Here is a 60,948-nt window from a genome sequence, read left to right on the forward strand (position 1 = left end):
CAAGCTGACATCAATCCTCAACCCCATACCTTTTACCATGTGGGGACTGGACATCTTAGGCAACTTCACCGCAACACCGGGAAACAGAAAGTACCTAGTCGTCGCGATTGACTACTTCACCAAGTGGGTCGAAGCTAAACCCTTGGCCAAGATAACAGAGACAGAGATGGAGAAGTTCGTCCACGATGATGTCATCTACAGGTTTGGGTTACCACAGATCCTCGTCTCAGACAACGGGAAACATTTCAACAACCCCAAATTCCAAGCATTTTGTCACAGCTACAACATCGACTATCGGCCTATATCGGTAGCATACCCATAGGCCAATGGTCAGGTGGAGGTCACCAACAGAAAACTACTGGAAGGAGTCAAGAAAAGGCTAGAAGGAGCCAAAGGGAAATGGGTCGAAGAGCTACCAACCGTTCTGTGGGCGTACCACAGTACGGACACCCACAGGAGAGAGCCCATTCCGCCTAGCATATGGCACTGAAGCATTGGCGCCAGTAGAGGTCTGCGCCATGTCCCATCGGGTTCTGCACTTTAACGAACGTACCTATATCGACGGACTACGGGCGAACTTAGACTTTATAGATGAGGTCCGTGAGAGAGCACTACTAAGGAACGTCGCCTACCAACAACATACTGCCAGGTACTATAATGCCAGGGTCAAGGAAAGGCTATTCCACCAGGGAGATCTAGTCCTACGGGGGGCAAGTGCATTACAGCCACAGAAGGCAGGGAAGCTGTCAGCCAACTGGGAAGGACCCTACATAGTCTCCAAGCAGATACGTCCAGGAACCTACCGCTTGAAGACTCTGGGGGGCAAGAAGGTAGACCGTGCCTGGAACTCACTACACTTGAAGAAGTATTATCAGCAGAAGTAACAGCAGCGGAGTTTGGCACCACCAACAGTAGCAGTAGATGGCATTACAGTTTCAAGGATGAATTGAAAAAAAAATTCGGGAATACTCGGCTTCTTCTACTACTCAACTGAGGCTTCATGCCTAAGGCAACATGCCACCACTGAGGCTTTAGGCCTAAGGCGTCATGCCACCACTGAGGCTTCATGCCTAAGGCGTCATGCCACCACTGAGGCTTTATGCCTAAGGCAACATGCCAACACTGAGGCTTTATGCCTAAGGCGTCATGCCACCACTGAGGCTCTATGCCTAAGGCGTTATGCCACCCCTGAGGCTTTATGCCACCACTGAGGCTTTATGCCACCACTGAGGCTTCATGCCTAAGGCGTTATGCCACCCCTGAGGCTTTATGCCTAAGGCAACATGCCACCACTGAGGCTTTATGCCTAAGGCAACATGCCCCCACTGAGGCTTCAGGCCTAAGGCGTCATGCCAACACTGAGGCTTCATGCCTAAGACGTCATGCCACCACTAAGGCTTTATGCCTAAGGCAACATACCAACACTGAGGCTTCATGCCTAAGGCGTCATGCCACCACTGAGGCTTCATGCCTAAGGCATCATGCCACCACTGAGGCTTTATGCCTAAGGCAACATGCCAACACTGAGGCTTTATGCCTAAGGCGTCATGCCACCACTGAGGCTTCATGCCTAAGGCGTCATGCCACCACTGAGGCTTTATGCCTAAGGCAACATGCCAACACTGAGGCTTTATGCCTAAGGCGTCATGCCACCATTGAGGCTTCATGCCTAAGGCATTATGCCACCATTGAGGCTTCATGCCTAAGGCTTTATGCCACCATTGAGGCTTCATGCCTAAGGCATTATGCCACCATTGAGGCTTTATGCCCAAGGCGTTATGCCACCACTGAGGCTTTATGCCCAAGGCGTTATGCCACCGCTGAGGCGTCATGCCACTAAGGTCCGGGGACCACTGAGACAAGGCATCCCTATGGACCGCCAACTACATGAGATTGCATAGATCAATATCAAAGCGACAATGATCAAATCATATCAACATCTAAAGAAATAGTCAAGTACATACAAAAGCAAGCATCACAATCCAAAAGTTATCATCCAAAAAGTCAACATCCAGAAAGAACATCTATAAAATCAGGGGGCATCTAGTGGAGGAGCAGCCTCTGATCCAGAAGGAGACATCATATCAGCCTCAGCCGGACGAGCAACACTCTCCTCTGGTAAGACCGCACCCTCCTCTGTCATCACAACATCATCCTCAGGAGAGACACAAGCCACTATAGCAGTCTCAGGTAGCAGCGTAGTGACCTCAGGGAACCTTGAGAAGTCATAATCACGGGTCTTCTCCAGAATGCGAACCGCCAAGTCCGAAGAAGTCAAGACGCTAGGAATGAAAGCCAACTTACTCCTAAGGTCACCAACAGAAATAGAAGCTCTGGAGGCCCTACGACCCCTACTAGGGGTGGAATCTCCAGAAATCTCCTCCTCCCCTTCACTAGCAACAGGGGAAGGCAAAGAAGAAAAAGTATCCGCAGGGGAAGAAGACTCCTCAAGGGATCCAACCACGATCGCAGTCGAATCAGAGTCATTAGGTGATGACATGGATAAATAATGACGCAGACTAGCTACTTGCTCAGAGCAACGATCTCCCAGACAAGAAGCTAGCAAGAAAAATGAAATGAAGACCACCTGCAAAGTATAAACAGCAGATCCATCACAGACAAGAAGAAGGAGAGTGGACAAGCATGAGGGTCCATCACACCCATGCCATGGCCACCATAGGCGCGGCCTCACACCCACAGGCACAGCCATCCCAGGCGTAGCCTCACACCCGCAGGCGGCGGCCACCTAGGCGCGGCCTCACGCAGGCGAGGTGACCCAGCGGCCTCAAGCCCTGCAAGCTCGGTGACCCAGGCGCGGCCTCATGCCCCACAGGCGCGGCCACCCTAGGCACGGCCTCACCTAGGTGCAGCCCTGCATGAAAAAAAAAAAAAAAAAGAGAAGGGGTCGAACTTACCTCAAGGGGAAGGCGATCTCAAGGGGAGGCAGGCACACGACAACGCGGCCACACCACTGGCACGATCAAGTGACAGAGACCACCAGAGGCAAGGCACTCAAGCCAAGCACCACTGAAGCCCTCCCAGCAAATAAGACACCAAGTGAGCACAAAGCAAACACAAGGACCCAAAATCAAGCAAAATGGATACTCGTCTAGGTGACCCAAAGACTAACACATGGTGGACACCAAAAAGAGGACAAAAAACAAGAAAGAGGAATGAGAAGTGAAAGAAGAAAAAGTGAAGGAGAAGGACATATGTCTATAAAAAACAAAAGATGAAAAAGTGCAGGAGGAAAGGTTTGAACCCCCAATCTCTCCTACCTCATTACTAGATTTACAGGCAAGCCCCGCAAGGAAAGTCTATTCGCAGCGGACCCCTCACTATGTAAAAGCATCTACTCTCTTGGACATCCTATCCCAAGAGAGTGGGGGGCAAATGATACATCCAATATTCACCGGGCCAATCAACGACCGCCACGTGTCACAGGGCGACCCGCTCTAGAACCAAGGGGAACGAACCGAGGTCCCAGCACCCGGGCGCGGCCAGCACCCAGGCGTGGCCTCACCCATGCGCGACTTGCACCAGACGCGGCCACATCCAGGCGCTGCCTCCACTCAGGCGCGGCCTCACCTAGGCGCGGCCACACCCAGGCGGCCTCTCACCCAGGTGCGGACACACCCAGGCGCGGCCACCACTCAGGCGCGGCCTCACCAAGGCGTGGCTACACATCCGGGCGCGGCCTCACCCAGGCACAGCATCGTGGGCACAAACGTGAGGTGGGGGCTACCTACCTACGACCCGATCGTATCGCTACAGACTCATGTCACCACCAGGACTCTAGACTACTGCTTAGAAGTCACGTCACCTAGACGGATTCAAGCACCAAGGACATTATCACCACACGCGGGTATCTATCCACCAAGGATCTTGATACCACTAGGACACTCCCTCCCGTGGGGAGATGATCAATCAGGATAGAGCCCCGTTACCCAGGGCCTCTATCCACTCAACGACACACTCGCCATCAAACTGGGACTCTCCACACTGCCATACACTACTATAAAAGGAAAGGTACACCACCCTTAATGGGAGATCTAAACTCATACTGAATAATTACTATTCATCTATTTGCGCCAGGAGATCTAACTTTGGCATCGGAGAGCCCTAGGCTGGGACCACACCGGTTCTCTCTGTTGACCCCTTGGTCCACTTGCAGGTGACGGCACTCGCAGGACCGCTCGACGATTTCTTGACGCAACACATCCAAAACTGGGGGAGAGCAGATTGACAATTCTGCAAACATTGCAAACTCTGGTGGAACTCAGTCAAGCGGTGCGAAAGGTAAAGGACTTGGCAGGAAATTTAAGTCCCATTGCTCCCATTGCAACAGGGACGGTCATACTCAAGATCTTCCTGGTGAAGCAATGGTTGCCCAACATAGTACAACCATGAAAGCTCAACTTTGGCATTGGCGTATAGGTCACCCATCTGATAAAATGCTGCATTTTCTCAACTCTAGTTTACATCTTAATTCAAGTTCTTGTGATACTTGTTATTTTTTTAAACAATATAGAATGCATTTTCCTCATAGCACAAGTATTGCATTTGAGTTGTTTGAATTGATACATTCTGATGTTTGGGGAGCTGCTCCCATTGAATCTCGAGACGGATTTAAATATTTTGTTAGCTTTATAGATGATAAATCTCGAGTTAACTGGTTGTGTTTGTTGATATCCAAAACCGAAGTGTTGGGGGGGTTCTTTCAAGAATTCAGTAAAATGATTTTTACCTGGTACGGTGCATGTATTAAAATTTTGCGTACTGATAATGGCACTGAGTACACTAATCAACCTTTTGAGTCATTGTTTGAGTTAAAATAATATCGCAAGCGTACGGGTCAATCGTAGCTACGGGTCGAACACGAGGAGATATACGCCACTCTATTTAATTAACTTAAAAGTAATGCAAAGTGGACCAAATTAAAGTGTTAAATTAAACTAATTAAACTAATGAAAATTAATGCATCCTAACTCATAAGCATCTAACAAAGTTAAGGGATTAAATTGGCGTCCTAACGCATGAGCATCTAACCTATCAAACTAAAGTGAATTGAAAGGAATACTAAAAACGCAGCCACACTTCATAATCACATAAAAAGAAATAAGAGAATAAAAGTGCATCCACATACCACAACCATATAAAAAAAATAAAAGAAATAGAGGGAGAAGAAGAAGAAGATAGAGAGAGATATAGGAAAGGGAGAATGAGATTAAGGGTTCAGAGAATGAGATACCTTGATGTGCTTGAATACTTAAATAAACTCTCCATGGCTTCCTTTTCTAAATCTCTATGTCTTGTCATCAACATAGGAACTTAGACTAGGAAGCTTTAAACTAAAACTATTACAACCATTAAACTAGACTTATGAAATCAAAACTAGAAACTTGAAATCAAAACTAAGAACTTAAGCAAAAAATAGGAAAAGAAGAGAAAATTTCACTAAGTGAATGAAGTAAAAATTACACTAAAAAACTGAATTAAAATTGAACTAAAAACTAACTAAAAACTGAACTGAAAAACTACTAACTCCTTACAACCCAGAGGGTAAGGGGTATTTATAAGAGGAAGAGAGGAGAAGAGAGAAGAGGGAAGTGTAGGAGAAATATTCCCTAAGAAAAGAGAATATTCTCTTCTCCTTCCTCTTTTACAATCCCTTGAATCCTAAAAAAAAAGAAAAAAATAGAAAGAAGAAGAAGAGAAGATTGTTTACATAGACCTTCTATTTCTAGAAAAGTAAACTTCCAATTCTAACAAGTGCTTCCTTTTCTTTATAGATATCTTCTCCAAGCAATAAAATCAAAGCATCTTTGATTTTTCAACTCTCCATAGGTGAGAGAATATCTTTCAAAATAAATCTATCCCAAGTAGAATTTCAGAAGTGCCCTTGAGAAGTTGGAGGAGAGAGAGAGTAAGAGTGATGACTAGGATTCCTTCAAGAATAAATAAAATACCCATTCTGTCCTTCAGAAAACGTGGAGCATGGGGTGCTTATATAGGCCTCACCATTGTGTTCCTTACGAAAAATCACCCAAAATAGACCCAAATTTCGTCCAATTTGGAGTTCGGGAGCCCAAGATAACTCAAGTTGAAGTTGGACTGTCCAGAGCCCTCCAAATAGAATCTTTTGGGTACAGGAAATATAACTTCTGATTATTGCGTTAAGGCCCCTAAACTCCGAACTTTCGCTTCACTTTGTCTCCGGCCGACTGTCAATAATTGCAAATAAACCTCTACAGACCATTTTCGCGCTTCGTTACGGAAACGGCCGTAAATTCTTCGTTTCAACTCGGAATCAAGTGCCGTTTGAACCGTTACGAAGCTGACTCGATGGGCTACACATCCAAGCCATTAACACCTTTATATAGCTTAAAAACATTTCTTTAGCATCATCTCTTCCATTTTCTCAAGAATTCACCTAAAACCTGAAAAGCACAAGAAAGCACCGAGTAACTCTGTCCAATGTGGTAAAAATGTATGCTTTATGTCCTAAGATTTCACACATAAATGTGCTCATCAGTCATATCTTAAAAGTCTTGGTATTATTCACCAGACATCCTGTGTTAAGACTCCTCAACAAAATGGAGTCACTGAACGGAAGAACCGTCACCTTCTTGAAGTGACTTGTTCGTTGTTATTTCATGGAAATTTGCCCTCTCAATTTTGGTCTGATGTGATTCTTACCGGTTGTTACTTGATCAATCGTCTTCCAAGTAAAGTTTTACAATACAGGTCTCCCATGGAAGTCCTTCTTGGCAGAAAAATTAAATAAATCTCATTTACGGATCTTCGGCAATGTATACTATGTTCACTTGCCCTTAGGAAGTAAATTTGATCCTCGTGCTCGTAAATGTATTTTTTTGGGATATTCCTCTGTTAAGAAGGGATACAAATGTTTTGACCCTTCCACCCGAAAATTACTTATATCTCGTGATATCATTTTTTATGAGACTCACTCATTTTTTCCTCCTAGGGATCAAATTCAGGGGGAGAAGAGTCATGATGATGCTAATCCACTAGATTATAGTGGATTTAATATGGAGGAATTTGCTTCCTTACCGGTTATTCCCACACAACTTGATGAAGAGAATAATTAATTGTGTGGCAATGATCAAGTCGGTACAACCAGCGGTCAGGAGGATAATGATGATAGAAATAACGGAAATAATCCTCTTGAGTTGCCTGAAACAAATGACCCAGCCAATGTCCCGGTTCGTCGATCAACACGGGTTCCTCAACCCTCAGTTCGTCTTCGAGACTACTCCACATATCATTCTTCTTCCACAGCGTTTCTCATACAATCTTTTGTTTGTTATGATCATATCTCTCCAGAATTCTTTGCTTTCCTATCGGCTATAGATAATCACAAAGAGCCAACTATTTTGTTGGAAGCTCAAAACTCGCCGGTGTGAAAGAAAGCTATGGATGAGGAAATTCAATCTCTCAACAAAAATCACTCTTGGAACATTATTCCCAAACCGGATGGGAAACGACCAGTGGGATGTTGATGGATCTACAAGATCAAGTATAAGAGTGACGGGTCTATTGAAAGGCATAAAGCAAGATTGGTGGCTAAGGGTTACACACAAACCTATGGGGTGGACTACAAAGAAACGTTTGCTCCTGTTGTGAAGATGAACACTGTTAGAGTTCTTATGTTGATTGTCGTCAATTGTGGATGATTATTGTTTCAGATGGATGTTAAAAATGCGTGTTTGCATGGTGACTTGGAAGAAGAAGTTTATATGGATCTCCCTCTTGGTCATCCTTTGGAAACTCAAGGTTTTGTTTGCAAGCTACACAAGGCAATTTATGGCCTCAAACAATCTCCTCGTGCCTGGTACGGAAAGTTGAGTGCTGCTCTTGTGACCTTTGGGCTTAAGTCTGGTAAGTCAGACTCTTCTCTTTTTGTTAAAAAGAATGCAAAAGGAACTGTTGCAATTCTGATTTATGTTGAAAGCCTTAAACAGTATTTGAGTAAATAATTTGATATCAAGGATTTGGGGAGGTTGCATTATTTTTTAGGAATTGAAGTTGCCAATTCCAATAAGATTTGTTTCTTTCTCATAGAAAATATGCCCTAGATTGGTTAAAAGAAACTGACAAATTGGGATCCAAACCTGCAGATTCTCCTATGGATTACAATAGCAAGTCTAATAGTAATACCAAACCTCTTGCAGTTAGTGGTCGTTTTTAAAGATTAGTGGGTCGGTTGATATACTTAATCATCACTAGACCTGACATTGCCTATGCCATCAGCTATGTTAGCCAGTATATGCACTCTCCTACTGAAGGACTTGTTGATTGGATTTTGAGGTATTTAAAATCATGTCTAGGTCATGGTATTCTTATGAAGAAGCAAGGACATACTAAAATTGTAGGCTATGCCGATGCAGATTGGGCTAGAATTCCTACTGATCGAAAGTCTACAACTGGGCTGTGCACTCTGGTAGGAGGTAACCTAGTTACTTGGAAATGTAAGAAACAAAGTGTTGTCGCTCAATCTAGTGTTGAGGCATAATATAGAGCCATGGCCTCCGCTACTAGTGAGTTGGTTTGGCTTCGATCTTTATTGCAAGACTTAGGTTTTGAAGGACCTCGTTCTCCTATGAAGTTATACTGTGACAATCAAGCTGCTACTCACATTGCCTCGAACCCTATTTTTCATGAAAGAACTAAACACATTGAAATTGATTACCCTTTTGTTCGAGAAAAGGTCCAAGGCAAAACAATCGAAACTCCGTACATTCGCCGTGAAGATCAACTGGTTGATGTGTTTACCAAAGCTCTTCCTAAAGGTGTTTTCCAGCAAGTGTTGTCCAAGCTGGCCTCGGTTGATATCTCCGCTCCAGCTTGGAGGGGGAGTGTTGGCGAGATAAATATGCCAAGTCATCAGATAAATATGCCAGGTCTTCCCGACAAGGCCAAGGATCAAAACCGATTGTGTAACAGATGCACTTACCGAATAAGTTGCAAGTCGTGTTTAGCAACTAGGTTGTATTCTCCTTTATTTAATGAGAATGAATCAACCCCCCAAAGTAACTAGAAGATTTGGGGTTTTCTCTGTGAACGTAAGCTTCCTGATGGAAGTCTGAACCATGTTAAGCCTACTGTGTTCTTCCTTTTTCTTCATCTCCTTCTTCTATTTCTTTGTTTTTCTTTGAAACTATCAATTACCACGTGATAAAAGTGTCAGTAGTAGAATGGCTTTCAGAAAATAATTTTTGGATGAAGTTTTTTAGTCAAGCGGCTCTAGAGACTTTCTCTAGAATGATACAAACACTTGTTACGTGGAAAATTGTATAGAACTAAAATTTTGTAGACCAAAAGATCTCCAACTCATATGTCAAGTTTTAGCCAAAAAAAAAATGGTAAGATAGAAAAATAAGGTTTTGAAAATCCAATGTAAAATGAAACATTTAAAAAAAAAAAGGATGGTTGAATTTAAGTCTAATATGATATATGACTAATTTCGACCATTTTCTAGGTATCCATATGGTTAAGATTGTGATATCACCATTCTATTTGGCAAGACATAGTGTTAACCTAGAGATACTCTCTTCTTGTGGGACTAAAAAAACTTTTGCCATATATTTTTTTTTATTATTTTCGTTTCCTAATTTATCGGGAGTCGTTATGCCCAAAGATGCATTTGTATGGAAGTCATACAGCAGTGTTGGTAAATTTTTCATCACCTTAGTAAAACCTGGGATAGAAAAGGGAAAAGTTTGTCTAAACAGTTTGCTTGGAAAAAAATATCCAAGCGGATGCTTCATATTTTCCATATGGAAGAATAATATGGTTGTTTTGTCCATTGGATATCTACGGAATAGTTAGATCAGCCATGTGAAATTTTAGAACCTAATGTTGGTTGAAATGACTAATTGCCGCATCAACATTAAGGAAGGCAGTTCCCTACCCACTCGTGGAACTTCCCTAAGTTCCCTTGATGGTAGGGAAGTTACAAAGGATGTTACTTAGGAGAGAGGTTCTGGCTTGAGGAATGCAATTTGGATCATGCCGTGCAGTTGAGCGGTCAGCATGTGGCCTCACACAGTCAGGGTGTGGACCCCATCCGGTTAGGGTGTTCGGGTAGTAGCTGAGGCGGTCATTTTGCCTCTGCCCGTGTGAGGCCGAATGTTGGCCACTTGGCTGCCCGAACATAGAGTATCAGAATCCTGAGGAATGACTGATGGTAAAATCCATCTAAGTGTTGTTCTCCATTGTTGGTGAATGCCGGAGATGAAAGAATACCTTGGAGCAGCATTCAGAGAGTGTTGAAGTGGGACCTAATGGAGGAAGGTGATCATTGGTTTCAATTTAATTTTTGCTACCATGTTATATGTCATCAGATCACCTACTTCAATCTAATACCCTCCAATGCATCTCCATGTATGTCTATACATATTTACAGTTACTCCCACCACTATTGTGGATTTTTTTTTCATAACTCTAGAGTTTTTAAATTAAAATTTTTATATTTATTCACAAAATTTGAGCCCCATTTGAACTACCATGTGAGGGTAGACCTTGGTGCAACGATATGGTTGTTCCATTGTGACCAAGTAAGTGGTCACGGGTTCGAATCTCTAAAAATAGTTTCTCCACGAAATGGAAATAAAGTTGTGTACATTATAACTTTTCCAGACCCCGTGGTGGGAGCCTCGTGCACTAACTACTTTTTATTTTTATTTTTTTGAAGTACCATGTATGATGCATATTTAAAACAAGATTTCCTTTTCAAAGGAAACGCTTTGGAGAGCCCTTTTCTGATTAAAAAATACAAAAAAATTATCTTATACTTAGCATGTAATTTGGGTTTGACATCATAGTGCATTATTTTCCTCTGACTTCCTATCATTTTTTAAAGAATATCTTCTAATGAGAAAACCCAAAGAGAAAAAGGTCTTGGAGTATTATATAGTTGGATCATCTTCTAAAGATAATATAATTAATTTAAGCACGCCGAATAAGACATTAATATTTGATTAAGTAATTTATTAACTATTGGACCAAACCAAACCCCCGACGTGGGAATTGAGGAATGCTTGTGATGCCCAAGGGATTTTCTATAACCTTCATTGAAAATAAGTGTGTGTTATCTAAAACGGGTTAAAAAAATAAAAGTAAGATTACAAATTCTAAGTTCATCACTTTGGTTACAACAAGATTTTCTAATCAACAAAAACCATATACTGTTTTTTTTTTCTTTTTTGTCGATATGCATTATTGCGTGTAGTGGTGGATTTTGAACATTTATTTGGAATAAGTTTAATTAAAATGCATAATTTCAAAAATAAATAAATAAATAAAGGAATAAAGTGAATAAAAGATGTATATTGCCTCAAAATAAATAAATAAAATAAAATAAATGAACAAACGACAACTAATTGAATGATGGAATAAGGTGAATTAAAAATGTGTAATTTAAAAAAAAATTAAATAAAAGATGTATCGTGCCCTAAAATAAATAAATTAAAAAAATGAACAAATGACAACAAATTGAACAAATGTAATCACCTAACCATACGTTAAGTATACATATACAAATATGTGAAATGTACATATATGAATAGATGATCAATCTTTAATTGAAAAGAAGGTCTATGTTATATTTAGAGTTCGGATCATCTCCCCATACATGAAATCTTCACATACAGTTTTGTGATGACACATGTCTTTTTGTTTCAACAAAATGCCCCTCCATGATGTTATTAAGAGTGTTTAATGCATAGTTGGAAAACCAGGTTTTTCAACTCGACATGTTCTTGTCAAAATTTGATGAGTCGGTCAAGACAAGCTTTTTTCTTATTGTTTAATATCTTCATTTTTCTCTTGTTCGAGTGAGGAGGATCACGGGTGAGAAGAAAAAAGGGGCTAATGTTGAAGATAACAAATAAAATTCTAGAAATTTATTTAGTTGTAGGGCAAACTTATAATCTATGAATAGTACATGACCCAATTTAAAAAAAAAAAAAAAGGAACCACATTCGGTAAGTTTCAAATGACTCGGGAAAAAACACCGAGTGAAAAAAAATCCAACTAATTCGGACTAACTCAGACGTGGTCTGGTCATTTCTTAAACTTGAGCTAGTCTTATGACTCCTGACCAAGTTTCTTGTGTTTTTTTACTCAATTTGGTGACTCACCAGAGTCAAAACCTGGTTTTTCAACTACGATTTAGAGAGATATTTATAGAGAAAAAAAGAACAATTTTCATCATAAAAACCGTATGTGAAAGAGTCATTAGATACATGTATAGGGTGTTTATTGGAGTGAACTGTAGAGAGGATGAGACGATGAAACTCAGAGAAATATATAGTAATTCAAAGTGTTACTAAGGAAGCATCAAAGGAATTAGACAACCAACTAGAAGGGGTATCAAACCTTAAACCAAACCGACCAAACAAAGTGAAAAACCACAAATCTAACCAAACCAATAATGTTTATTGGTGTGAACTGCAGAGAGGATGAGACGATGAAATGCAGAGGAATATATAGTAATTCAAAAAGTTACCAAGGAAGCATCGAAAGAATCAGAAAACCAACTAGTAGGGGTTTGAACCAGCCAAACAGAGTGAAAAAGCATAAATTGAACCGAACCAATTTCTTATTGAGCCAGTTTCAATTTGGGGTATGATGGAACTGTCTGAAACTGGATCACACCAAACCGACCAAAAACACATCAAATATGGAAAAATGGACTAAAATTAAACTCAAACTGATAAGAAACCAATACCAACCCTAAAACCATAAAAACATGTTTTTCTCCATAAAAATATATAGATATACTTGGTAAATCGAACCGAACCAAATCCAATATAACATTAACCAATAACAATCTGATCCATACTGAACCAAAATTGAGATCAAATCTTTCCTTGTAACTTTGATTTCGAGTTCATCATTCTCACTTAGAAAGTGGACCAAACCGATCGATTAATACCCCTACCAAGTATCAACTAAGTAGGGTCCGAGGAGGGGAAGCAAAAAAAACTCTTTTTGCTTCCCAAGAGCAGGCAAGAGGGTTATGATGATATGAGTGATGAGCTATGACTGACACATGAGAAAGATTTAGTTGGGCCCACACGGACCAACGAACTAACACGAAGTAAAGTCGTCTACAATTCCGTTTGTTTTAGACCTTGTTTGTTTAGAGCGATTTTAGTGAGCTGGAATTTAAGGGATGAAAAAGTTGTATTACTTTTTCAAAAAAAGAAAAATTAATCCTTTTGGTTATTTAGGATGGGAAAATTCCTGGACAACATCGATAAGGGAATTTTTCTTGTCTGGTGATAAATTTGGTGGGATTTTTGCATTGTTCATGGGGCATGGAAACGTTGCAATGGCTTGCGCTTCTCTCTCCATCGTGCGTTGATTTCTTTTCATTGCTCTTTCTCTTATCGTCTTTTTCTTCCTGTCTCCATCGCATACACCCATCACCCATCCTCGTATACATGCACCCCCTACAACCATCCACCGCCAATCTTCATATACATTCACCACAATCATCTTCTGCCTCTGCCATCGCATACACCCACCGCCTCTGCCTTCTTCCCAACCAACCAACACCTCAACCCAACTGTTGCACATAATCACAATGCTAGTTGGGAGGGGGGTGGAAAATGTCAAGCGGCACTAATAATCATGTTGCGGGATTTAGTTTTGTCAATAAAGAGGTCCACATGGTTAGAGAGGAGAGAGACTCTTAAAGTGGCCACAAGGTAAAGATGTGAGAGAAGGCATGTGAAAGTATCCTCATACGATTGGCGTGGAGATCTTTCTCCCATAATATATATGTGATTGAGTTCGTTGTCCAATTGCATAGCGTATACTAGTGCCTCTATGTATCTATCTCTCCTCCCTAGTTATATCTATCTCTCTCCTCTAATTGACATGGAATGAGGTATCAGTATCGGATCAGCCAGCTCGTATCGATACCGGCCGATACCGATACTGATATTTGACCAATCTTGGATTGAGAATCGATATCGGATCAAGGGTTAAAGTCGTAAATACACCCATTTTAAAAAAAATGAAAAATAGGGGTAAAATTAACAAATATGGGTTGATCCAGATCAGTATCGACGGAGCCTGATATCGTCGCCGACACTAATACCTCAATCCATGTTCATTGGCTTCGTGCGAGTTAATTGGGGCCATGCAACGATCCTCCTTCCCCGTATGTGTATTAAAAACTTCAAAAAATTCTATGAGAGAGTGTAGACTACACCGGCGGCTCAAAGATACTTTACCCATATATATTATGGTAAATCAGAGAACCACTTCGCTATATATTATAGGTCTTGTTTTGCAGAGTCATAATTTGTTACACTAGCATTGTCATCACAAGAGATTTATTTTTCTACGTAATAAAGTACAATAATGGTACCATAAACAAATTATGGTATTATTTTCCTCTTATTTTGGGGTTATTTTTTTATTTTCTCCCCCATGTTCTAATCATGTGAGTCCCATATAGATGATACCTTCTTTTTACATAATTTCATCGATGCAGCGTGGAAATTTTGTCTAACATTTGCATAAACAATAATTGTGATATAATAAGAATATATAATAATATTTTGGGCAAGAAAATCATTGTCTAGTCATATATGAATTCAGATCCTCTCTAGTACCATAAAAAAAGAATTCAGATCCTCTCTAATGACATTTAACCATTAGAATCGATCTCCCACCATCCATGGGGTATGGTCCAGAGGTGGTCTCCACACCCCATTGATGGTGGGAGATCGACTTTGATGGTTAAATATAATTGGAGAGGATCAGGACTTGAGTGTTTGCACCAACACGTGGGCCAATGTGAGTACACATAGGAGGATCTGCTTGAATGGATTGTTTTATTTCATTAAGGGTTCGAGCCCCATAATTTTACGCAGAACCACGCGACCCCCTAATTTTCTTGAAGAAAGTTTCCTGTTATGGAGCGTGGCTCCCATGCTGGCACGCACCATGCACCATTGTGTGTCTCTCTCATCCTCCCTAAAAAATCACCTCCTTACTGTTGCCACCAAAAGAGAGAGATGATTGAGTGTGTCATGGGTGTAAAAGCCAAATATCCTCCCGGTCAGATCGAGAACATATTTCTTCTAATTTTTGTCTTATTATTAGGTTACATCAGAACGAACGTGAGAGGCACAAAAAGGTCTTTACATGGTGATGAACCCCGATACACACGAACCAATCAGAGGACGTCACGTGTCCCAACCTAAGGAGATGGGCCACGCCTGAACCAGAGGAGAGCCAAACATGGACAAGAACCACCCGGGGCGCGAACCGGATCGAATGAGCATCAACGGGTGCCAATCGAAAGGGCGTCGTGGGGCGTGGATCGAATCAAAGCCCCCAGGAGCGAATCACCACGGGCGCGGAACGAACGGGCGTCAATCGAGCTTGAACCCCCTCGAGCGTGGACTGGAGATAATCACGGGCAAACGAGGACTCTAGACTCTAGATTCTAGACCACCGCCTCTATAGTCCCAGATATACACAAACACCTGACATCCTATCTACAACGCATCAACATCTATCTATCGGAGACCTCAACCCTATCGGGACACCATCTCCCATAGGGGGACAACCACTCATGAAAGAACCCTGCTACCCAGGGACTCTATCCACTACGAGGATTACTCACCATCACCTCGGACTCTCCACACCGCCATACTCTACTATAAAAAGGAAGGTATTCTACTCCATCGATCATCTTGAATTCTATCATTCATCTGTTTGCTCAGAGAGATCTAACTTAGGCATCAGAGAGTCCTAGGCCAGAACCACACCGGTTCTCCTTTGTCACTCTGGTCCTTTTGTAGGTTACGACACTCGAGGGACCCCTATACGATTTCCTGACGCAACAGATTGGTGCCGCTTGTGGGAACGACGCTAGCCATCGTACCTACTAGCTTGTTTTTCTCAAACACTCAATGGCACTACGAGGAAAGAAGACCGCTCCCTCTACCAACAATGTTGCGAGGGAGGGGAACAGATCACCTCCTCCAGAGAGCTCGCGTCGCAGAGCCACTGACCATGTCTCTCAGGAGAGGGAGGTCCCCAAGAACTAACAAGTTCGGCTAATTGACCTCAACCCTGAAGTAGCCGTTGAAGCCACCGTGAGGCCAGTACCTGATCCCAATGCACTAGCGACTGTAGGTCAGATCAATGACTTGCAGTGCCAAATCCTCCATGACCAACAACTCTTCCGCGACTATCTGAGGCAACGTGCAACATCCCACCGTCACAGGACAGATCCTCGACAGGAGCAGAGCCCTAGGAAGTCACCTCCTAGGGGTGATAGGTCAGAGAGGCACACCAAGTGGCGGGGAGAGCCATCCCAACCTCCCAGAAGAACAGTGGACCTTCCAGTGCGATTAGACCGTGGGAGAACACCATCACACCGATCTGTGGTACCCAACCCTGAAGGGTCCATCAGGAGGTCAGTGTTCCAAGGTTGACTCGGAGGGAGTCACACACCAGGACAAAGCCAGACCTACCGAGAAGAAAGCCCCTCGCGTTCATGTTAAGGTTCATCGCGACGTGACCCTTCACCATCTTGCCAACATTCAAGGCGGGAGGGGACTTCAAGGAGAGGACGAGAACGAGGTCACAGTGAACGACCAGCCAGACGTGAGGGACAGTCACGGGATGAAGAGCTAGACAAGAGACTCCGAGATTTGGACGAGAAGTTGGAAGGACTGAAGAAGCAGACCAAGGGCGAGACACACTCGACCCCCAGACAGCATCCATTCTCGGAAGAGATCATGTCAGCCTCACTCCCATCCAGGTTTAGGTTATCCACCTTCGAACTCTACGGTGGAACCACAGACCCTAATGATCAAATTAACTACTTCAATGGGATGATGACCTTATATGGGGGATCAGACATAGTCTCCCTGCCGAGCGTTCCCTGCATCCCTCAAGGGTGCAGCCACATCATGGTTCTCCAGACTACGATCGAGGTCGATAGGTTAGTTCACAGAATTATTCGAGCAGTTCGTCACCCGCTTCCAGAGCAGTGTCAAGCAGAAGAAGACCACGGTCAATCTACTGAACGTGATACAGAACCTTGGAGAGTCCCTCAAGGAATATGTTAGCAGATTCACTAAGGAGTCCCTGGAAGTTCAAGACTTAGACAACCAGACCCAGCATACAGCCTTGGCTGGGGGGTATCAGGGACCTTGACTTGATCAAAGACCTAGCACGTCATGAGACCAGGACCATGAAAGAGCTCCTGGAGCGGTGTAACAAGTTCGCCAGCATGGCTGAGGTACTACAAGCTTGGAAGAAGGTGATCGAAGCCAAGCCCCAGGATAACAAGAGGTCGGCATTGGAGGACCGCAAAGAAAGTAAGAGGTCAAGGACTGAGCGTCGACAGGCGAAGGGCAATCGCCCGTCAGGAAGGAGCGACCGTCGTCAAGAGAGAAGTGAATGAGCAAGCAGTCCAGAGTTCACACCCCTGAATACTACCAGGTCCCAGATCCTTATGCAAATCCAAGATCGTGACCTACTCCGCTGGCCACGACTCATGCTAGCAGGACCTGAGAAGCGCAACCCCAACAAGTACTGTCTCTTCCACAAGGACAACAGACACGATATAGAAGAGTGCTATCAACTAAAGAAGGAGATAGAGCAACTTGTAAGAGCAGAGAGTTTGAATAAATACATAAAAGGAAGGCGTGACGGTCGTTCGGGCCAAGAAGATCGAGGTCGTGATCGAGAATGAGAAGAACTAAGAAGGGAAGAAAGGAAGGCGAATCGAGATAGGGAGAGAGACCGCACAGAAGAGAGGAGAGATGTACCAGAGCCAAGCGGCACCAAGGGAGCCCCCATCCTCACCATACTTGGAGGACCAGGGCAAGAGTCTACCAGAAAGGCCAAAGCCCATGCCAGGTTCGTGGGAGTAGCAGAGAAGCTGAGCAAGGTAGCAAAGACCGAGACGGTGATCTCCTTCTCGGATGTAGACCTGGAAGGTGTGAGTTTTCCACATGAGGACGCCTTAGTGGTGCAGGTGGGGATAGCCAATCAACCAGTGCATCGGGTGCTGATAGATACAGGGGAGTCTGTGGACGTGCTCTCATTGGAAGCCTACCGCCAATTTGGGTTCGGGGATGACCAACTCAAGCCAGAGCCCACCTACCTCCACAGATTCTCGAGCGCCACTGCCTCCATCAGAGACACTATAGAGCTACCCATCACCTTTAGAGAGCACCCTCGACAGGTGACCATCATGGTAAACTTTATGGTCGTCAGGTCCATGGTGTCATTCAACAGCCTCTTAGGGCGGCCATCTCTGATAGCCCTTAGAGGAGTCGTATCACCACTCCACTTAAAGATGAAGTTCCCCACTGACAACGGAGCAGGCGAGGTCCGAGGCGATCAAAAGAAGGCCAGAGAATGCTATGCCACCTTTGTCAAGAAGAACAATGGTAATACTCGGGGAATGGTACTGTGTATGGAGAACCTGGTCAGCGACTAAAGAGATGAACAAACAGAGAAGAGAGGTAGGCCGGTGGAGGACCTCATCCCATGGCTACTCAGTAAGGATGACCCCTCCAAGGTCGTACAGATTGGCTCGTTGTTGAACGATGAATAGAAAGAAGAACTGGGACACCTCCTCCAAGCCAACAGGGATGTCTTTGTATGGTCGACCACCGACATGCCTGGCATACCCAGATCCATAGCAGAACACAGACTACATGTAGACCCAACCAGGAAGCCCGTCCAACAGAAGTGGCATAATTTTACCCTCGACCGACGAGCAGCTATCAAAGAAGAGGTCAAGAAGTTGAGCCGATCGGGGTTCATCAAAGAAGAGAAGTTCCCTACCTGGCTCGCCAATGTAGTCATGGTACCCAAGCCCAATGGGAAGTGGAGAATGTGCGTCGACTACACCGACTTGAACAAGGCATGCCCGAAGGATGAGTACCCACTCCCCAGGATTGACCTATTGATCGATGCAACTGTCGGCCATGAGATGCTGAGCTTCATGGACGCCTACTCTGGATACAACTAGATCCTTATGCATAAGGATGGTGAGTCCTACACTGCATTCCGAACTGACAAGGAGAACTACTGCTATCGTGTCATGCAGTTCGGACTGAAGAACACAGGAGCCACTTACCAGAGGATGGTCAATAAGATGTTCGAGGAGCAGATTGGGAGTAACATGGAGGTGTATGTGGATGACATGCTCGTGAAAAGCGTCCAAGCCCACCAATACCTGTCCGACCTGGAGGAAGCATTCACGGTACTGAGAAGGAACTAGATGAGACTAAACCCTGCAAAGTGCGCCTTCGGAGTAACGTCAGGGAAGTTCCTAGGGTTCATGGTCTCAGTGCGCGGAATCGAAGCCAACCCATCTAAGATCAAAGTCATTCAAAAAATGGCACCACCTCGGACGGTCAGAGAAGTACAGAGGTTAAATGGAAGGATCGCCGCCCTTTCAAGGTTTGTGTCGCGGTCGGGGGACAAATGTCTACCATTCTTCAAGACATTGAAGAACCTCCGAAGTCCAAAAGACTTTGCATGGATGGAGGAGTGTCAAGGAGCATTCAAAGAATTAAAGGAATACTTGGAGAACCCACCACTGCTCGGGCGACCAGAACCCAATGAAGAGCTACAGATCTACCTGGCTACAACCCCAGTCGCGGTGAGCACAGTACTATTGAAGGAAGAAGCAAAGGTACAGAGACCCATCTACTATGTCAGTCATGTCTTGATTGATGCAGAGACCAGGTACACAAGGATCGAGAAGGTAGCCTACGCACTGGTGATCGCGGCTAGGAAGCTCCGACCATACTTCCAAGCCCACACAATCATAGTACTCACCGACCTACCATTGAAGAAGGTGCTGCACAAACCTGACGTCTTTGGAGGGTTGATCGCTTGGGCCGTAGAGTTGAGTGAGCATGACATCAGGTTCCAACCTCGAACGGCCATCAAAGGCCAGGCTCTGGCAGACTTCATCGCCGAATGCACACTACCTGAAGCCAAACCAGAAGCAGAAGAACTAGAGGAGCATGATCGAGGATCATGGGAGATGTTCGTGGATGGTTCGAGTAATGCAGCAAGAAGTGGGGCTGGCTTCATACTCACCAGCCCCGAAGGATTTTGAATCAAGTATGCTCTCCGATTCACGTTCCTAACATCCAACAATGAAGCAGAGTACGAAGCATTACTCGCTGGACTCTGGGTAGCCAAGGCCATCCAAGTCACGCATCTATCCATTCGAAGTGACTCCCAGCTTGTAGTGAACCAGGTGAATGGAGAGTATGAGGCAAAGGTCAAGCGAATGGCGTCATACCTAGTACGTGCTCGAAGATGGTTCGGGTTTGTGAAGTTCGAGATGGTTCGGGTTCCCAGGATCGAGAATGCCACCGCCGATGCTCTATCCAAGCTAGCCAATGATGAGCTCCGTAACCTAGCCAGCGCCGTCTGTGTTGAAATACTGCATGAGCCAACATATCAGGAAAAGCAAGTTAATGAGATTGAGGAGGGGCCTAGCTGGATGGACCCTATACTCAACTACCTGCGGAATGACATCCTACCGGAAGACAAGGTCGAGGCGAGGAAGATAAGAATGAGAGCTGTAAAGTACACCGCCCTGGACGACGTACTATACAAGAGGGGGGTCACAGCACCACTACTCCGGTGCCTAGGACCCAAGGGAGCCAAGTACGCCCTGGCGGAGGTCCATGAAGGGATATGTAGAAATCACATGGGAAGATGAGCTCTAGCCTACAAGGTCCTCCGTCAGGGGTTCTACTAGCCACGAATGCAAGAGGAAGCAATACAGTATGTCAAGGCTTGCGAGCATTGTCAATTGTTCGCCCCAGTACCCCATCTACCCAACTCCAAGTTGACATCGATCCTCAATCCCATTCCCTTTGCTATGTGGGGGTAGACATCCTAGGCGATTTCACAGCTGCATCAGGGAACCGCAAATACTTGGTGGTCGCCATAGACTACTTCACCAAATGGGTCAAGACAAAGCCATTGGCCAAAATCACAGAGAATGAAATAGAGAAGTTCGTCCGTGACGACGTCATCTTCAGGTTCAGGGTACCAAGGATACTAGTCTTAAACAATGGGAAACAGTTTAACAACCCCAAGTTCAGAGCCTTCTGCCAAAGCTACAACATTGACTATCAGCCTGTTTTGGTAGCCTACCCATAGGCCAATGGTCAGGTGGAGGTGACAAACAGAATTTTGTTAGACGGAATCAAGAAGAGGCTAGAAGGAGCCAAAGGGAAATGGGTCGAGGAACTACCAAGTGTCCTGTGGACATACCGAACCACAGTAAGGACGCCCACAGGAGAAAGCCCATTCCGCCTAGCATATGGCACAGAGGCACTGGCACTAGTAGAGGTCCTCGCCATGTCCCATAGAGTATTGTACTTCAACGAGTGCACCTACGACGATGGACTACGAGCAAACCTAGACTTCTTAGATGAGGTCCGTGAGAAGGCACTCCTAAGGAACGTGGCATATCAGCAGCGAACAACCAAGTACTATAACGCCAGAGTAAGAGAAAGACTATTCCATCAGGGAGACCTAGTCCTAAGAAGGGCAAGTGCATCACAACCACGGAAGGAAGGAAAGTTGTCTGCCAATTGGGAAGGACTGTACATTGTTTCCAAGTAGATACGTCCAAGGACCTACCACTTGAAAACTCCGGGGGGCAAGAAGATAGACCATACCTGGAACTCAGAACACCTAAAGAAGTACTACCAGTAAGAGTAGCAGTAGCTGTGCTGAAGAGGCACTACCAGTAAGAGTAGCAGTTGCAGTAGTAGTAGCATAGTCGACCGTCAGCCATGGTACACAGTAGGTTACATTACAGTTTTCAAGGATAATTTGAAATTTTATTTTAGATGATTTGAAGGAAATAGTTGATTTTGGGTACACTCATCTACGCCTACCCATCGATCAGATCACCTCCACCATAACAAGGTCCGTAGACCACCAAGGGGCAATGCCACCAAGGTCCGCTGACCACCAAGGCGCAATGCCACCAAGGTCTGTAGACCACCAAGGTCCGTAGACCACCAAGGCACAATGCCACCAAGGTCCATAGACCACCAAGACATAAGGCCGCCGAGTTCCCTAGACCACCAAGGGGCAATGCCACCAAGGTTCGTAGACCACCAACGATCGCAGACCAATAAAGTCCAAGAACCATCAAAGCACTAGGTCACCGAGATCGAACGACTACCAAGGTCAATAGACCATACGCATCAACAACGAGGAGCAGTACGCGAAGAAGATGAGAATTTAACCTTAAATAGCAAGGGAAAGAAGTCACAATATGTAAATTCCAAAGTGCTGAATCTAGAGGTCCGACAAAAAAAAAAAAAACAAATTACCATGGCTAAGGGCCGTAGACGACAGGCCATGGACATGGGTAATGTTCGAGGTCCGAGGTCGAAGTTCGCGAGGGGTCGAGGTCAAGGTTCGAGTAAGGACGTGTCTATGGCCGACGACCAATTCGACTAAAAAAAAAATAATTTAGGCGACAGGCCATGGACATAGGCAAGGTTCGAGGTCTGAGGTCCGAGGACCGAGGTCGAAGTTCATGAGGAGTCGAGGTCAAGGTTCGAGTAAAGATGTGTCTATGGCCAAAGACCAAGGGAGAGAAAATATTTAATATACCAGAGAAGATAGGCATGGACCAATGGAGACGGACGCGAATCGTTAAATGAGAGGTCACGGGACACGAATCGTCGAACGAGAGGCCACGGGCGTCGATCAAATGAGAGGTCACAGGCGCTGATCGTCGAACGGGAATCACGAGCGCCAATCGTCGAACAGGTGTCAAAGGGCTTAGATCGATGGACGTCGCCCAGGCGCGAATCGAATGAGCGCCATTGGACGTGGATCAAGCTGAACGAGGCCAATGGGCGCGAATCGAAGATCGTCGCTAGGTGTGGATCGAACAAACGTTGCCAGGAGTGGATCGCATACACAAGCCTGTCCTCACAAGGGCGTGGATGCCACAGGAGTCAAGATGCGCGAAGTAGGACCAAGACATTAGCAATGAGCATCAAAGGCATGATCGTAAGCACTAAGCTAGGCCACCAAACCCAATGCCAATGGCCAAGCAAGGTCAAGAAAACCACAAAGCATCACTGTTCCTTGAAAACAAAAAACAAACACTTGGAGGGCACCAACAAGCAACTATCAAATGCAAGGAAGGAAGGAGATCTCAAGAAAACAAAGTGAAGAAGCAAAAAGAAAGAGTAAGGAATGAAAAAGTGAAAAAGGAAGAAAGAAGAAAAAGAGATATACTTACAAAAAAAAAAAAAAAACAAAAAGATAAAAGGGTGTGAGGGGAGAGGTTTGAACCCACAACCGCTCCCTCTCCACCAAATGATTTGCAGGCACATCCTCCCAACAAGAAGAATCCACGACCAACCCCCTGTGAAGTGTAAAAAGATAGAATCTACTCTCTTGGACATTCTGACCCAAGAGAGTGGGGGGGCAAATGATGAACCCCGGTACACACAGACCAATTAGAGGATGCCACGCGTCCCAGCCCAAGGAGATGGGCCACGCCAGAACCACAGGAGAGCCAAGCATGGACACAAACCACCCAGGGCGCGAACCGGATCGAACTAGCGTCAACGGGCGCCGATCGAAAGGGCGTCATGGGGCATGGATCGAATCAAAGCCCCCGGGCGCGAATCACCATAGGTGTGGATCGAACAGGCGTCAATCGGGCATGGAACCCCTCGGGCATGGACTACGGATAATCACAGGCAAACGAGGACTCTAGACTCTAGATTCTAGACCACTGCCTCTACAGTCCCAGATATACACAAACACCTGACATCCTATCTACAATGCATCAACATCTATCTATCGGAGACCTCAACCCTATCGGGACACCATCTCCCATAGGGGGACAACCACTCATGAAAGAACCCTGCTACCCAGGGACTCTATCCACTACGAGGATTACTCACCATCACCTCGGACTCTCCACACCGCCATACTCTACTATAAAAAGGAAGGTATTCTACTCCATTGCTCATCTTGAATTCTCTCATTCATCTGTTTGCTCAGAGAGATCTAACTTAGGCATCGGAGAGTCCTAGGCCGGAACCACACCGATTCTCCTTTGTCACTCTGATCCTTTTGCAGGTTACGACACTCGAGGGACCCCTGTACGATTTCCTGACGCAACACATGGACAAATATGTGGGCCCTCCATTATGTTAGGTATCTATGGACAGAGATACTCTTTTATGGATCCCCTAGTATCTATCTATGGACTGACCCAGGTTCTCTATAAAACTTTATAAATATCCATCGATACAGACACCATTAAGGGATCAGGATTGTCTCCAGGGAAGCGTGCGCCCAGGATGCTGTCAGGGGCATCCAACGGTTGAGTTGTGCCGCACATATCTCAATGCACGCCTAGGGATGTGCGCCTCACAGCCCAACAGTTGGTAGCACTCTGGGCGTGCTGGGCTCCCTGGAGATGAGCTAAATTTCACCATCTCTCTCTCTCTCTCTCTCTTTGAGTGAGGATTCATCAGAAGAGATGTCAAGAAGAGTAAGTGATGATGTGGTGGTGGAGGTAGAAGACGACGCTTCTTTTGATGGAAAAAAAAAAAAACTATAAAAAAATTGTCATCACAAAATCACATGTAAAAAGTCATTAGATCCATGTACAAAGACTGCAGAGAGGATGAGATGATGAAACACAAAGGAATATATAGTAATTCAAAAAGTAACTAAGGAAGCATCAAAGGAAGTAGACAAACAACTAGTAGGGGTATCAAACCCTAAACCAAACCGGTCAAACAAAATGAAAAACCACAAATTGAACCGAAGCAACAGTGTTTATTGGTGTGAACTGCAGAGAGGATGAGACGATGAAATGCGGATTAATATATAGAAATTCAAAAAGTAACTAAGGAAGTAGACAAACAAGTAGTAGGGGTATCAAACCCTAAACCAAACCGGGCAAACAAAATGAAAAACCTCAAATTGAACCGAACCAATAGTGTTTATTAGTGTGAACTGTAGAGAGGATGAGACGATGAAATGCGGGTTAATATCTAGTAATTCAAAAAGTTATCAAGGAAACATTTAAAGGAATCAAACAATCAACTCGTATGTTATGATCTACGATAAGATCATGAACAAGGAAGGGAAGAAACACTACTTCGAGGTGTAGCAGATCTCCTGAGAAAGGGAATTGAGAGAGAGACAAACTAAACTAACAATTTCTTATTTGATATTCCATATCCAATACATACAGTACAATCCCTTTTTATAGGGCAATACAACCCAACACAACCTTTGTAACAACTAAGCTAATTAACTAACTGATCACCAAGGCTACTAATAATCCTAATCTATCTCTTTACCCCACATTCATAACATAGTAGGAGTAGTAGGAGTGTGAAACCCAAAACGGTCAAACATAGTAAAAAAGCAAAAATCGAACCGAACCAATTCCTTATTGGGCCGGCTTTAGTTTGAGGTAAAATGGGACTGTCTGAAACCAGACCACACCAGACAGACTAAAATTAAACTGAAACCGATATAAATTCGATAAGAACCAATACCAACCCTAAAACCATAAAAGCATATATGTTGGGAGAAAGAACAGTAACCGGTGCCATGTGTGGGCGTGTGTACCTGTGCCCAGAGACAACCCGACGCAAAAAGACCACCATACCCCTGAATCTTTCCACCTTTCCTGGGGGTGTGGCAATCTTTTTGCAGTAGGCTATGTCAAGGCGCAGGTACACACCCACGCACAGCAGCGACTAGCGTTCTTTTTCCCAAACATGTTTTTCCCTATAATTATGTATAGATAATAGATATACATGGCAAAACCGAACCCAATATCAAATTAACTGATAGCAACCTCACAAGAGAGATTTACCAAAAAAAAAAAAAACCTCATAAGAGAAATCTGAAATAAATCGAACCCAAACTGAACCAAAATGAGAAAATATCTTTCCTTAATTGTTTGATTTCGAGTTCGTCATTCTCACTTTGAAACCGGACCGGATTGGATCGAAATGATCCGATTAACACCCTTACCAACTAGGGTCCGAGGAGGGGAAGCAGAACGGCTCTTTTCGCCTCCCAATAGCAGGCAAGAGGGTTATGATGATATTAGTTCTGACCGACTCATGGGAAAGATTTAGTTGGACCCACACGGACCAACGAACTAACACAAAGTAAAGTCGTCCACATAGGCGGTTTAGCGCTTTTGACTTTTTGAATATCTAGTTACCTTTGAGGGCCCCACCAACCTCCTTACAATTACAACTGCATACGACAGATACGTGCCTGTTTGGCTTTGCCTTTACCCTTCAATGCTCTTGTGTAAATATGGGAAAGGTTTATCTAAGCAAACGGTGTAAAACTGAATAGAATTTAAACGAAAGAAAAGAAATATTACAATCCCGTTTGCTTTAGGCCTTGTTTGTTTAGAGGGATTTTAGTGAAGTGGAATTTAAGAGATGAAAAAGTTATATTACTTTTTCCAATAATTAAAAAAAAAATAATGCATTTGATTATCTAGGGTGGGAAAATTCCTGGAGAACATCGAGAAGAAAGTTTTTCCTATGTGGTAATAAATTTGGTGGGACTTTTGCATTGTTCATTGGGGTAGGGAAACGTTGCAACAGCTTACGCTTCTCTCTCCAAGGTGCGTTGATTTCTTTTCGTTGCTCTTTCTCTTGTCGTCCTCTTTTTCCTACCCCATCGCATACACCAACTACTTGTCTTCGTATACACCCACTACAACCATCTTCCGCCTCTACCATCGCATGCACTCATTGCCCATCTTCGTATACACCCAATGCTACAACCATCTTTCACCTCTACCATCGCATACACCCACCCCCATACACTCATCACCACAATCATCTTCTACCTCTGCCATCGCATACATCCACCACCCTTGCCTTCTTCCCCATCAACCAACACCTCACCCCAGCTGTTGCACATAACCACAATGCTACTTTTTTTGTTTTTGGGAGGGGAGGAATATGCTATGCGACACTAATAAAGAAGTTGCGGGAGATAGTTTCGTCAATAAAAAGTTCCACATGGTTAGAGAGGAGAGAGAATGTTAGTGCGGCCACATGGTTAAGATATGAGAGAAGGCATGTGAAAGTATCCTCATACAATTGGCATGGAGATTTTTCTCCCATAATATATATGTGATTGAGTTCCCAGTCCGGCAGCTTTCTGTGTCTATCTCTCTCCACTAATTGAGGTATTAGTATCGGATCAGTCAGTTGACCAATCTTGGATCAAGAATCGATATTAGATCAAGGGTAAAATCATAAATACACTCAATTTTTTTTAAAATGTAAAGTAGAAGTTAAATTGACAGATATGGGCTGATACAGATCGGTATCGACAAAGACCGATACCGTCGCCGACACCAATACCTCAATCCCTATTCATTGGCCACATGGGAGTTGGGGCCACACAACGATCCTCCCCCTCCGATATGTGTATTAAAAATTTTTTATGAGAAAGTATAGACTACACCGGCGGCCCAAAGATAATTTACCCAGATATATTTTGGGAAAACAGATAGCATTGTCATAATTTGTTACGCTAGCATTGTCATCACAAAGGGATTTATTTTTCTTTGTGAGTACAATAATGGTAATATAAACAATAAGGGAAGAGAATTCTCACGATGCTATGGTATTATTTTCCACTCACTTGGGGTTCTTTTTAATTTTCTCTTCCATGTTCTAATAATATGGGTCTCATATAGATGATATCATTTTTCATATAATTCCATCGATGTAGCATGAAAATTTTGTCCCACATTTGCATGAACAATAATTGTGATATGATAAGAATACATAATAATATTTTGGGCAAGAAATCGTTGTCTGGTCATCTTGTACTTGCACCAACGTGTTGGCCAATCTGAATGCACATAAAAGGATTTGTCTGAATAAAATATTTTATTTCAGCAAGGGTTGAACGGTAAGTTTACGTTATCATGTGTGTGGGTACAGAAAATCACACGATCCCCTAATTTTTCAGAGGGAAAATGTTCTTTGCACTTGGGGCATAGGATGCCTCCAGAGTCCAGACACATGGGGGTGGGCAAAATAACCGATTTACCCCCCTAATGATCCAAATTACCATCCAATCCTGTCCCATGTGTCTAGGCTGCCTGCGCCCCCATGCGCTCTGAGATAGAGAACATCGCCCCGACCTTTTTCGATCAGAAGAAAGTTTCTTGTTAGGAGTGTGGTTCCATGCCGGCACCATTTCCTGTCTCTCTCAATAACCTCCCTCATAAGTCATAAATAACCTCCCTCAAAAAAAAAAAAAAAAAAATTGACCGCCATACTGTTGCCCCCATAGATTCAACCAAAAGAGATAAAATTTTTTTTTCTTCTAATTTTTGTTTTATTATTACGTTACATCAGAATGTGAGAGGCACAAAAAGGTCTTTACATGGACAACTATGTGGGCCGTCCATTATGTTAGGTATCTATGGACAGAGATACCCTTTTGTTTATGGATCCCCTGGTATCTTTCTATAGACTCACCCCGTCTCTCTATAAAACCTTATAAATATCCCTCGATACACACACCATTAAGTCATCCATTTACAAACTCCAAACCTCTCTCTCTCTCTCACTGAGTGAGGACTCATCAGAAGAGATGTCGAGAAAAGTAAGTGATGATGCGGTGGTGGAGGTAGAAGACTCCTCCTCCTCCTCTTCTGATGGAAGGCGAAGCTCACAAGACGAAGAAGTAGTCAATAAAGAACTGCAAGAGAAGAAGCTCTCATGGGAGCACCTCCGCCGACATGACTCCTTGTACGCCGAATCCGGTAAATTTCGTGGCCGTGACGCCCACCACCATTCCAAGGTCGGTATCTCTTTCTCTCTCTCTCTCTGTTGGATTCCGATACATATCTGTGAATTAAGTGATTGTAACAGACCGGATCTGTATCGGGCATGTGTATTATTAGGTGATGGATAGGGCAATGATATTGCAGCTAGCGTTCCAGAGCATAGGAATAGTATACGGTGACATAGGAACGTCACCGTTGTATGTATACTCCAGCACCTTCACCGATGGAATCAAGAACAACGATGACATACTTGGGGTTCTCTCCATCATCTTCTACACCCTCACCCTTCTCCCTCTCATCAAATACGTCTTCATCGTTCTCCAAGCCAACGATAATGGAGATGGTAATGTAATCTCAATTCACACATTTTTTTTTTTTCTTTCTTTCAAGTCCACTGTTCGTATACGTGTCACTTGTCATGCCAACTCACATTGTCTTCTAGTGCGTAACAAGATAGAATTATTGTGTATTTTAAGAATATATATTTAGAAAATTGAATTATTTATTTACTTTACGTTGTTGGTAGGAGGAACGTTCGCGCTATATTCGTTGATATGTAGATATGCGAAGGTGGGGTTGATTCCAAGTCAACAAGCAGAGGACAAAGAAGTGTCAAACTTCCGTTTGGAATTACCCAACAACAGCCTCCGACGAGCGTCGACGGTGAAGGCCAAGCTTGAGAAGAGCAAATCCGCCAAGTATTTCCTCCTCTTCGCTACCATGCTTGGTACCTCTATGGTCATCGGTGACGGAATTCTCACCCCCTCTATCTCAGGTTCTCTCTTTCTCTCTTTCCTACAGCTTTTTTTTTTTTTTTTTTTTTTTTAAAACTAAAAATCACCTGCACGTAACACCTATGCAGTATAAAAAAAACAGAAGAGCAAAATAAGGGTACTTTGTTTAAAAAATAGGACAAGTGTCAAGTAAAATAGGTACATGCAGTGTGCACGCGTTTGCGGGCGGAATCTTTAATTTTATTTTTAAGTAATAAATGGAATCCTAATTTTTTTTTTTTTGTTTGGGGTTAAAAGTGAAATCCTTAATTACTGTCCTTGGAAGTTAGCATGTGAACCAAGGTTATAAAACAAGGTATCAGGTTCACTGTGGATCATGATTGTCGTCAAGGAGCAGGGAACACTCAAGGTGCTGCCAGTCGTTGGACTGTGCCACACACATCCTTAAACGTGCACCGAGATGTGTGCAATACAATTCAACCACTGGATGCCCCCCCTGGCAGCACCTTGGGCGCACGCCTCCCTGGAGATGAGCTAAACCATGTTGGTAACTAGTTACCCTTATGCATATGTATGGGTTGAATCAATCTTTATTGATCCGATTTTACATCAAAAGATCATTTTTTGCACATGCCCCTGTATTAGTGCGGGAACCAATGAGAGGATGTGCAGATAAGGAGATATAGGGGGATTTTTCATTTTGTAGGGTGGTGAGGCGATCCTTTAATTTCAAGGGGCTATGTCTAGGCATATATAGGGGTTACATGATCAAACATTATTTTGTATTGGTGGAAAAACAACTCTTGGCATGTTGGTGGTTGCCAATTGCATTAGATTATTGGCCTAAGTCTAAGGGAGAGGTCACTTGTTTATTCCCCCTTTCCTCACTACCCCCACCCTTGGTCGCCCTACCTTGAGTTGGGATGTCACACCTTAATGGTTTGTGGGCTCACGATAGGATTGACAAAAAAAAAAAAAAAATCTGTATCAGTGCCATTTCAATATCGGGCTTCGACAATACTGATACTTAGAACCCCAGTCGTCATATAGACATTGAAGGCCTAGATAGAGAATAAGTCATGCTTCTCTGACATTTCATTGGGTTGTGACATTAATAGTGATGTCCCAAATTGACTATCCATTTATGTTTCTATAATTAATTAAACAAAAAGCATATCCACTGATGTCATTACATCTTCTTATATTTTCTCTACTTCTTAACACACATTATCTATATAAATAATATTTCCACTGTCTTCCGTGTTCGAGTTGGACATGACTATCTCCTCTCCCTAGTCTAACTATCTTCAACCCAAAAACTCAAAAAAAAAAACAGAAGAAGAAGGGAAGAACTGTGGCATGTAGACCCCACCAATTAAAATAAAAAATCACCAGTTTCGAGGTTTTCATATTCATGTGAACTGATGGATGCAAAGATTTAGGAGAGTCAAACTCTCAAGTGAGGGAAAGAGCTGGTAGTTGTTGAGGAGGCAGCTTCATCTAATAAATTTTTTCTGTTTCTTACTAATTCCCTTTGAAAAAGTCTCCTTCATCCTATGCACGAGTGTTTTTTTTTTTTTTATGAAATCATGCAGAGTTGAGAGTTGAGACTTGAGATTAAACCAATTGCCTCTCAAATTTTGTATTTATAGTCCTCTCTTTCATTTATGACTTCAGTTGCCACCAATGTCAGATGCGTGTGAACTGTATGACTTTAGATCTCCAATTACGGAACCTTGTCTAGAGGAAATGGTAAATAATGAAAGAGCCTTTATCAAAACAAAAAAACAAAAAAGGTTGATGTTGTCTGTGCAATAGCGCAGGCTGAGCTTAGACATATGGATTGGGTATTTGTGCCATTGAGTGGGGGTGGGGCGATTATTTCGCTCACTCCCATGTGTTTGGATGCAGTCTGTGTTTTCGGCACAAAGAGTATTTGACCCAAAAAAAAAATAATAATGAAAGAAAGAAAGAAAGAACGCTAACAGGTGCTATGCCTTGCTTGTATCTGCATCTAGACACTATCCAATGCATGCAAAAAGACCGTTGCATCTCTGGTCTTTTTCATCTTTTCAGGGGATGTATCGACTATCGATCTTTTCCGCATTAGGCTGTGTCTGAACGCGAATACACATTACACGCCACACTCAGCGACTGGTTAGTGTTCGTTTTCCCATAATGAAGATACTCTCCTACATGGTTGACATTGTAGAGAAGAATCTCTAAATTTTTGAACGTCATCAATCCTTCCTGCCATGTGAAGAAGGCAAGGAAAGGGGTTTCATTCTTTGTTTTTTTGTTTTTTAAATATTTATAAGATGACATGGTTTGGTTTGGCTTTAACATACAAATGTATTGGTATGTATATGTTCTAACTTCAATTATTTTGACTTTCCAACTTTGGCGACGGCACGACACCTTAGTCTTATCAGCAGTGGGAGGGATCACGGAAGCTACGGATAAAGTGACTCAAGGTATATACCTGTCTATGTTCCCTTCGATCTCTACAACACACAGCCTTAGACTATTTCCCTAAGATATAATATTATGCGGGTAGGGTCCTTTGAGCCATCGGCATACCCTTTGCCGGTAGGACACACGTACAATGGTATGCTGACGGTTTGGAGATCTTGTTCTTATATTATATTTAGAGGAAAAAAAAATTTATCCAGGAGTGTAGCTAGCCTACGTCAATATTCTCATGAGTCTATCTCTCTTCTTTCATATGGAAAGATAACATTGTAGCTCGCTTGTTTTGAGGAGGAGATAGAGAGAGAGAGAGACTACGCCAACACTCCTAGGCAAAAATCTACTTCCCTATATTTAAAAAAGGTTTTTTGAACAAAATTTGCGATAGAATGATTTTGTATATTATCGAAAAAAGATAGAATGATTTTGTATATAAGTGAACAACGAGATCATTTCATGTAAAGAAAAGAGGATAGTTGTAGCGGTATAGAAAACTTTTTCCCTTATATTTAATTTCTATTTTTTGACCTTTTCCCCCTAATTGAATGAGAGTCAATCCCATGACCCTTGCTGCCTATTTGTTGGGTTACTATCACCGATTACAAGTTGTCTTCTTGATCAGCCCTTTCCACAATGGAAGGATGAGAGATGACTAATCAAGTCTCAAACATCGACCTATTTGATCAAATCGAGTCCAATTTTTTAAACCATATAACTAACATTTCCTAAAAGCATCTTAATTCTTTTTAGTTTTATTATTAATTTGGAGGGAAAAAGAACTCTATCAAGGAGTGTGGCCTATGTCAGCACTCCTACAAGTCTATCTCTCTCATCTCTATATGAAAAGATACCTTTATCCCCTTGTTTTGAGGAGGAGAGAGAGATAGACACATCTACGCTACCACTCTTAGAGAGAAAACTACTTCCCTAATTTGGATTACAAGAAATATCCATGAATATGTAGCCCTCCCACCAAATTTGAAACATAGAAGCTCCACCTTTGACCTAGCTCAGCCACCACAAAGCTAAGAAGTCTATGGCTTAGGAAAGCAATTTACCACGTGAGTGACCAAAAGTGTCATGAATTAGACCACCCTCCCCAGGTGAGACCTCAACCTTCCATATTTTGGAGTATATGTATATGTCAAGATTAGTAATATTTTCTTTTTGAGTTAGTCAAATCAAAGTGACAAAATTTTCTTATGCACCAATAAGAACATGCCATGAGGAGAGTCGGTATTGGGTAGCAACAAACACATAAAAACAAGAGTAAATTACACGTCACCCTTTGGTTTTCAAACGAAACTCAGATCATCCCCTGGTGATTTGAGTTTTTTCAAAAATCAAGGGTGATTTGAGTTTCGCTTGAAAATCAGGGGATGACGTATAATCTACCCTAAAACAAATACGCTGCTTAGAAAGAGACCAACTATGGAAAATATACAAGAATGGACCACATGTAATTAAGGAATTCCTTGGTGGTCAACCTTCTTATGTAATATGTTTCAAATGAGTCTCAGATTTTAAGTGGTAACACATCAGAATGGGCCCCAAAATCCAGAAAGTACGTCCTTATCCATCATTTTTGGTGATTAGATGGAACTCTTGGAATAGAGTGCATGAGGCTCTCGCCACTTTGGGGTCTGGGGATGGTCATAATGTATGCAGTTTTACCCCTGCTTCACGGAGAGGCTGTTTTTTGACTTGAACTTGTGACCACTTGATCGTAATGGAGCAACCTTACTGGCTGTTGCGTCAATGTCCACCCTCTAGGTGGAGTGAAATCATCTAGGAAAGAAAATATGTAGGTTGTCCCAAACAAAGAAAATTTGGGACAATTGAACTAGCAGTTTTGACATTGAGAATAGAGAATAAGGATCTACTGGAGACTATAAAGTAATCAAAGGGAACAAACAAAGGATTTACTAGGTTTATCCCAACAGCAAGTTTGAGAACACAGTCTAATGCTGTGTTTGGTATGCATTTTTGGAATGCATTCTAGGTCAATTTAACATTCTTAATCTGTTTTGACTTGCTGATCATATATGCAGGTGCAATTGTTGGGATGTCAGTGGGGATATTGATATGTCTGTTCCTATGTCAAAGATTTGGAACTGACAAAGTTGGGTATAGCTTTGCTCCAATTATTTGTATATGGTTTGCCTTCATAGGCAGCATTGGTCTCTACAACTTCATCAAGTATGATCCCTCTGTGATAAAGGCCCTTAACCCAAAATACATCATAAATTACTTTCAGAGAAACAAGAAGCAAGCATGGATTTCACTTGGCGGTATCGTTCTTGCTACAACAGGTTATTAGTTCATCTCTTAATTACTTCACTTCGTCGTCGGTATCTGTAATCCATTTGCAACCAATTTGATTACCTTCCATTCCACCAACTATCTAACAGTATGAAAGTCTCTCTCTGTTAAATTGGATATTGCAGGAACTGAAGCATTATTTGCCGATGTTGGACACTTCTCAGTTAGATCAATACAGATAAGCATGTGCTCTGTAACATTTCCTTCTCTTATCTTGGCATACACTGGCCAAGCATCTTACCTCCGTAAACATAATGCGGAAGTATCTAATGCATTTTATAAATCAGTTCCAGGTGAAGATTGTAGTCTTTTAGTTTCTGTATTTGGATTTAAAGACACAAAATTTGTATTAAGTTTTACAAGTCTTACAATAATATTTTGCAGGTAGTTTGTTTTGGCCCATGCTTGTGATAGCTATTTTAGCATCAATTATAGCCAGTCAAGCTATGATCTCTGGTACCTTCTCCATCATCCAACAATCTCTTTCACTTGGATGCTTCCCTCGTGTAAAGATAGTTCACACATCAGCAAAGTATGAAGGACAGGTTTACATTCCTGAGATCAATTACCTGCTAATGGTGGCTTCTGTAGCAGTTACTCTTGGTTTCAGAACAACTAATAAGATTGGAAATGCCTATGGTATGAACTATGAACAACCATCTCTATTTCTCTACTTCTTTGGACATTAAATTTGATTTTAGTTTTCTACTCACAAAATCCTTCCTTTTTTCCTCTGTTTTGTGTAGGGATTGCTGTGGTGTTTGTGATGACTCTCACATCTGCCTTTTTAGTACTGATCATGATAATGATATGGAAAACCAACATACTTCTTGTAATTGTTTATGTTCTTGTCATAGGATCAGTTGAGCTTCTTTATCTAAGTTCAGTCCTCTACAAATTTGATCAAGGTGGGTATCTCCCCTTGGCATTCGCTGTGATCCTAATGACCGTAATGTTCGTGTGGAACTATGTACACCGCAAGAAGTACTACTATGAGTTAGACCACAAGGTTTCCCCTCAGAAGCTTAAAGAGATAGCTTCAAACCCCAAATTAAACCGAGTCCCTGGACTCGCAATCTTCTACTCTGAGCTAGTACAGGGGATCCCACCCATCTTCAATCACTACATAGCAAATGTACCAGCATTGCACTCAGTACTTGTCTTTGTTTCTATCAAATCACTACCAATGAGCAAGGTTCCGGTGGAAGAACGGTTTCTTTTCAGGCGAGTTGAGCCACGTGAACTTAATGTCTTCCGATGCGTTGTTAGGTATGGATATACTGATATACGCAATGAGAATGAACCCTTTGAAAGAATATTGGTGGACAGATTGAAGGAGTATATAAGGGAGGTGTTGTGGATGTCAGGGGTTAACAATAAAGGTAGTGCAACTAAAGGAAGCATTGAGACTACTAATAGTGGGAGTGTGGATGAGGGGGGAAGGAGTAATGCTGATGAAGATAACAAAGGTGAAGTTTTGGAGTTTGAACTAAAAGAGGTGGACAGGGGATGGCAAGCAGGCATTGTTCACTTAATGGGTGAAAGCGAGGTGATGGCTGGAAAAGATTCTAGTTTTGGAAAGAAGGTATTGATAAACTATGCTTATAACATCTTGAGGAGGAATTTGAGACAAAGTTACAAGGTGTTTGATATCCCTCCAACGCGTCTCCTGAAAGTAGGAATGACATATGAGCTTTAGATCAGCAGGGAATGAAGGAGGACTATAAAAAGAGAGGAAGCACAGGTAACTGAAAAATCTCTCTTCTTTTTTTTTTTTTGTTCTTTAACACTTGACGACCTTGATGAAAATGAAAAAGAGAAGAAAACAAGTTACTAGAGAAGCAGAGTTGAATATTATGATCACCAAAACAGAGCTTATATATATATATATTTGTACAAGGAGTACAGGACTAATCAAATGTAAAATAAATGTGTCTTTAATTTCTTTTCCTCTCTTTCTATAAGTAGCCATGAAAAAAGTTTTAGATTTTAGTGAGCATACTTTAACAGAGTATGTACATAACTTTTATTTCAAAAACTTGGAGATTATGATTGAAAGTACTCATCAACCATAGAGAAGATCTGAAGCTTTGTTCATGGTTGTTTACATGTTTAAACTAGATAATAGAATTCTAATGGAGAAACTTGAGGTCATATATAGCTAATGATCCAAATATTTGACTAAGTTCTAGCTCACCTATTATGTTGCCCATATATATCTGAGTAATGCAAACAATTCTTGGGTTTTCCTCATTCAAGTCACTGTCCATTAAGTAAATTTTTATTTATTTCAACCACTGATACATGGATCAGAATAAGGGGTGTGAATTGCAAACCGAAATTGTTTATCGAAACCCAATCAAGATGTTTGAACAAGAACCGATAAACTGTTTATTACTCGGTTTGCTTTAATTGAAACTGTTTATCGAACGATTTGGTTTTGGTTCTAACAAGTGAACCCGTTTAAACCCTCAGTTTTGAACTTATTAAAACTGGTATGCTATTGAACCGATTATACATAATAAATTGATTTAAAAACTAGTTAGTCTAGCATTTTATATACGATCTCTAATGTGTTGTAGTTGATTTAAACCATGTAAATTACTTTAAATTGTTTTTCTTTCTTGAGCCACAATTTCAGCTTAGATTGCCATGGTTCAAGTCCAGCTACATCAGCTTTCTTTATTGGACTTCAAAAATAGGGTTTTTATTCCAATTGGGTCAAAAACTGTTAAATCGAATTGACAAGAAAATCGAAACCGATAAAACTATTTAACCGATATCATTAAACTGGAATCGTTTATTAATTGGTTTTGATTTTATACTCAACACACTTCGAACGAGATTCAAAATCAAACCAATTAAAATTACGGGTCTAATGCTACCCTTGCATTACATGTTAAATCAATGTGAGTGTACTCATTCACTCACTCATGTAATAAACCTTAAGGCATTAAGTGGAGAGAGCTCCACATGTATATGAAGACAACAAAGATCTAAACAAACCGATACACATGAGATTATAATTCTATTACTTTCAATATCTCAATACTCTCCCTCACGTGTATCTTAGTTTTACATATAGACAAACAACTTATAAAGGATAAAAAATTAACCTGAACTCTAAAATCTGAAAGACCTAATTATGTTGTTACTGTTCCCCACTTACCCCCTCCCCTTTTCCCTTCAATGACGAGAAATAAAAATTCTATAATGCTTAGAGATTTCAAAAGTGGTGGATAAATCTGATGATTAAAAATCAACTAGTCATGCTGTCTTTACAATCTTCATGAGTTCATGTGGAACCCATTCATGATTCATAGTTATGATCATTTTTTTTTTCCTTTTTTGACCTACGAGCAATAACCCAACCTTTATTAGGAAACTTAATATATCATCATTTGATACTATAATAATACAACAAAGAGCTAAACATGTTTATGGAAAGAGCAAGCACGCAATTATGATTGAGGGGTAAGTAGGGATGTAAATGAATAGTCAAAATTCGTTTTCGTATCTGTGTCGGTATCTATTTAGCACTATCCGAATCCGTCCGAAGCTGAACGGATATGGATACGGATAGGCTATAGCTATCCGAAAAGAGATTTATATGTAAACGGATAAAATATCCGATCCGTATCCATGTCCTTATCCGTTTAGCACTATTCGGATCCGTTCGAAAGCTAATCGGATGCGGATGTGGATATAACACTATCCGAGCCAAATCCGATCCGTTTAAATCCCTAAGGGTAAGCACCTAAAAGTGTGCAACTTGAACCAGACAATTAAATTTGGCTCAGACTAGGCCTTCGGCATGACCAAATTTAGAATTCATCAATTGCCCAACCCAATTCAACTCAGCCCAGCTCAGCTCAGCCCAGCCTAGTCTGTTGGAATAGAAACACCCCACTAGCTAATTATTATCATATGCTCTTGATTTTCTCTCAGACATTAGTAGGGGTGTAAAATTCCAGCCCGAATCGGGTTGGCCGACAGAAACTGAACTGTTCAGCCCCAATCGAACTGAACCCTTATTGGTTTGATTTCGGTTTGGGGTTTTATGAACTGGTAGAAATAAAAAGTTAGCTGGACCCGACTGAAACCAATACACAACCAGACCGAAACGATAAAAATTGGAATTTTTTTTTTTTTTTATAAAAAATCATTAATTTTTTCAATATTTTTTTAATGCATAAATATGAAAAACCGAAATCAAACTGGTAGCAGGCCGATAATGGCGGATAAGAGTATGTTAAGATAATCTGGTAAAAAACAAATCCAAAATGGACCAAAACCGAAACTGACTGAAATCGACTTTTGACTTAACGGTTGGTATCAGTTTAGCCTATTACCATTTACCAGCCCAAAATCGGTTCAGCCCAAACAAAACCAAGTCCAATTGACCGATTTGACACCCCTAGAAGCAAGGCTTTTCGTCACAGCATTTGAATGTAGAGTTCTATATAGACACTCTTTTGTCTAGGAATTGTGGAATCATATCTCTTTTATTATTTGTTTGGGCAATTTCTGCCACCTTTCGTATACATTTTTGGAAGGCATTCTACATCGATAATGCATTCTAAGAAATCATACCAAATGCAGTGTTACTTTCAAAAAGTATGATTATATAGTTCAATATCTTTAGCCATAGTTTAGGGTTGAGATCTTCCGGGGTGGAATGCCTGGGACCCACAAAATCTTGAGATTGAGAAGATGAAATGACAAATATATGTAAATAAATAATGGATTCAGATGGTTAAGATCATGGGTGAAAGATTAAAGCTGCGTTTGGCATGATTCCTTGGATTAATACATTATCAATCTAGAATGCATTCCAAGAATGGATACCAAACGCAACTTTCATTCTTGTAACTATTTTTGAGATAGATTATGCTTATAAATGAAAGAATCCTTAGCACCCTTTAACATATTGATCAGGCCACTAAAACAATTCAACGAAGGACTGAGTTTCCCTCCATCCACGGTCAATGGGATCCCATTCGCCGAGGGGCTTGAGAGGGTGGAAATAGGTATCAAGAGGGTATTTTGCAATATATTAAAACTCTTTGAGGGGTTTGTGAACCCTAAGATGGTGGGTGAATCGTCCTCTATAGGTGGAGAAAAACTTTGTCCTTCAACAAATATTATATTTGTTAGGAATGTTTTTAACCCTCCAAATAAAGATGAAGTAATAGAGTTGTGGTGTGATAATTACAAGATTCAAAGTGGATAAATAAGATGATTACAGAAAAAGGGATAAAATAAGATAAAGATCCTGAAATCTTTGAAAGTGAAAGCATTAAACTTGTAAAAAGAATAATGAAAGGTTAAAAGCATCAGAATTGAAGTAGGGGGTATAAATGAATAGCCAAAATCTGTTTCGTATCTGTGTCCGTAGCCGTTTAGCACTATCTGAATCCCTCTGAAAGCTAAACGGATGTGGATACGGATAGGCCACAGCTATCCGAAAAGTTATATTTACATGTAAACGGATAAAATATTCGATCCGAATCCGTGTCCGTATCCATTTAGCACTATCCGAATCCGTCCGAAAACTAATCAAATGCGGATACGAATATAGTGCTATCCGAATCGAATCCGATCCGTTTACATCCCTAATCAGAAGTTTGAAAAACCTTGCAATTTACTCACTTTGAAGAAAATAAACTATCATGAGTTTTTTTTTTTTTCTTTCTTTTGTTTGGAAGGGGGGTGGGGTTTGGACTATTAATTTAAAATATTAGTTTTCTAACAAAAATTGTTACCATTTCAAAAGTTAACTGGATTTTATCTACATATAAATTGAATATTCAAAAACTTCCCAAGCCAATCTTTCATTTGGAATAAAATATTCAAATATAGAGACTTGGTTGCACATCATGCTATATGGAAAATTGAAATTAAATGGATCTCACACTCTTTTTTGGTTGGCTCCCTAACACCTATGTAGGAGTTTTAATCAATTCATTTTAGTTAGTGAAAACATAAGACATTAGTCTAATGTTTAGTTTCTGGTTAACTTATATAGGATGAATGGTTAGGGTCATGGTTTGAGGTATCAGTGTCGTATTGCCCGTATTGAGCGATATATATTGATTTTGTAAGTGATCGATCCCGATATCGTACCGATACCATATCACTGACACAGTACGGACAAAGGTAAAATGATAAAAAAAACCATTTTAAAAAAAGAATCAAAGGTAAATTTATCCGATACAATCGATCCAATACCATAACGGTTTTCGAGTTGACCGATACCCATCTCGATACCGTGCACTAAAACCATGTTCGAGTATCATGATTGGGGTAATTCCATTCATATGGAAAATCGATCTCATTCGGTACAGAACTGCTGAAGTGATCTGGACAGGGGTTTGTTTGGTCTTCCTCTCTTATCCCAAGACATATATGCCTTTCACTTGTGAAGATTATGTACGAATTGAAGTCTCTCCCAAATAAATCTTATTTGATAGATAGAGGTATCCTAGTATCCTAGTGAACAGGGCATACCTAGAGCACGAGGTTCCGCCACTCCAGGGTCTGGGGGAGGGGCGTAATGTACGCAGTCTTAATTACCTCTGCTTTTGCAACAGACAGACTCTTTCTAGACTTGAACCCGTGACCCCTTGATCATAATAGAGGTATCCTAGTGAATCTAAGGTAATTCATTCAATGTGATCATCAAAACCTAAATAGATAATAATAGAATTAAATTTGAGTCATATAATCAATGAAATCAAAACATAATAATAAGCATACAATTATCCTATCCAACTTGAAGGTGATTCTTACATTCAATTCAAAAATGCATATTTGTATTACATGATTCTATAAGGGCTAATATGTAGCATATTCTGTGATAAAGGAAATGTTTCAGAGAGAGAAAACCACAACCTCCATACTTGGTCATACTCCAACTAATTACTCTCCAACTGGGTTGTTGGACTTTCATTTGTGAACTTGTTGTCTGTGTTATTAGGGTTAATTATGAAGAAGACAAAACCTATTGTGATATTAGAATGGAATCCTGATTTTTCTTCTCGAGCTGTAAAACAAAGAACCAATTTTCTTCTTGAGGTGTAAAATAAGGAACAAAACTTGTGCCCTCGGAAATAGTCTCGACACCTTTAACTTCTACCAGCTGAATTTAATTCAGGATGGAATTTGATCTAAGAAAATAACCCTAAAAGACAATCTCATGAATTTGATGCTAGTCCTCACAAATTTCTACAGTACAAAAGAAGAAAATTTTCAGCAAAAAAAAAAAAAAAAAAAATTTTTTAATTATAATTGATCAATCTTTTGTGATGAACAAAGCATATCAAGCTACAACTTATGCCAAACACAAACCTAGCTAAAATGTATCTCAATATTTATTTTGGTTAATTTAAGAGGGAGCTGTTAGTATCATAATCAAGAAGTCTAGTTATTATTAGACCTAATGCTGCAACTAGTTATGGACTATGGAGTAAACATTGTGTCTTATTAGGCATCATAATTTTACTCTCTCCAGTGCCACCAGCTTATGCTTTATATTACAATAGTGAGACGTTCTGATTCTAGTTGAGAAACTAACCTTCTATATCATTGTTTGTTCACAAGAAAATAGTTCAATCAGTGCTGAGGACAAGACACCCATTTGACATACCTTGTGGAAAGTTATTTATTGTTATCAGCAGAATGTATATCTTCAACTAGCAAGTGATCTCAGCTTTCTATCTTAACCTTGGGAACATTGCCTGCTAGTGTCTCTTGCTCTATTTCCTTGTATATCGTCATTGTTAAGAAAAATAACACCCAGAATGGCGATTTTGCAGAAGAAAATGCCAAGTGATCAAAGAGAAACACACACGCACAATATAAGATTTATGTGGTTCACCTCAAGAAGGAAGGCTACATTCACGGCTGAGCAATAGTACGAATCCACTAATCTGTGAAGCAAAATACAAAACCCTCTCTCATATCTCTCAAAGAGATAACAACATATATAAGAAAACCCTAATCCTAGAAAGTACAAAACTGCCCCCCTTAAAACCACTTTGTTCGGACCTGACGTATGCACTTTTTGACCGTCCTGACACATTTCGAAGGCGAAATGGACCTCCGAAAAATCACCACAACACTTTCTGAACTGAGATCAAGCTTCACCAATAACATTCATTGCATATTCGCTTACTTTGTATAACCTCTAGGGTTTCCATCCAAGAAGGATTCCATGTATCACACATTAAGTCTATATATACAAAGGTCCTCTACATGATAGAGGCAAACAAGATTTCCACTAATACTTTGCCCAAGTCAATAATCCTTTATCCTTTGGGAATTTGAAAGGAAAAAGGTTATATGAAGTTTTATCCTTGGGAAATTGAAAGGGCAAAGGTTCTATGAATTACTCATTGAAGATCTTCAACCTATGCATATGTATTGTGGAAAGTTAACTTTTTATCCTTTGGGAAATTGAAAGGACAAAAGTTCTATGAAGTTTTATCCTTTGAGAAATTGAAAGGGAAAAGGTTCTATGAAGTAAATACTCATCAAAGATCTTCAACCTATGCATATGTATTGTAGAAAGTTAATTATCCTTCATCCTTTGGGAGATTGAAAGGAAAAAGGTTCTATGAAATATTACCTCATTGAAGATCTTGGATCAACCTATGCATATGTATTGTGGAAAGTTAAATATTTATCCTTTGGGAAATTGAAAGGACAAAAGTTCTATGAAGTTTTATCCTTTGGGAGATTGAAAGGAAAAAGGTTCTATGAAGTACTCATTGAAGATCTTCATCTCAAAGAGACATGAAAGTAACTAGATGCTGATCTTAATTAATTCTTGAGGGGCTAAAGAAGTGCTGAATGCATCAATGTGCCTGCATTTATTCATTTTGTGATCTTCTCACATTGGTTCATCTCTTGTGTGACTGCTTGGTCATGAAAGCTGTGTTTTGGAAGGAGAGCTAGGTTTGTCAATAAGCAAAAAAAAAAACTGGTTTATCTACTCTCTTGGCACCTCGATTTGCGCTAACAAATTTCCATTTACCATTACAAGTAGCAGGAGTAAACATTAAGCATTTGGAAGAAAAAAAAAGGCAGGCATGTAGTCACTTATCAGGATGTGTTCTTGGGGACAATCTTGACAGGTTGAACCACAAGAAGGCACTAGATATCACATGTACAACTCCTTAGCCACATGCTCTCTGTCATGGCAAGCAGGTATAATTAAGATTCGCCATGCTGTGGCGGTATTCGATCAATACTGCTGATTCCAGATGAAGAGAGTTGTGGTAGTACCTTATAGGACTTTAGAGAAATTAAAGAGAAGCTCCTCCCAATAAGAGAGACTTAGCTCTTGCAGGTATATTACAGTATTAATATAGTTCACCTTGAAGGAACAGTTTGATTGATCAAAAAACTAATTAACCATGGAAACAGACAATAGAGTTTAATGTGAAGGCCACAACTGAAACACATACCAAGATAGATCAGATCAGTGTGCCCCTGAAATGGTCCCCTCCCCCATCCTTAAACAGAAACTCTGAATTGTAAAAGATGAAAAACCCAGAATCCCAAATTCTACTATATAAAGTTTATACCTCCTTTCAGAACTTCCAATAAGCTTTGATCGACATTCCACTTATCCACACCAGTGGAAAGATTAACCAATCCATTTGAATATACTAAATATCAACAAAGCCCGAGATAGATGGAAAAATTTTCACGGCAAATCATGTAGTTTTGAGCCACTAAATAGTGGTCCCAAGCTCTAGGGTTGAGGAAAAAACCCTAACCCTAGACCACAAATGTAATTAGTTTTGTCAACTTTTATATAGAAGGATTACACCGATGCACAAACTGAGCATGTTTGGTCATTGGTGTGAGTGATCTATGAGCAGGTACGTGCATAATGGTTGCTTATAGTTCTAGTTTAAGCTCTCCCCCCTTTGATTAGCCCTAGAAAGACAAAATGAAGAGGAATGAAAGGAATTAGAGCTGGGAGAGCAAGGGAATGGCGATACGTGACCTGGCTGCGGCGTAGCTACACTTCGATCGATCGATCGATCTCCTTTCAATGCGCTCTAAATTGGATCAATATAGACTTGATCGAAAAAGGAAGAATGAGATGAACAAAAGAAAGAGGAATGTTGATGGAATTTTAGGGCCCATAACAGTACTATTGGGCAGGAGTTCACTTGTAAAGATGATTAGTGGTCCTAAAAGTAACAAAAGGGATAAGTGAAAAAAAAAACCCTAATTAATTTCATCTACTACACCACTAATCATACTAGGTCTAAACTAAAAATGTGTTTCAAGGTGTTCCTATTTGCAGGTTTTCTTAATATTTTGTGAGTAAAAGATGGTAAGGACAGGCTGGGAACTGACCTTTCACTTTGTCATCTATTTATGAACTTGAATGATGATGATATGATCTCTCCCCTTTCATCATCTCCAACCTTAAACACTTAAATCAAAATCAAAATCAAATTAGAACAATTAGTAGTTCACAGAATTAATACTGTATACAACTCTCGATGAACTAGATCAAATAACATAAATAAAACCCTAATTTGATAAAGGAGAAAGAAAAATACACAGATTAGTTCTGAAAGTAATCTAAACACAAAATATAACAAAACCCTTATGTCATAAGATAGCTAGAGATATTATGAAATTACAAACATTAGAAGAAGATCTTAAAATGGCCTGGAAATGGAGCCACCACCATTACTCTTATCAATCATACTAAACTTGAGAGGTGAAGAAGCTAAAGCTTGTTGTTTCCTGATTTGTTGTTGATCATCTTTATCTTCTATATTATTTCCAGAAGATGCCTTGGTTTGATTAGCTTTCTCACCTTCTAATTCTCTATATCTATGCAAATACCTTTTTAATGGTTCAGCATAGTCATCAAAACCTAATGTACCAAGAGCCCAACAAATGTCATCTCCATTAACTGTCTTCCTCTTCTCTTTATGACACTTGTCAGATGCTTCACCAGTAACAAAACTAATAAACTCAGAAACACATTCTTGCATAGTTTCTTTAGCTTCTTTTGAGATCTTTGCATTTGGTGGTAGGATTTGCTTCATTATCCTTCCAACATTAGCAATTGGAAGAAGCCGATCTTGCTCTTTGATGTAACCATCATCTCCTGAGTTGTTGTTGTTGTTGTTGTTACTCTGATCACTTGCAACCTTGTACTTCTTGTTAACTTCTGAATCAGGACTACCTCTAATGTTATCAACCATCTCTTTAGCCACAAAAAAACAGATCAAATTAATGGATCGTCTGAAACACAGACACGTTGCCCTCTCCCTCCTCCAAACTCTACCTCTATCTATCTCTTATCTCTCTCTCTCTCTATCTATATAGAGATACATATAGTGAAAGTTTTATGTACATGTATGTACGTATATGCGTATTTACGTACATTTCCTCATGATGAGTAGTAACCATAGAGCATGGTCTCGGAGGTTCCGGTTGAAATTGACCAAAATCAAGCCTGGGGTCGAAAAGAAACCCAGGGTTGAAACATGTTGAAACCAAGTTTGAAACCGAGATCTCGAACCTTGCTCTAGAGATAGCCAAGATGGTTGCTAGCTATTGTTTGGACCCTCTTGAGTTCGAGGTTGAGGTGGTTTGGCACAAAGCTTTTTCATTCTCAAAAGCATATCCAAAGATTAAAAAAATAAATAAAATAAAAAAAAAAAAATAGAGATTAGCTCATTTACAGTTCAAATTAATGGTCCCCTCACCTCTACCTTTCCTATCCAACTCAAACCAACACATTCACACAAACACACGTTCCCCCCTGCTTAACTCTTTAATCTTTATCAATGCTTCCAACAAGTCTACTCTTAAATATATTTAAATTTAATAATATAAATTAAACGAGTGGACGATGTGGTTGCACGTGTTCATGTGGTGCCGTACGTAGATCCAACCAAATTTACCATATCTTAAAAAGATGGGCTTGTCCATAGGCATCATCTACTGGAAGCCCATCTATTTGTACCACATAGCTGAACCCGGGAGGTCAGATTTTGTAAAGAGGTAGACCTTAAGGTCCCCTTCTCATTTGTCAAAGTTTTAGCTCTATTAGAGCTGGCTGGTCAAATGGTCAAATAAATCTTTCAAAAATCTAGAACTATCAAGAGGGAGAGGGAGAGGGAGAGGGAGAGGGAGAAGGCGGCCGCCGGGGGGGGGGGGGAGAAGGAGTGCTTTAAAGGCACAAGGATACCACAAGAGGGTCGAACCCATGACCTCTTGGGAGCCTGCATTCTACTAACAAGGCATGGACCAACTAAGCAAGCAAGATAGAATTAAGTATTTTATTTGACTTCTAAAGTGATCAAACATTTGATATCGAAGCCGAGATCCCTATAAACGACTAATAATAGGGGCCCCAACACCCATTGTAAACTATGTTCACTGCTCATGCAAAGGGAAATATGACAATACTGACTGAATGAAGTGGTAGTTTATCTCAATGATAGGGTATATCATCGAAACAAAGTATGGAATTTGGCAAATGATCAATCCAAATCATTCATTTTTTAATTCAAGTTATGGAATTTGACAAGTGATCAATCTAAACCATTCTTTAGATATCCAATGATCAAAATTATCACATCACCAGTCTACATGACACAAGTAGATGGAACACCCATAGATACTCTATGGATGAGGCTGTCCATAGAAAAATTTGCCTTCTTAAAAAAAAAACTACTAAATATGGTAAACAGGAACATTAGTGTTGGATTACCTACTATTTTGGGTTTTGTTTCAAAGGAGTGTTTTTCAATCAAACTCACATACTTAAAATGGGGAAATGTGATCATTAGGTACAACAGCAAAAAGGTTTTCTTTCTCCACTTTAGATCTAGTTTGTTAATTTTGTGAGTACATCCCTCTTAAGTATTTGAAATGCCCTAAGTTATTCAAAAATAAATAAATAAATAAGTTTGTGAACAATGTTCTATCACTACACCAAATGTATCTAAAAAGGAAGAACAAAGCAAAAGAGTACACCTAAGGCTAGCCCTCTAGCTTACAAGGTGTCAGCACATGGTTGATCATTATTAGAGTATAAAGCTTTTGCCCTTCTGTGAATTCTTTACCATTTCGTACACTGGCAGGCATTTTCATGTATGCAATAGGAAATTAAGTTAAATTCCCTACTTCCACTTCCAAAAGGCCCCACACTTCGCATTATATTGTGAAAAATTGAATCAATCACTTGCTCGATCTACAGATTTTGTGTATTCCATGGTTTTAATTATATGGAATCATCTCTCTAATTAACACTAATTCTTTATCAAAAATTATTCTTCTAATTGATGTCTGAAATCCGTAATCAGATGCTTCTAGGTGTTTAATCAAAGATTATAATCTAACCAGATCGACTACTACATGATTATGACAAAAGATGGAGGATTTATTCGATAGGGGAGCACTAATATATAGCAGAGAATTTGGTATAACTTAGATTAATCATGCTATAATCAATAGGGTATCACTTTGTATCGATCGACTATATATATCTCATCAAAAGTTAGGATCCACTCCTAAGGACTGTTAAAATTGATTCTTACTTTTCCATAATTTCAATATTGATAGAGATTTATTAAGTATTGCTTAGTGTGTTCTTGATTGTGGTGGTGTGTGTTGCGGTGATATTCGATCTCATGTCCTCTTTGGCCAATCCGACTTGCACAAGAGAACAACACAAGACAAAGGAGGGCCAGTCTGAACCGATTAGGACATTCCGATGCCTAAGTCAAATCTCTGCAACAGATAATACTCAAATCGAGAAAATAGGAGATGAGAGACCCCTTTACCTAAGCTACTAGGCGTTGCTATTTATAGGATTAAGATAGTAGATCGGTATGTGATCTCCTTGATCAGAGATGATTTTGGGAGTATCGTCCTTTATATGTATAGGTGTTGTTTCTTAGGTTAGACACCTGTCCGGTAGGGAGTCATGAAGAAAGTGTGACCTCTAAGCAGTCTGAGCTTCTGGTCAGGTTTACTCACTGGAAGAGTTTAATTGCTTGTCGCCCAAGCTTAGAGCTTGTCCAACGTGTCTGCCGAGTACAAATGACATGGAGTCAAGTTGACTGGCAGACGGGTCTGAGTTGGTTAAGTGAATTGGGTCGACTCCTTGGATCGGTCTTCCAGTCAAATCGGGAATCAACCAGGGCAGTTAGCTTAGGCCGGTGTCCGTTGTCTGTCCCCGTAAGGTTAAATTGATTCCTGGTCTGGTTCGTAGATAATTTGCATGGATCAGTCCAGTTCGGTCAAGTGGTCTGGTCTGATCATCCATCCTTGTGGCTTGTCGCTTGTCGCTTGGGGATTGGTTGGTAATAATATGGCTCATTAGTGTGAAATTCATTTGTGGTTATGGAAGATCATGGCAATTACAAGCAATAGTGACTCAAAATCTTTTTGTGACGCAGACGATGAGCCAATTTGATTATGATATCTTAATAAGGGAGACAAATTGCTTTTGTATATGGACCCCATAATGGACATGCTTATGTAATTACTACATTAAGAAACATTAATTAGGTTAAAAAAAACTTTGGATTACACATGTTGGACACATCCCTTATGTCAGCTTCTCAGTTGCCTTGTTCATTTAAACACCAATATATTTGGTGGCCAAATTAGGTAACCTTATCTCTTAATTTGTACTAAAATACATGTGTTAAGATGGTATTAGTCCTTTAATTAATACATGTATAGTTCATAGTTTGGCAGATGGGTTATGAGAGTTAGACATGGGATGGGCTCGAAATGATATGGGCCCAATCCAGGCCCATAATATCAACTTATTATGGACATGGGATGAAGTTTCCAACCAACACTACCCCAAGTGATGTTTAGCATGTATCACTACTAGGTTGGTCACTATTACCTCTAGATTCTTCTTCACTTCAAATGGAAAGTAAAAGTAAAAGAAGTATAAAACAATTGATAAAGGTATACTTATGGGCATTTGTTGTCGCTTTGAACATTGATTAAGAGGTAATTAAAAATAATAGTTGAGTTAGTTTATATTTAGTACATTGTTTTTGGCTAATATGCTTCAGTACTTATTCTATAATAATATACATCGTAGACAGCAATTAAAGACACCTCTTCTCAGTGACCCCATCTTAGGTTTTGGACTTAATTTTATAAGGGAATCCCTAATAATAATATCATTAAAGAAATGGGCCAAGTGGTAGAGGCACTTACATTGGTGAAAGAGACCTGGAGAAAAACCCCCTGAAGTGGGGTTGGCGCTAGCTAGCTAGGGATCTTAATTAAGAAAATATTGAATTCTAAATTCCTTTTCCCTCTTCTTTAGAGGCCACTCACTTATAGTTGAGAATATATATGAGATTCCCCTTTTCTTGCTTAAGTACTAATATCATCTCTCTAATCTATTTATGTTTGAACTTAGGGTATGGAACACTAAGCCTTGGACCAATGCCAAAGAAGTAGTCTATTTTGAAAGGAATATATTGTCATACTTGTGCTTTGATCTCACTTTTTTATTTAATGGTTTCTTATTTCTTGGCCCATATAGTATGTAAAGCTCAGGAGGGGAAGCCTTTACCTACTTTGGAATACTACTTTCTGTTTCCTTTACTTTGGAAATAACCCTATTGGGATTCTGTTGGATTTTGTTTTTTACTTTTTAATTTTTGCATGAGTACAATTTGAAATTGAATGTTAATCATCATTAGGGCATTGTTGGAAAACCAGGTCTTGACTTGGACGAATCATCTAAATTGAATTTTAGAAAAATTAATCAAGTGTCTTGAAGACTTGATTGGGCTCCTCTCCAGCGATCCCCCCCCCCCGTGCACAGGGATATGTGCCTACGTGGAGCCTGGCATGCATCCCCATGCACGACCAACAGCCCAGCCGTTAGATGCCTCATTGGGTTCTCATTGGGCACTGGGGTCGCGGGAGGGGAGCCGGATCCCTTGAAGACTTCTCAGGGTTAAAAAGTGACGACTTCGTCCAAGTCTTCGTGAGTTGCTTGTGACTCGGTGTTTACTTGAGTCGACCAAAACTTTGGCCGAGTTTGGTCATGCCCTCCCCCCCCACACACAAATTTCTTGTCATTACACCATAGTTATGGCTATGTATTATTATTCTTATCTTTGCATGGATTAATAATTTGGGCACGTTTGTGCATGCGCTAAATATTAGTTGTGTCTACAACTGTTTAACTAGGGAAGTGGCTGAGATCCATTCCCTAGCCTGGACGACCCAGTCAATGGCATGTGAGACCGGGTCGATTTCCACTCCTTGGTATTGGATACCATATATCCATACCTTGTGTTTATCATGTTATCTATCTGTCTTATGTATTTGATTTTTCTTTGTTTGGCATTGGGCGCATATGAATGAATAGTCTTCTTTCTACCCAAAAAATATATAATTTGGGCAAGAGATCACTGTTTGGTTGTGTGGCTCCTGCACCAGTGCGGGGGTCAATGAAAGCGTACAGGGGCATCAACATAAATGGAATTTTTTATTTCACAAGTGCAGGGTGGTAATTTAACACCCTACTGTGTCTGGGCGTAGAGATCACGCGATCAAACAATGTTCTTTTTCCCTAATAATTTATATACATTTATTACATTTTGAAAAAGAAAAAAAAAAAAAGAAGGAAAACATGACTCACCTGAGTGATATTTAGAATACTTTTTTCTGTTTTCTTTAATTTGGAAATAACCCTTTTGGATTCTGTTAATTTTTGTTTTTTTTTTTTTAATTTTTGCATGAAACCTTTGAAATTATATGATAATTTAGGCAAGAGATCATTGTTTGGTCGTGTGGCTCCTGCACCAGTGCGGAGGTCAATGAAAACGTACAGAGGCATCTACATAAATGGAATTTTTTATTTCACAAGTGCAGGGTGGTAATTTAACACCCTCCTTTGTCTAGGCGTAGAGATCACGCGATCAAGCAATGTTCTTTTTCCCTAATAATTTATATACATTTATTACATTTTGAAAAAGAAAAAAAAAAAAAGGAAAACATGACTCACCTGAGTGATATTTGGAATACTTTTTTCTGTTTTCTTTAATTTGGAAATAACCCTATTGGATTCTGTTAATTTTTGCTTTTTCATTTAATTTTTGCATGAAACCTTTGAAATTATATGATAATTACCATTAGGGCATTTTGCTTAAAAAAAGGAAAACAAGACTCCCTGAGAACGAATTTTTGCATGAACCCAATTTTTGTTGAGAACGAATAGGCAGTAGAATTCAGAGAAGAACAGAAAGGAACTCCAACAAGAAAATAAAATATCAAAGTAGTGAAAGAAAGAATTGCTTCCACTGAGATGGAGAAAAAAATATTTAAAAAAACAGACTTCTAGCAAATGCTTTCATTGAGAGTTAAACTCAAGACCTCCCGCTTACTAAACGGGTACTCTAACCAACTGAGCTATGAAAGCTAAATCAGAAACGTCGCCTGAGAGATTCGAACTCTGGCGGGGAAACCCCATGTACTTAGCAGGCACACGCCTTAACCACTCGGCCAAAGCGACGGTTATGCTTCAACTCTCAAGTTTTCGGTATACTCTTATGGTAGAAACCCAGTTCGGTACACAGCACCATCCTGGATAAACCTGAAACTTGGTTGGACGAGGCCACGCCAGCTTAAGCCTTAAGGTTGAGGTTTGAATTTGTACCCTTTGGACCGGCTATGGTTGACCCACTCCAGCCTGTGTTAATTCACTTGTACCTCTATAGTCATGTGCTAATTCGAGTTCTGCAGCGACTACAACCATCACTCTCAAAGGAATCCACCTGAAATCTCTTGTGTTAGTGTTCACACAAGGAATTAGGTTCCAAAATAGAAACTTGTGATTAATATAAATATATATTATAATAGCTAAATGAAATATGCGAGGGGAATCGTAGTCAGGCTGCGTGGTCCTTACATCAGTTTGGAGGCATCCAACAAGGGTGAGATTTTTTATTTTATGGTGGTAGGGTGGTTATTTCACCCTTCCTGTGTTGGGCATAGGTGCCACGCAACCTCACAACATTCTTCTTCCAATAAATTATTGGGAAAAGATGCTCTGAGCTGCTAGGTAGAGTATGACACAGTAGCACTGGTGTCTCTCTCTCTCTCTCTCTCTCACATGAAATATCCTCGCTACCCTCCAATATACGATATCATTTTACTGCACCATAGGTATGGTTCCCTATACCGCTTGCTCGTAGAACCCTCTCTCTAAAATGTTATACCTATGTATATACCCAACATGTGTATTATAAATCTATTGGGTTAAACATTGGAAAAATTAACCTTGAAATGGGTTATGAAATGTGTAGCAGTTCAATGGACATTTTCTATTCCAATAGAACTGTCTTGTTTGGAAAACCCCTCATTTTAAGGAGTTAGTTGCTAATGCATTGATCATCCACTAATTCAAATGTTGTTTCCAACATTACCCTTATTAGTTAGGTTTATGTAATAGACAGAAACAATTATAACAAATGAATACAACAAAAATGAGTGGATGACTAAATAGGGGCATTATAGAGAATCTAACAAAACTTCATATCTTGGCCAGGGAAAGTAAAGAACTTTGCTAGTGTACTTGCCTGATCGAGAATTGAAATGATGGGAAGGATTGGTTGGGTGAGGTAATGAATTGAATGAAGGAGATTTCTGTCTGTATTTGGTTTGTGAACTTTGTCTGGATGTGGGTTGGTTTCTTCCTTTAATTAATACTGCAGCTTCTGTTGTTGTGGAGGATATGGAGGGGGTGGGGGGGGGGGGTGTTGGGTTCTTCAAGCAATCAAGCCCAAACCTTACAATTAATAAATAGAGGCAAGATTCTGAAACCCAATTGACGAGTCTCAATGCCACAGTTATTGTTAATTATACCTTGTGACCTGCAAAAACATTGACATATCACAGATTTCCATCTGGGTTCAGTTTCTTTCGCATTGTGAAGTAGTAGGAAATCTGAAGAACCCCTGAGGGTACTGTTTTCTAAATCACTCGATCTTTCTGATATGTCTAATGTGGAAGAGGAAGAGCTTCAAAGAAGAAGACTGTCTCAACAGGAAAACAAACGGGTTGATCTGATGTAGGAAAAAGGTAAAGATAGTCTCCACCGGATCGACCAGGGTTCTTGGGAGACACGTACCAGTGCGTGCTACTTGTTCCTCCTCCTTGGCTCCTACATATCTTGGATTGTTATGGAGATAGTGGTTTCCATGAGAAAGCATGAGTGGGCATTCCCTAGTTGTAGGCTTTATATTTTGATCAAAGAAAGAGAGAGAGAGAGAGAGAGAGAGAGAGATTTTCTCAAAAAACTGGGCTCATTTCTATCTAGAGATAACGGCCCATTTATGGTAGGGACAATTTCATACATCTACGAAATGAAAAAACCTGTGCATGCAAGAAGCATGACGCCTGTGCCCAGACACAAAGGGGAGCAAAATCAATGCCTCACTCCCCTGAAAAAGGAAAATATTGCCCATGTTGATGCTTCTGTGCATGTTCCCATTGGACCTACACACGTATAGGGGCCACGCTCTCCCCATAGGAAACATTTCCCCCACAGAAACTAGTTTTCTTATCTCGTAGATTTACGCAATTTTCCCTTTATGTTAATCGGCCAAATCCAAATTACTGAGAGGGATCATTCATAAACCCACCATTCTCTCCTACTATTACATGCAGACCGAAGTCAAACCATTTTTCGAGAGGTTATACAAGGACCCAATTTCTCTCAATCCATGGTGAAGAAAAAATATCTTCATCCACCCTATTTGACCCTAACCGTCTGATTGGATTTGAGAAGGGTATTTTGGACCAAAAATGATAAAGGATGGAAGTTAATGATGAACTCAGAGCACAATCATAGCATCACAACATATTGGTAGGTGAATAGGCAAAACTTGATCCCTTTTAAATTACCAAAAATCAGATAAAATTATAAATTTACCTGTTGTTAATTGGATATGGGCCGGGTAACTATAACTCTGATGCTTTACAAAAAAATCTGCGTACATTATGACTTTTTCTAGACCCCATAGTCATGGAAGCTTCGTGCACTGTGTATGCCTTTTTAAGAAGAAAAAATAAGAAGAATAAAGTGAAATCTTAGGAGGATTAATTAGGTCATCTATTTTAATTTTGAAAATTAGAGTTTCTAATTATTTATGTGTTTTGTGATATTTAGTGCTCCTATGTGTGTGTCAATATGGGTATGTCAATGTGATAGAAGACCACACATCCATCTCATTGATAAAATTTCAACCCAAAATTGAGAGAAAAACACTTAAAAATTTGATATCCAACCATATTTTGACATGTGTAGGTTGTGAAGCATTAAACACCATTATCAGTAATGCACATTTTTCGAGTATACATGTAAAAATGACACTATTACCCTCATTGAAAAATATGTATGATACTAAAAGAGGAGGGGGGGAGTAAGGTTAAAAATTATTTGACACTTGAATGGTTTTAATAAGAAATTCCCTTCAACTTATGTTTCTTTTTTTTTTTTTGGTAGACCCTTCAACTTATGTTGCTCTTATAGTAAGTGTGACTGGAGAATAGGAAAAAAGAAAAGAAAAGCTTATAATAATGTTTTTATTTTTGGGTGAATAGCTTATAATAATGTTATCGGGCCCAATATAGATCCAATCTGTTCCATGCACATTCCAATAGTCCATACCCATGGCCTGTGCAACAAAACTGTGAGCCCCTCCAAACTATTTCAATTTTTTGACCCCTCTCGATGTTATTCTATTGAACTGACAAAAAAAAAAAAAAAACCTTGATATAGTACTAGTGTGTGGTGTGTGTGCTCTAGTAGTAAATCAAGATCATTACCTGATTTTATCTCATAGCATTTCCATTTGTTAATAAAAAACCCTAATTGTTTAAACCAGAAATACTGCCAGCAATGCCTCGTGGTCTTGGTGATGTTGATCTTGTCTGGTAAATGTGTATGCCTCCAATCTTGTTTCTGTAATTGGAATAACCTCCAACCCTGTGAGAAAAGAACTCTAGATTTGGTGTAAAATTGCAACCCAAAATGAGTGTGCTTGGATGTTTATCATCTGTTACAATGACAAAACTGAGATGTAGTATTAGGAACACTGGCTTAGAATAGGAAATAATGCCCCTATTCTCAAACATTGCTTGGCAGACATAAACTATTGCAAAGATGATGAGTTCCTAACAAGTGAGATGGAGGACAAGAACCATGATGCCCTAGGTGGTTTGTTTCTCCAGCAATGCAGAAAGATAAACAAACATCTTCCTTTGATTTACACCTGAACTGCAAAAACATGTACATGTAGTCATCCAGGTCCCCTTCTGCTGCAAAAAGAGTGGTCAATCCACAATAATCGTCGAGGCCCTAAAATCCAATCCCAATCAAACAACATGAAATCCATCATCAATTGAAGATCAATCCATCCATCCATCCAAAACCCCAGTTGTATAAATCAAATCCATTGTGTTAGCCAAGGAAGGAAGCCATTGATTCAATGTCACATACAAAGGAATCAGACCTCCAGGGGCAATCAATCATATCATTAAATGGTGCCTCAAGGTTCAGAGCAGTTGTTATAATTGTCACATTTTGTTCTCTCATCCTTGTAGCAAAAATCCCTGTGCCAACAACAAAGGCCAGACCTATTCTTTCTTATCTCCCTATGTTTGACTGCTAAAACATCACTTAACCATTCCCTTCTCCATTTCGAAACATACATTGCACTTGCTACTACCCCGCCTGGGATTTTTTCTTGACAAGCAGCCACAGCTCTTGCACTGATAATTGCGCCACTGAACATTTCTATCCTCCAGAAATTTCCAAAGGGACTCATTGATTGGGAAGGGCTACTGATAGAGTTTTTGATCATGAGCTTCTGGGCTATGTTCCAATCATCCTTGCAGGAAGATCCCATGTCTTAGTTCATGTACTCTTCTCTTTCATTTTTCATCAAAACATAAGCATGTCGTATTGTGTTATAAATCCTCTGTATTATAAATATTGTGATCTTGGTGACTCTGTTTCCTTTTGGGATTACATACTTCTGAATCTCCTCAGTCTGAAATAGCTAATCAAGGGGTCTTCCCTCATAGTATTAGTCCTGAATCTATCTACTCCAGGTAGTCCAATCTGTCTAAGAGATATATGAGCATTGTATAGAGGCTGGATCACCTTCTCCACTACGGAATTCATATCCTCTGTTTTGGAAATATTCATTTTGTCCAAGGTGCCAGTGCTCTTCTCCAGCTTTTGTACTGTGGTCTCTAGCTTGTCCTGCAAACTAGCCATCTCGGACATAACTTCATCAACCCTATCAGATAAAGGTTTTGCATCAAACCAACATAAGCATCCTCCACATGATAAAAATACAGCAAATGTCTTCATCGTGGAGGAAGAACCCAGTGAAGTAGAACAAGCCCACCAAACAAGACCTGAAGTGAACCCATTATTTTTGAAAACCTGCATCTTGGAAAGCCGAACCTCCTCATCCCTAACTAGAAAAACCTCCTTTTCTTTCTCAAAGTTCTTTTATATATTTACCCTCTGCAGACTGCAATGGTTTGCCAATCTGAACAAGATATAGAACTTCCTGAAATGAGCTAAAATGTTAATTGTCACACTAATAAGAATTTGTTGTATTTATGAAGCTTCAAATGTGTTTTAAAACATTTGCTTTTGCATGGTTGTGGCCTTCAAGGTTCAACCCCATAACCCTGGGTTGTGCTTTTGATAAAGCAAAAAAGTAGGAACAACTTTTAGTCCTACATGCTCATACAGGAGGGTGAGGACTAGCTTATATATGCTTATGGAAATATATCTCTCCTCTCACATATCTGGGGTTGATCCGGGGCTTCTTTTCACACGTGTGCACCTGTTGGGTCGGGTCGGTGCGTACATGGGCTTGGTCCTCGGTCACGCGACTTATACTTTTGTCAGCTTGTTGTTGGGCTTGGACTTGATTTTACCTTAAGCTGAAAAAGACTCCTCTTCATGCCTTTTCTTTTTTACCCATTCATATGGGATGTGTCGCTTCACAGAGACACACATCCATATATGGGAGAAGCCTAAGTCCATGGATTTGAAATCTTCAGAGAACATTGAATCATGGCCACACATCAAATTGGACACATAATCAAAGGCCTGATAGAAACTACCCCAGTCAGGATCACAAGCACAACTCAAGTACTGGTACTGGTTCAGACTTGTAACAGTATATAAACTCAATGGGCATACCCAGTGCATGAGGCTCTTGCCACTGTGGGGTCTGGAGAGGGTCATAATGTACGCAGCCTTACCCTGCTTTTGCAGAGAGGCTGTTTCCAGACTCTAACAGAATATAAACTCAATAAAAATACTAAATAAACAAGGTCATAACAGTCCCTAAAACCCTCTCATAACATCCAATATACATATGGAATAACTCTCCTAAAAGACACAAGTGACAGCAACCCAAACAGTCCTATCGCAGGCTCAAAACTGTGGACAAAACTCAGAAATAAAATATCATATCACCAGCCAAGAGTTCATAATTAGAAGCTTACTGTATATCTTCAGAATCAGCAAGCAGAAATGCTCCAAGTTTGGGTCGATTGTAGGTCACAAGGGGATGTTGTGCCCCAAATATCTTTCAGTCTTAGTGGTTAGTTTTAGAGATACAGCAGCAGCAGTGAATGGGAGAAATCTCCCAGATTTGGAGTCCGTAGGTGTGGAGTTCCTGCTTCTGTGAACCAGCAACTGTTACCAGGACTTGGAGGGCTTCAGAGATCAACCAATAGCTTCAGAACAAGCCTCGGTTGGCCTTATTTGAATCCAGAAAATAGTGAAAGTAGGGAGATTGAGTAGAAGAAGGGGGATGGGGATTGATGGCTGTCTCAGCCTGGGCATCTCACCCTCACAGCCTCTCTCTGGACAATAGTTGCACAAAACAATCAATATTCAACTTCATTAAATCGTAGGGAGGACTCTAAGGGCCATTACATTATATAGACTCAAGGGCTGAGCCCAAAATAGAAACAATGAAAATAGAAAATCTTCTAGAAGAGTTGAGACTTTAGTTACACGTAATTGAACTTTGCTAAGTAACAAATTTAGGAATAACAACTTAGCTTTATCCCAACTAAATGGGGTCGGATACGCAGATCCTTCAACAAAAATATTAAACAAAGTAGAAGAAAAGAAACACAACATCGTAACAAAAATAAAAAACACAAACTAGCTCGGGTCGGCTACACGGATCCTTGCCCTCCAATCTGCTCTATTTGACGTCATACTAGATACAAGACCTAAACTATGCATGTCTTTCCTCACCGCTTCTCCTAGGGTCATTTTAGGCCTGCCCCTAGCTCTTTTAATACATCCAATCTGAATCAATTCACTCCTCCAAATTGGGGTGCCCGAAGGCCTACGATGGACATGAGCATACCACCTCAAACGACTTTCTCAAAGCTTATCTTAAAAGTCGAACTAAAATAGAAACTCTAACTTAGCTTAGACTAACAAAATAGAAACCAAACATAAAAGGAAACAAAGATCCTTCTAGAAAAATCCTGCTTGCTGTCTAGATAGGATATCTCCCATAATTTGGGTTTGAGCGTCCCAAAAAACCCCCAGTCGGTAGTAGGCTGGCCAAACTATGCTGGTTGGCCCTTTGGCCTTGTGATCTGGTCCACTAATTGATGTGATGGACCAGGCCTATGACTCTTTCGGTTGGTGTAATGTTTGCCAAAGAATCAATCTGCATCAACACACCCTTTTGTAAAGATACCTTGAAGGAACACTTCACCTCTATATATAGAGGATGGGATGACCATTCTTTCATTCAGTCATTCTTCCATAAATGATTTCAAGCATTCTTCTCTCTAATCTTACTTTCTTTGGTTTGTTGAGTGTTGAGCACAGCCATTGGTGTCCTTGGGTGGCCTAGTCAGTGAGTGCACCAATAGGGGCCTCTACAACCTTAAGGAGAGTGACCATTTGGCATGACTCAACCTACGTTGTAGTGTTGGAGAATTAGAATCAAATTGGTGTTTCACAATCCAAAATTCCGAATCAAGTGAAATTGGTACACTCTCCTCGTTAAGTAGATTCTAATTCAGCCATAAGATAAGTTCCTATAATGTCATCTTGGTGTTATATATACAACAATTCTTAAAGTTGTCATTGGGTTTATAAGATTATGGCTACTACCCCTAACGCATTTACTACCTTCCTTCCCCCCCCCCCCTCTCGGCGCCATGGGCAAAATAAGAATTGTTTTCGACTTTGTTAAGATTGAGCCGTTCTACAGCAAAAAATTTAAACTGTGGAAACAGATGGTGCTCATTGCATTGGCAGAGTTGGGGGTTTTTTTTTGCATTATCTAAACCAAAGCCTGATTAGAGTGATGACCCTACTCTCAAGGCTACAAGAGAGGCTTGGATTCAAGTAGACCATCAGTGCAAAAATACGATTTTGAATGCCCTTTATGTTGAGTTATACAATGTTTATTCATCTTATGAAAATGCATACATCTTACAAAAAGTGTTAGAGAAGAAGTATGAACTTGAAAATGCGGGAAATAGAAAATATGTTGTTTCAAATTTTTTTTTTTTTAATTTTAATGAATGATGATGTCAAAATCTCTTCTCAAATCGATAAGTTCCAACTGTTAGTCTCAAAGTTGGCTAAGAAGGGCATGGTTCTTCCAGATGACGTTGTGTTTGGATCTCTTTTAGAGAAGTTACCACAGTCCTTGAATATCTTTAAATTAAACATGAAACACAAGAGAAAAGACTAAACACTGGACCAAATCATCGTCCAGGTAAAAATTGAAAAACCATGAGAAGGATAAGTTGGAGAAGGCCAAGGAGTACAAGTCCAAGGCTAATCTGGTTGAGTCCAGGAAACATGAAAGTTTCAAGAAGAGCCTTAATATCAAAAAGGATAAAAATTTCAAGAAGAAAGGGAACTGTGTTGTGTGCGGCAAACCAAGACACTTCAAAGGGGATTATTGTCAACTCAAGAAGAGGGGCAGTAACAAGGCTAAGTCAATCTCACAGAAATTGACATATTTGCAGCCTTGGTGATGGAGGTTAATTTGGTCGAAAAACCAAAGGAACTAGTTATTGATACAGGAGCTACCAAGCATATCTGTGGAGACCGGAATTTATTTTTTAACTATTCTATAGTTAATTCTGGAGATATGATCAACAAAGGAAATTCCCAAACTTCAAGTGTCATTGGGTTACTTTAAAACTTATTTTTAAAAAATACCCTTGTTATAAAGGATGTGTTGCATGTACCAGATATGCCGGGACCATGTGTCGGGACTCGGGACCCCTCCTCAACAAGGTAAAACTGAGACTATCATTTGAAGCCGACAAAGTTGTAATAATCAAAAGTAATAAATATGTTGGGAAGCGATATTTGAGTGATGGACTATTTGTATTATGTATTTCTGACATAATAAATGGATAGCCTAATGTGTCTTCTGTTTATAT

The 60,948-nt window shown here is 40.6% G+C and overlaps 2 protein-coding genes, 2 non-coding genes and 1 pseudogene across 4 annotated transcripts; 1 reads left to right on the forward strand and 4 right to left on the reverse strand.

Moving 5' to 3' along the window:
* The first annotated feature begins 28,710 nt into the window (after positions 1-28,710).
* On the forward strand, positions 28,711-36,316 carry LOC122668416 (potassium transporter 5-like). The gene is made up of 8 exons (XM_043864983.1): positions 28,711-28,920; positions 29,024-29,249; positions 29,433-29,681; positions 32,064-32,114; positions 34,161-34,421; positions 34,557-34,724; positions 34,816-35,070; positions 35,178-36,316. The coding sequence occupies exons 1-8, from the start codon at positions 28,711-28,713 to the stop codon at positions 36,128-36,130; spliced, it is 2,373 nt and encodes a 790-aa protein (XP_043720918.1). The 3' UTR covers positions 36,131-36,316.
* Positions 36,317-45,112: 8,796 nt separating this feature from the next.
* Positions 45,113-45,736, reverse strand: LOC122669537 (nuclear transcription factor Y subunit B-1-like). Its single transcript, XM_043866313.1, has one exon. The coding sequence runs from the start codon at positions 45,672-45,674 to the stop codon at positions 45,120-45,122; it is 555 nt and encodes a 184-aa protein (XP_043722248.1). The 5' UTR covers positions 45,675-45,736; the 3' UTR covers positions 45,113-45,119.
* Positions 45,737-51,818: 6,082 nt separating this feature from the next.
* Positions 51,819-51,892, reverse strand: TRNAT-AGU. Its single transcript has one exon. It is a non-coding gene; the product is annotated as a tRNA-Thr (tRNA).
* An 11-nt stretch (positions 51,893-51,903) lies between these two features.
* Positions 51,904-51,985, reverse strand: TRNAS-GCU. The gene has a single exon. It is a non-coding gene; the product is annotated as a tRNA-Ser (tRNA).
* A 3,618-nt stretch (positions 51,986-55,603) lies between these two features.
* On the reverse strand, positions 55,604-56,935 carry LOC122668417 (annotated as a pseudogene).
* Between the last annotated feature and the right edge of the window lie 4,013 nt (positions 56,936-60,948).

Source organism: Telopea speciosissima, chromosome 7, assembly GCF_018873765.1.
Source record: "Telopea speciosissima isolate NSW1024214 ecotype Mountain lineage chromosome 7, Tspe_v1, whole genome shotgun sequence".
In the NCBI taxonomy this organism is placed as follows: Eukaryota; Viridiplantae; Streptophyta; class Magnoliopsida; order Proteales; family Proteaceae; genus Telopea; species Telopea speciosissima.

Bases quoted from the DNA above. Each gene is read 5' to 3' on its own strand.
- LOC122668416 (XM_043864983.1), top strand. From the start codon at position 28,711: ATGTCGAGAAAAGTAAGTGATGATGCGGTGGTGGAGGTAGAAGACTCC. The intron at 28,921-29,023 runs GTCGGTATCTCT...GTGTATTATTAG, and splicing joins ACGCCCACCACCATTCCAAG to GTGATGGATAGGGCAATGAT. The intron at 34,725-34,815 runs GTGAAGATTGTA...AATATTTTGCAG, and splicing joins ATTTTATAAATCAGTTCCAG to GTAGTTTGTTTTGGCCCATG.
- LOC122669537 (XM_043866313.1), bottom strand. From the start codon at position 45,674: ATGGTTGATAACATTAGAGGTAGTCCTGATTCAGAAGTTAACAAGAAG.